The following is a 72,089-nucleotide window of genomic DNA, read 5'->3' as shown; positions in this document are numbered from 1 at the left end:
GTGTATATATATCCATGCCAATCTCTCACTTCATCCCAGCTTACCCTTCACCCTCCCTGTGTCCTCAAGTTCATTCTCTACGTCTGCGTCTTAATTTCCGTCCTGTTCCTAGGCTCTTCAGAACCATTTCTTTTCTTTTCTTTTTTTTTTTTTTGTTTCCTTATATATGTGTTAGCATACGGTATTTATTTTTCTCTTTCTGACTTACTTCACTCTGTATGACAGACTCTAGGTCCATCCACCTCATTACAAATAACTCAATTTCGTTTCTTTATATGGCTGAATAATATTCCATTATATGTATGTGCCACATCTTCTTTATCCATTCATCTGTCAATGAACACTTAGGTCGCTTCCATGTCCTGGCTATAGTAAATAGTGCTGCAATGAACATTGTGGTATATGACTCTTTTTGAATTATGGTTTTCTCAAGGTATATGCCCAGAAATGGGATTGCTGGGTCATATGGTAGTTCTGTTTTTAGTTTTCAAAGAAACCTCCATACTGTTCTCAATGGTGGTTGTATCAATTCACATTCCCACCAGCAGGGCAAGAGGGTTCCCTTTTCTCCACAGTCCCTCCAACATTTATTGTTTGTAGACTTTTTGATGATGGCCATTCTGACCAGTGTGAGGTGATACCTCAATGTAGTTTTGATCTAATGATTAGTGATGTTGAGCATCCTTTCATGTGTTTGTTGACAATCTGTATATCTTTGGAGAAATGTCTATTTAGGTCTTCTGCCCGTTTTTGGATTGGGTTGTTTGTTTTTATGATATTGAGCCGCATGAGCTGCTTGTATATTTTGGAGATTAATCCTTTGTCAGTTGCTTGGTTTGCAAATATTTTCTCCCATTCTGAGGGCTGTCTTTTCGTCTTGTTTATGGTTTTGTATGCTGTGCAAAAGGTTTGAAGTTTAATTAGGTCCCATTTGTTTATTTTTGTTTTAATTTCCATTTCTCTAGGCAGTGGGTCAAAAAGGATCTTCCTGTGGTGTATCTCATTGAGTGTTCTGCCTATGTTTTCCTCTAAGAGTTTGATAGTGTCTGGCGTTACATTTAATTATTTTATCCATTTTGAGTTTATTTTTGTGTATGGTGCTAGGGAGTGTTTGAATTTCATTCTTTTACATGTAGCTGTCCAGTTTTCCCAGCACCACTTATTGAAGAAGCTGTCTCTTCTCCATTGTATATTCTTGCCTCCTTTATCAAAGATAAGGGCACCAAATATGCATGGGTTTACCTCTGGGCTCTCTATCTTATCGCATTGATCGATATTTCTGGTTTTGTGCCAGTATCATAGTCTCTTGATTCCTGTAGCTGTGTAGTTTAGTCTGAAGTCAGGGAGTCTGATTCCTCCAGCTCCATTTTTCTTTCTCAAGATTGCTTTAGTTATTTGGGGTCTTTTGTGTTTCCATACACGTTGTGAAATTTTTGTTTTAGTTCTGTGAAAAAGGCCATTGGTAGTGTGATAGGGATTGCACTGAATCTGTAGAATGCTTTGGGTAGTATAGACATTTTCACAGTGCTGATTCTCCCAAACCAAGAACGTGGTATATCTCTCCATCTGTTTGTATCATCTTTAATTTTTTTCATCAGTGTCTTATAGTTTTCTGCATACAGGTCTTTTGTCTCCTTAGGTAGGTTTATTCCAGGTATTTAATTCTTTTTGTGGCAATGATAAATGGGAGAGTTTCCTTAATTTCTTTTTCAGATTTTTCATCATTAGTGTATAGGAATGCAAGAGATTTCTGTGCATTAATTTTGTATCCTGCTACTTTACCAAATTAATTGATTAGCTCTAGTAGTTTTCTGGTAGCATCTTTAGGATTCTCTATATATAGTATCCTGTCATCTGCAAACAGTGACAGCTTTACTTCTTTTCCGATTTGGTTTCCTCTTATTTCTTTTCCTCCTCTGATTGCTGTGGCTAAAACTTCCAAAACTATGTTGAATAATAGTGATGAGAGTTGACAACCTTGTCTTGTTCCTGATCTTAGAGGAAATGGTTTCAGTTTTTCACCATTGAGAGCGATGTTGGCTGTTGTTTTGTCATGTATGGCCTTAATTATGTTGAGGTAGGTTCCCTCTGTGCCTACTTTCTGGAGAGGTTTTATCATAAATGGATGTTGAATTTTTCAGAAAATTTTCTGCATCTATTGAGATGATCATATGCTTTTTCTGCTTCAATTTGTTAGCATGGTTTATCACATTGATTTGCGTATATTGAAAAATCCTTGTATTCCTAAGATAAACCCTACTTGAATGAGAATGAGATCGAATCTGAATGAGATCCTTGCTGGATAGAGTAATCTTGGTTGTAGATTTTTTCCCTTTCATCACTTTAAATATATCCTGCCACACCCTTGTGGCTTGCAGAGTTTCTGCTGAAAGATCAGCTGTTAACCTTATGGGGATTCTCTTGTATGATATTTACTGCTTTACTTGCTGCTTTTAATATTTTTTCTTTGTATTTAATCTTTGATAGTTTGATTAAAATGCGTCTTGGTATGTTTCTACTTGAATTTATCCTGTATGGCACTCTGTTATTCCTGGACCTGATTGACTATTTCCTTTCCCATATTAGGGAAGTTTTCAACTATAAAATCTTTCAGTCCCTTTTTTTTTTGTCTCTTCTTCATCTGGGTACCCTATGATTCTAATGTTGGTGCCTTTAATTGTTGTCCCAGAGGTCTCTGAGACTGTCCTCAAGTATTTTCATTCTTTTTTTCTTTTTCTGCTCTGCAGTAGTTATTTCCTCTCTTTTATCTTCCAGGTCGCTTATCCGTTCCTCTGCCTGTTATTCTGCTATTGATTACTTCAGGAGAATTTTTAATTTCATTCTTTGTATTGTGTAGTTCATCATTGTTTGTTTGCTGTTTGGTTCCTCTAGGTCCTTGTTAAACGTTTTTGTATTTTCTCCATTATATTTCCAAGATTTTGGATTATCTTTACTATCATTACTCTGAATTCTTTTTACAGGTAGACTGCCTATTTCCTATTCATTTGTTTGGTCTACTGGGTTTTTAACTTGCTCCTTCATCTGCTGTGTATTTCTCTGTCTTGTCATTTTGCTAAACTTACTGTGTTTGGGTCTCCTTTTAGCAGGCTGCAAGTTCGTAGTTCCTGTTGTTTTTCGTGTCTGCCCCCAGTGGATAAGGTTGGTTCAGTGGGTTGTTTAGGTTTCCAGGTGGAGGGAACTTCCTGTGTTCTGGTGGATGTGGCTGGATCTTGTCTTTCTATTGTGCAGGACCATGTCCAGTCGTGCGTTTTGGGGTGTCTGTGACTTTATTATGATTTTAGGCAACCTCTCTGCTAATGGGTGTGTTTGTGTTCCTTTCTTTCTAGTTGTTTGCTGTAGGGTGCCCAGCACTGTAGCTTGCTGGTCGTAGAGTAGAGCTGGGTCTTTGCATTGAGGTGGAGATCTCTGAGAGAGCTTTTGCCTTTTGATATTACGTGGGACCAGGAGGTCTCTGGTGCACAAATGTCCTGAACTCGGCTCTCCCCCATGAGAGGCTCAGGCCTGACACCCGGCCAGAGCACCAAGACCCTGTCAGCCACACAGCCAGCTATGTGGGTAGTTTCTTGCCTTTTGGGAAGTCTGAGGTCTTCTGCCAGCATTCAGTAGGTGTTCTGCAGGAGATGTTCTTCATGTAGATGTATTTTTGATGTATTTTTCAAAAAGAATGTGATCTCCATGTCTTACTCCTCTGCCATCTTGAAGCTATCCCACCCATGTATATTTAGAAGAATATCAAAACACCTGTTTTTGATGGATGCTATAAAACTGTCCAAAATCACATTTCTAGCTCTATCCTCACCTAAAATCTACTAGTGTATGTGCTCTTCGCACACTTATTATTGATTTGTATTCCTATTTCTTACACTGTTTTAATTATTTCTTTGCCTTGTAAACACCACTTAAATATGTCAAAGGCATTTTTTTCATAGACTAGTTGAAATGCTTCATGGAGATATACTTTTGTGTCCCCAACATAAGGAAATAATTTAATCCTGTGTCTACTTTCTAATCCATTAGAATGTAAACGTCATGATAAGAAAGAGCAGATGCCTTATTCACAATTTTACTTGTAATGTCTAGTGTTGAGATTAGGACAGCGTTGGCCTCCAATAACTCTTTTGTTGGATGAATGAATGCTTGCAAGGTTGATGAAAGAATAAATGATTAATGAATTCGTTTTTTTTTTAATTGTGTATATAAGAATGAAAACTTTAAAATAGCACCAAATCAAGTTAAATTAAGCTTTTATATATATACATATTTAATATATAAAGCTTATAATATATATATTTAATTAATATATGTATTTTAAAATTTATTCATTTATTTATTTTCATTGCCACATTTGTTTTGTAGTACAGTTGATTTACAATATAGTGTTAGTTTCAGGTTTAAAGCAAAGAGATCCAATTAAACGTATATATATCTTCTCTTTTTCAGATTCTTTTACCATATAGGTTATTACAAAATCTTGAGTATAGTTCGTGTGCTGTACAGTAGGTCCTTTTTGCTTATCTATTTTACACATAATAGTGTGTATATGTTAATCTCAAACTCCTAATTTATCCCTCCCCACACTTTCCCCTTTGGTAACCATAAGTTTGTTTTCTCTGTGTGTGAGTCAATATATGTTTTATAAATAAGACAATTTGGATCATTTTCCCCCTAGATTCCATATGTAAGCATTATCATATGATATTTGTCTTTGTTGGTCTGACTTCACTTAGTATGATAATCTCTAGGTCTCTCCATGTTGATGCAAATGTCATTATTTCATTCCTTTTTAATGGCTGAATAATATTCTATTGTGTATATATACAATATTTTCTTTATCCATTAATCTGTCTATGAACAATTAGGTTGTTTCCATGTCTTGGCTATTCTGAATAGTGCTGCTATGAACATTGGGGTGCATGTATCTTTTTGAATTATAATTTTCTCTGGATATATGTCCAAGAGTGAGAACCCTGGATCACATGGTAATTTTAGTTTTAGTTTTTTTAAGGAAACTCTATAGTGTTCCCCATAGTGTCTGTACCAATTTACATTCCCACCAACAATGTAGGATAATTCTTTTTTCTCCATGCCCTCTCCAGAATTTATTTTTAGACTGTTTGATAATGGCCATCATCATTGTGTGAAGTGATACCTCATTGTAGTTTTAAATTGCATTTCTCTAATAATTAGTGAAGTTTAACATTATTTCATGTACCTGTTTGCCATCTGTATGACTTCTTTGAAGAAATGTCTATTTAGATCTTCTGCCCATTTTTTGATTGGGTTGTTTGCTTTTTTGATAGTGAGCTATATGAGCCATTTGTATATTTTGGAAATGAATCTCTTGTTTGCCACATTATTTGCAAAACTTTTCTCCCATTCTGTATGTTGTGTTTTTGTTTTGTTTATGGTTTCCTTTGCTGTGCAAAAGGTTTTAAGTTTCATTAGGTCCAATTTGTTTGCTTTTGCTTTTATTTCCATTATTCTAGGTGACAGATCCAAAATTATATTGCTGCAATATATTTTGAAGTGTGTTCTGCCTATATTTTCCGCTAAGGGTTTTATAGTGTCTGGCCTTACATTTAGGTCTTTAATCCATTTTGAGTTTATTTTTGTGTATGGTGTTAGGGAGTGTTCTAATTTCATTCTTTTACATGTAGCTGTCCAGTTTTCCCAGCCCCACTTATTGAAGAGACTGTTTTTTTTCCATTGTATATTCTTGCCTCCTTTATCACAGATAAGGTGACCATATGTGCGTGGGTTTATCTCTGGGCTTTCTATCCTGTTCCATTGATCTATATTTCTGTTTTTGTGCCAGTACCATACTGTCTTGATTACTGTAGTTTTGTTGCATAGTCTGAAGTCAGTGAGCCTGATTCCTTCAGCTCTGTTTTTCTTTCTCAAGATTGGTTTGGCTATTCAGGGTCTTTTGTGCTTCCATACAAATTGTGATTTTTTTTTTTGCTCTAGTTCTGTAAAAAAGTGATTGGTAATTTGATAGGGAATGCATTGAATCTCTAGATTGCCTTGGGTCATATAGTCATTATTTTTTAACAAAACACATTTTTTTTTTTTTTTTGGTGGTACACAGGCCTCTCACCACTGTGGCCTCTCCCACTGTGAAGCATAGGCTCCGGGCACACGGGCCCAGCAGCCATGGCCCATGGGCCTAGCCATTCCATGGCATGTGGGATCTTCCCAGACCGGGACACGAACCTGTGTCCCCTGCATCGGCAGGCGGACTCTCAACCACTGCACCACCAGGGAAGCCCAACAAAACACTTTTATTGAGAAATAATCCATATACCATTCAGCTCACTCATTTAAAGTGTACAATTCAATGGTTTTTGATATAGTCTCAGAGTTGGGCACCTTGATGACCGTTTAATTTTAGAATATTTCATCACCCCTAAAGAAACCCCATTAGCGCATTAGCAGTCATTCCTCCTTTCTCCCAGCCCACCAGCCTTTGGCAACCACTAATCTGCTTTCTGCCTCTGTACATTTTCCTATTCTAGACATTTCATATAAATGTAATCATACAATATGTGATCTTTGGTGACTGGCTTCTTTCACTTATCATAACATTTTCAGGGTTCATACATGTTGTGACAGGTATCAGTACTTTTTTCCTTCTATGGCTAAATATCCCAACAAAGTTTATTTATCTCTTCCTCAGTTGATGGACATCTAGGTTGTTTCTACTTTTTGACTGTTATGAATAATTCTGCTTTGAACAATTGTGTACATGTTTTCGTTTGAATGCCTGTTTTCAATTCTCTTGGCTATATGCCTAGGAGTGCTTTTGCTAAGTCATATGGAAACTCTATGTTTAGCATTTAAAGAAATTCCCAAGTTGTTTTCCAATATGGCTATATCATTTTACATTTTACCTACCAGCGGTGTATGTGTATCAATTTCTCCATATCTTCACCAACAGTTCTTACTGTTTGCCTTTTTTATTATAGCCATCATAGTCAGTATGAACTGGTATCTCATTGTGGTTTTGATTTATATTTCCTTAGTGTTGAGTATTTTTCCTTGTGCTTATTGGTCATTTGCATATATTCTTTGGAGAAACATCTATCCTGATCAAAAAAGTCTTTGCCCATTTTTAATTGGTTATTTTTGCATTGTAAGCATTCTTTATGTGTTCTGAATAAAAGCTGAATATTAGATACTTTTCCAGTTATGTGGATCGTCTTTTCACTTTCTTGATGGTATTGTTTGCAGCACAAAAGTTTAAAGTTTTAATGTATTCCAATTTACTGATATTTTTGTTACCTGTGGATTTGGAATTCTATTGAGTAATCATTGTTTAACCTAATGTCACGAAGATTTATTCCTAAGTTTTCTTCTAAGAGTTTTGTAATTTAAATGCTTATATTTAGCTTTATAATCTATTTAAAGTTAATTTTGTTGTGTGATGTAAGGAAGAGACACAACTTCATTCTTTTCCATGTGGATACTCAGTTTTCCCTGCATCATCTGTTGACAGACAATTCTTTTCCATTTTATTGTCTTGGCAACCTTATTGAAAATTAACTGTCCATAAATATGAGGGTTTATTTCTGTAGTCTCATTGTTATTCCATTTATTTATATGTCTAACCTTGTACATATACAGTCTTGATTACTGTAGCTCTGTAGTGAGATTTAATTTTTTTTTTTTTTAGCATCTTTGTTGGAGTATAATTGCTTTACAATGGTATGTTAGTTTCCACTGTATCACAAAGTGAATCAGCTATACATATAAACATATCCCCATGTCCCCTCCCTCTTGCATCTCCCTCCCACCCTCCTGATCCCACCCCTCTAGGTGGTCACAAAGCACTAAGCTGATCTCCCTGTGCTATGTGGCTGCTTCCTAGTAGCTATCTATTTTACATTTGGTAGTGTATATATGTCAATGCTACTCTCTTGCTTTGTCTCAGCTTACCCTTCTCCCTCCAATGTCCTCAAGTCCATTCTCTACCTCTGCATCTTTATCTTGTCCTGCCTCTAGGTTCTTCAGAACTTTTTTTTTTTTTTTAGATTCCATATATATGTGTTAGCATATGGTATTTGTTTTTCTCTTTCTGACTTACTTCACTCTGTATGACAGACTATAGGTCCATCTACCTCACTACAAATAACTCAATTTCAGTTCTTTTTATGGCTGAGTAATATTCCATTGTATATATGTGCCACAGCTTTATCCATTCATCTGATGATGGACACTTAGATTGCTTCCATGTCCTGGCTATTGCAAATACAGCTGCAGTGAACACTGTGGTACATGTCTCTTTTTAAATTATGGTTTTCTCCAGGTAGATGCCCACAAGTGGGATTGCTAGGTCATATGGTAGTTCTACTTTTAGATTTTTAAGGAAAGTCCATAATGTTCTCCATAGTGGTTAAATCAATTTACATTCCCTCCAGCAGTGCAAGAGGGTTCCCTTTCCTCCACACCCCCTCCAGCATTTATTGTTTGTAGATTTTTTGATGATGGCCATTCTGACTGGTGTTAGGTGATACCTCATTGTAATTTTGAGTTACATTTCTCTAATGATTAGTGATGTTGAGCATCTTTTCACGTGTTTGTTGGCAATCTATATATCTTCTTTGGAGAAATGCCTATTCACGTCTTCTGCGCATTTTTGGATTGGCTGTTTTTTTTTTGATATTGAGCTGCATGAGCTTCCTGTATATTTTGGAGATTAATCCCTTGTCAGTTGCTTCTTTTGCAAATATTTTCTCCCATTCTGAGGGTTGTCTTTTCATCTTGTTTATGGTTTCCTTTGCTGTGTGAAAGCTTTTAAGTTTCTTTAGGTCCCACTTGTTTATTTTTGTTTTTATTTTATTTCCATTTCTCTAAGAGGTGGGTCAAAAAGGATGTTGTGATGTATGGCATAGAGTATTCTGCCTATGTTTTCCTCTCAGAGTTTAATAGTGTCTGGCCTTACATTTATATCTTTAATCCATTTTGAGTTTATTTTTGTATATGGTGTTAGGGAGTGTTCCAATTTCATTCTTTTACATGTACCTGTCCAGTTTTCTCAGCACCACTTATTGAAGAGGTTGTCTTTCTCCATTGTATATTCCTGCCTCCTTTGTCAAAGATAAGGTGTCCATATGTTCAGTGGTTTTTCTCTGGGCTTTCTGTCCTCTTCCATTGATCTATATTTCTTTTTTTGTGCTAGTACCAAACGGTCTTGGTTATTGTAGCTTTGTAGTATAGTCTGAAGTCAGGGAGCCTGATTCCTCCAGCTCTGTTTTTCTTTCTCAAAATTTTTTTGGCTATTCAGTGTGTTTTTTGTTTCCATACAAATTGTAAATATTTTGATGTAGTTCTGTGAAAAAGGCCATTGGTCGTTTGATAGGGATTGCATTGAATCTGTAGATTGCTTTGATAGTCTGTAGATAGTCATTGTCACAATGTTGATTGCTCCAGTCCAAGAACATGGTATGTCTCCCCATCTGTTTGTATAATCTTTTATTTCTTTCATCAGTGTCTTATAGTTTTCTGTATACAGGTCTTTTGTCTCCTTAGGTAGGTTTATTCCTAGGTATTTTATTCTTTTGTTGCAGTGGTAAATGGGAGTGTTTCCTGAATTTCTGTTTCAGATTTTTCATCATTAGTGTATAGGAATGCAAGAGATTTCTATGCATTAATTTTGTATCCTGGTACTTTACCAGATTCATTGAGTAGCTTTAGTAGATTTCTGGTAGCATCTTTAGGATTCTCTATATGTAATATCATGTCATCTGCAAACAGTGACAGGTTTATTTCTTCTTTTCCAATTTGGATTCCTTTTATTTATTTTTCTTCTGTGATTGCTGTGGCTAAAACTTCCAAAACTATGTAAAATAATAGGGTTGACAGTGGGCAACCTTGTCTTGTCCCTGATCTTGGTGGAAACGGTTTCATTTTTTCCCCATTGAGAGCAATGCTGGCCGTGGGTTTGTCATATATAGCCTTTCTTATGTTGAGGTAACTTCCCTCTAAGCCTACTTTTTGGAAGTTTTTTATCATAAATGGGTGTTGACTTTTTTCAAAACCTTTTTCTGCATCTATTGAGATTATCATGTGTTTTTATCCTTCAGTTTTTTTAAATGGTGTATCACATTGATTGATTTGCATATATTGAAGAATCTTTGCATTCCTGGATAAACCCCACTTGATCATGGTGTGTGATCATTTCACTGTGCTGTTGGGTTCTGTTTGCTTGTATTTTGTTGAGGATTATTGCATCTATATTCATCAGTGATATTGACCTGTAGTTTTCTTTCTTTGTGACATCTTTGTTTGGTTTTGGTATCAGGGTGATGGTGGCCTCAGAGAATGTTTTTGGGTGTGTTCATCCCTCTGCTATATTTTGGAAGAGTTTGAGAAGTATAGGTGTTAGCTCTTCTCTAAATGTTTGATGGAATTTGCCTGTTAAGCCATCTGGTCATGGGCTTGCTCTTTGGGAGATTTTTAAACTCACTTTCAATTTCAATGGTTGTGATTTGTCTGTTTATATTTTCCATTTCTTCCTGGTTCAGTCTCAGAAGGTTGTGCTTTTTGAAGAATTTGTCCATTTTTTCCAGGTGTCCATTTTATTGGCATATAGTTGCCTATAGTAATATCTCATGATCCTTTGTATTTCTGCAGTGTCATTTGTTACTTCTACTTTTTCATTTCTAAATTCTGTTGGTTTGAGTCTTCTCCCTTTTTTTTCTTGATGAGTCTGGCTAATGGTTTAGCAATTTTTTAATATTCTTTAAGAACCAGCTTTTAGTTTTCTTGATCCTTATCATTTTCTTCATTTCTTTTTCATTTATTTCTGATCTGATTTTTATGATTTCTTTCCTTCTGCTAACTTTGTTTTTTTTTTGTTGTTGTTGTTCTTCTTTCTCTAATTGTTTTAGGTGTAAATTTAGGTTGTTTATTTGATATTTTTCTTGTTTCTTGAGGTAGGGTTGTATTGCTATAAACTTCCCTCTAGAACTGCTTTTGCGGCTTCCCATAGGTTTTCGGTCATCATGTTTTCATTGTCATTTTTTCTTCATATTTTTCGATTTCTTCTGTGATCTCTTGGTTATTTAGTAGCATATTGTTTAGTCTCCATCTGTTTGCATTTTTTACAGTTTTTTTTTTCCAGGAATTGATATCTAGTCTCATAGTGTTGTGGTCAGAAAAGATACTTGAAAAGATTTCAGTTTTCTTAAATTTAACAAGGCTGGATTTGTGACTGATATGGTCTATCCAGGAGAATGTTCCAGGAGCACTTGAGAAGAAAGTGTATTCTGTTGATTTTGGATGGAATGTCCTATAAATATCAATTGAGTCCATCTTATTTAATTTGTTATTTAAAGCTTGTTTTTCCTTATTTATTTTCATTTTGGATGGTCTCTGCATTGGTGAAAGTGGGGAATTAACGTCCCCTACTATTACTGTATTAGTGTCAGTTTTTCCTTTTATGGCTGTTAGCATTTGCCTTATGTATTGAAGTGCTCCTATGTTGGGTGCATATATATTTACAATTGTTATATCTTCTTGGATTGATCCCTTGATCATTATGTAGTGTTCTTCTTTGTCTCTTGTAATAGTCTTATCTTTTATTTTATTTTTTTGTGGTACGCAGGCCTCTCACTGTTGTGGCCTCTTCCGTTGCGGAGCACAGGCTCCGGACACGCAGGCTCAGCAGCCATGGCTTACGGGCACAGCTGCTCCGCGGCATGTGGGATCTTCCTGGACCAGGGCACGAACCTGTGTCCCCTGCATCAACAGGAGGACCCTCAACCACTGCGCCACCAGGGAAGCCCATAATAGTCTTATTTTAAAGTCTATTTTGTCTGATATGAGAATTGCTACTCAAGCTTTCTCTTGATTTCCATTTGCGTGGAATATCTTTTTCCATCCCCTGACTTTCGTTGTGTATGTGTCCCTAGGTCTGAAGTGGGTATCTTGTAAACAGCATGTTATGGGTCTTGTTTTTGTGTCCATTCAGCCTGTCTATGCCTTTTGGTTGGAGCATTTAATCCATTTATATTTATGGTAATTATCAATATGTATATTCCTCTTACCATTTTCTTAATTTGTTTTGGGTATGCTTTTGTAGGTCTTTTCCTTCTCTTGTGTTCCCTGCCTAGAGAAGTTCCTTTAGCATTTGCTGTGAAACTTTTTTTGTGGTGCTGATTTCTCTTAACTTTCACTTGTCTGTAAACCTTTTGAGTTCTCCATGAAATCTGAATGAGAACTTTGCTTGGTAGGGTAATCTTGGTTGTAGGTTTTTCCCTTTCATCACTTTAAATATTCCTGCTACTCTCTTATGGCTTGTAGAGTTTCTGCTGAAAGATAAGCTGTTAACTCCATGGGTATTCCTTTCTATGTTATTTGTTGCCTTTCCCTTGCTTCTTTTAGTATTTTTTTCTTTATATTTAATTTTTGATAGTTTGATTAGTATGTGTCTTGGTGTGTCTCCTTGGTTTTCTCCTGTAAGTGATTCTCTGAGCCTCCTGGGCTTGAATGACTATTTCCTTTCCCATATTAGGGAAGTTTTCAACCATAGTCTCTTCAAAAATTTTCTCTGTCCCTTTCTTTACCTCTTCATCTTCTGGGACCCCTATAATTCGAATGTTGGTGCATTTAATGTTGTCCCAGAAGTCTCTGAGACTCTCCTCAATTCTTTTCATTCTTTGTTCTTTATTCTGCTCTGTGGTAGTTATTTTCATTATTTTATCTTCCTGGTCACGTATCCTTTATTCTGCCTCAGTTATTCTGCTGTTGATTCCTCCTAGGGAAATTTTAATTTCATTTATTTTGTTGTTCATCATTGGGTTTTTTTGCTCTTTAGTTCTTCTAAGTCTTTGTAAACGTTTCTTATATTTTCTCCATTATATTTCCAAGATTTTGGATCATCTTTATTCTCATTACTCTAAAATCTCAATCAGGTAGACTGCCTATTTCCTCTTCATTTGTTTGTTCTGGTGGGTTTTTACCTTGTTCCTTCATCTGCAGTGTATTTTCTGTGTTCTCATTTTGCTTAACTTACTGTGCTTAGTGTCTCCTTTTCACAGGCTACAGGTTTGTAGTTCCTGTTGTGTTTGGTGTCTGCCCCCAGTGGGTACAGTTGTTTTAGTGTGTTTTGTAGGCTTCCTGGTGGAGGGGACTGGTGCATGTGCTCTGGTGAGTGGGTTTGGATCTTTTCTCTCTGGTGGGCAGGGATGCATCTGGTGGTGTGTTTTGAATTGTCTGTGAACTTAGTATGATTTCAGGTAGCCTCTCTGCTAATGAATGAGGTTGTGTTCCTCTCTTGTTAGTTGTTTGGCATAGGGCATCTAGCACTTGAGCTTGCTGGCCGTTGGGTACAGCTGGGTCTTAGCATTGAGATGGAGATCTCTGGAAGAGCTCTCACTGGTTGATATTACATGGTGTTGGGAGGTCTGTTGTGGTCTAGTTTCCTGATCTCAGCTCTCCCACCTCAGAGGCTCAGGCCTGACACCCAGCTGGAGCACCAAGACCCTGTCAGCCACATAGCTCAGAAGAAAAGTGAGAAAAATAGAAAGAAAGAAAGAAAAAAAGAAAGAAAGAAAGAAATGAAAGGTTGTTAAAATTAAAAATTAAAAGAATATTATTAAAATTAAAAAAAAATTAAATAGTAATAAAAAAAAAGAAGAGAGAAACCAGACCAATAAACAAATCCAGCAAGCATAACAGGCACTAAAAACTAATATCTATGACAAGCATATAAGTCAGAAACTAGTCAGTCACATACAGCAAACCCCAAGTCCACTGTTGCTCCCAATGTCCACTGCCTCAATTTTGGTATGGTTCATTGTCTATTCAGTCATTCCACAGGTGCAGCATACATCAAGTTGATTGTGGAGATTTAATCCACTGCTCCTGAGGCTGCATGGGTAAATTTCCCATTCTCTTCTTTTTTTTTTTTTTTGAGGTACACAGGCCTCTCACCGTTGTGGCCTCTCCCGTTGCGGAGCACAGGCTCCGGACGCACAGGCTCAGCGGCCATTGCTCACGGGCCCAGCCGCTCCGCAGCATGTGGGATCTTCCCGGACTGGGGCATGAACCCATGTCCCCTGCATCGGCAGGCAGACTCTCAACAACTGTGTCACCAGGGAAGCCCCTGATTACAAATAAATTAACTGATCTTACAATAAATTTCCAAGAGTTCTAAGTTTTGATTCAGGTTTTCAGAACTTAAAATCACACTACTACATTTTGTTGTTTTTCTGTGTGTGTAGACACACACAGAGATAGAAATGTGTAGAATAACAATACTTTATGATATCAGCACATATAACACTGTTATTTGACAAACACATGGGTGTGGTGTACGTTTTTAAAAATTTCCAGGCCAGTATTTATCACTGCTGAGGTACAACTTAAAGAAAATCTCTGATGATTGCAATATAAGCTTATTTTCTCACAAATATATTGATATTAAATGACATTAACAAAGAAGAAAAATATTCCATTTAAATAAGCTGTACAATAACAAGGTTTGGATCAAAATAATTATTTGATTTAATTTCACATTTTCCCCCCAGGAAATTTTCCCCAAAAATTAAGTGTAACTTGCAGGGGATTTTCACAATGGCATTACCAAAGTTACAATTGTTGCTTGAGCTTTTTCACAAACATTCCTTTAAAAGTGTGGAATTACAGAGGATCTTCAAGATGGCAGAGGATTAAGACATGGAGATCACCATCCTCTCCACAAATACCTCAAAAATACATCTACATGTGGAACAACTCCTACAGAACACCTACTGAATGCTGGGAGAAGACCTCAGACTTCTCAAAAGGCAAGAAAATACCCACATACCTGGGTAGGGCAAAAGAAAAAAGAAAAAAACAGAGACAAAAAAATAGGGATGGAACCTGCAACTCTGGAAGGGAGCTGTGAAGGAGGAAAAGTCACCACACACTAGGAAGCCCCTTCACTGGTGGAGACGGAGGTGGGTGGGGGGAAGCTTTGGAGCCATGGAGGAGAGCTCAGCAACAGGTGTGCAGAGGGAAAAGCATAGAGTTTCCCACACAGAGGATTAGTACCGACCAGAACTCACTAACCTGAAAAGTTTGTCTGCTCACCCACTGGGGTGGGTCAGCGCTGGCAGCTGAGGTTCGGGTTTCTGAGTTCAGTTCCCAGGGAGAGGACTAGGGTTGGCTGTGTAAACACAGCCTGAAAGGGGCTAGTGCACCACAGCTAACCAGGAATTAGTCTGAAAAAACGTCTGGAACTGCTTAAGAATCAAGAGACTACTGCTTCAGGGTGGGTGAGGAGAGGGGATTCAGACCACAACCTAAACAAACGTCAGAGATGTGGCACAAGCCATGGCTATCAGCATGGACACTAGAGACAGGCATGAGAAACAAAGGCTGCTGCAGCCACCAAGAATTCTGTGTGCAAACACAGGTCACTATTGACCCCACTCCTCCAGGGAGCCGGTCAACCTGGCACTGCCAGGGTCCCGTGATCCAGGGACAACTACCTTGGGAGACACATGGCACACTTCAGGCTGTTGCAATGTTATGCTGGCCTCTGCTGCTGCAGGCTCACCCTGCATTCCATATGCCTCCCTCTCCCCAGCCTGAGTGAGCCAGAGCCCCTAATCAGCTGCTCCTTTAACCCCTTGCTGTCTGGACAAAGAACAGATGCCAGAGGGTGACTAACATGCAGAGGCAGACCAAATCCAAAGCTGAACCCTAGGAGCTGTGCGAACAAAGAAGAGAAAAGGGAATTTCTCTGTGCAGCCTCAGGAGCAGCAGATTAAATTGCCACAATCAACTTGATGTACCCTGCATCTGTGGAATGCTGGAATAGACACCGAATCATCCCAAAATTGAGGCTGTGGGCTTTGCAAGCAACTGTAGACTTAGGGTTTGCTTTATGCAACTGATTTGTTTCTGATTTTTATGTTTATCTTAGTATAGTTTTTAGCACTTGTTATCATTGGTGGATTTGTTTATTGGTTTGCTCTCATTTTTTTACTTTTTATTTTTTTATTTCAATAATTATATTTTTATTTTAATAAATTTATTTAATTTTATTTATTTTTCTTTCTTTCTATTTTTTTTTATCCCTTTTCTTCTCAGCCAGGTGGCTGAAAAGGTCTTGGTGCTCCGGCCTGGTGTCAGGCCTGAGCCTCTGAAGTTGGAGAGGCTATTTCAGGACATTGGACCACCAGAGACCTCACAGTCCCATGTAATATCAATTGGCAGGACCTCTCCCAGATTTCTCCATCTTAACGCTAAGACCCAGATCCACTCAATGACCAGCACACTCCAGTGCTGGACACCCCATGCCAAACTAGCAAGACTGGAACACAACCATACCCATTATCAGGGAAGCTACCTAAAATCATGCAAATTTCACAGACACCCCAAAACACACAACCAGATACGTCCCTGCCAGCAGAGAGAAGATCCAGCCTCATCCACCAGAACACAGTCACCAGTCTCCTCCACCAGGAAGCCTACACAACCCACTGAACCAACCTTTCCCACTGAGTGTAGACACCAAAAACAACAGGAACTACAAACCTTCAGCCTGTGAAAAGGAGATACCAAACACACTAAGTTAAGCAAAATGAGAAGACAGAGAAATACACAGCAGATGACAGAACAAGGGAAAAACCCACCAGACCAAACAAATGAAGAGGAAATAGGCAGTCTACCTGAAAATGAATTCAGAGTAATGAGAATAAAGATGATCCAAAATCTTGGAAATAGAATGGAGAAAATACAAGAAACGTTTAACAAGGACCTAGAAGAACTATAGAGCAAAAAAACAATGATGACCAACACAATAAATTAAATTAAAAATTCTGTAGAAGCAATCATTAGCAGAATAACTGAGGAAGAAGAACGGATAAGTGACCTGGAAGATAAAATTGTGGAAATAGGAACTGCAGAGCAGAATAAAGAAAAAAGAATGAAAAGAATTGAGGACAGCCTCAGAGACTTGTGGAACAACATTAAATGTACCAACATACAGATTATAGGGGTCCCAGAAGAAGAAGAGAAGTAGCAAGGGGTGGAGAACATATTTGAAGAGTTTAAGGTTGAAAACTTCCCTAATAAGGGAAAGGAAAGAGTCAATCAATTCCACGAAGATCAGAGAATTCCTTACAGGACAAATCCAAGGGGAAACATGCCAATACACATGTTAATCAAACAATCAAAAATTAAATACAAAGAATAAATATTAAAGGCAGCAAGAGAAAAGAAACAAATAATGTACAATGGAATCTCCATAATGTTAATACCTGATCTTTCAGCAGAAACTCTACAAGCCATAAGGGAGTGGCAGGACATATTTAAAGTGATGAAAGGGTAAAATCTATGACCAAGATTACTGTACACTGCAAGGTCCTCAATCAGATTCTATGGAGAAATTAAAACCTTTACAGGCAAGCAAAAGCTAAGATAATTCAGCCTCACCAAACCAGCTTTACTAAAAATGCTAAAGGAACTTCTCTAGGCAGTAAACACAGAGAAGGAAAAGACCTACAACAACAACAAAAAAAACCCAAACAATTAAGAAAATGGTGATAGAAACATACACATTGATAATTACTTTAAACGTAAATGGATTAAATGCTCCAACCAAAAGACACAGGTTGGCTGAATGGATAAAAAACAAGACCCATATATAGGCTATCAGCAAGAGGTCCATTTCAGACATAGGGACACATACAAACTGAAAGTGAGGGGATGTAAAAAGATATCCCATGTAAATGGAAATTGAAAGAAAGCTGGAGTAGCAATTCTCATATCAGTCAAAATAGATTTTAAAATGAAGACTATTACAAGAGACAAAGAAGGACACTATATAATGATCAAGGGAATAATTCCAGAAGAAGATAAAAGAACTGTAAATATTTATGCACCCAACATAGGAGCACCTCAATATATAAGGCAAATGCTAACAGCCATAAAAGGGAAATACGACAGTAATACAGTAATAGTAGGGGACGTTAATTCCCCACTTTCACCAATGCAGAGATCAACCAAAATGAAAATAAATAAGGAAACACAAACTTTAAATGGCATATTAAGCGAGATGGACTTAATTGATATTTATAGGACATTCTATCCAAAAAAAACAGAATACACTTCCTTTTCAAGTGCTCATGGAATATTCTCCAGGATAGACCATATCTCAGGTCACAAATCAAGACATGGGAAATTTAAGAATATTGAAATTGAATCAAGTATCTTTTCTGACCACAATGCTATGAGACTAGATAGCAATTACAGGAAAAAGACTGTAAAACAGGCAAACACATGGAGACTAAACAATATGCTACTAAATAACCAAGAGATCACTGAAGAAGTCAAGAAAAAAATCAAAAAACACCTAGAAACAAATGACAATGAAAACGTGATGGCCCAAAACCTATGGGATGCAGCAAAAGCAGTTTTAAGAGGAGAGTTTGTAGTAATAAAATCCTACCTCAAGAAACAAGATAATCTCAAATAAACGACCTAAATTTACACCTAAAGCAATTAGAGAAAGAAGAAGAAGAACAACAACAACAACAAAAAAGCACAGTTAGCAGAAAGAAAGAAATCATAAAGATCAGATCAGAAATAAATGAAAAAGAAATGAAGGAAACGATAGCAAAGATCAACAAAACTAAAAGCTTGTTCTTTGAGAAGATAAATAAAATTTCTAAACCATTAGCCAGACTCATCAAGAAAAAAAGAGAGAAGACTAAAATCAACAAAAGTAGAAATGAAAAAGGAGAAGAAACAACTGACACGGCAGAAATACAAAGGACAATGAGAGATTACTAAAAGCAACTATATGCCAATAAAATGGACACCTGGAAGAAATGGACAAATTATTAGAAAAGTACAACCTTCCAAGACTTAACCTGGAAGAAATATAAAATATAGACAGACCAATCACAACCATTGAAATTGAAACTGTGTTTAAAAATCTTCCAACAAAAAATGCCCAGGAGCAGATGGATTCATAGGCAAATTCTATCAAACATTTAGGGAAGAGCTAACATGTAATTTTCTCAAACTCCTCCAAATATAGCAGAGGGAGGAACACTCCCTAATTCATTCTATGAGACCAACATCATTGTGATACCAAAACCAGACAAAGATGTCACAAAAAAAGAAAACTACAGGCCAATATTACTGATGAACATAGATGCAAAAAATGTAAACAAAATACTAGCAAACAGAATCCAATGGCACATTAAAAGGATCATACACCATGATCAAGTGGGGTTTATCCCAGGAATGCAAGGATTCTTCAGTATATGCAAATGAATCAATATGATACACCATATTAACAAACTGAAAGATAAAAAACATATGATTATCTCAATAGATGCAGAAAAAGCTTTCAACAAAACTCAACACTGATTTATGATAATAACCTTCCAGAAAGTAGGCATAGAGGGAACTTACCTCAATATGATAAAAGCTATATATGAGAAACACACAGCCAACATTGTTCTGAATGGGGAAAAAATGAAACCATTTTCACTAAGATCAGGTACAAGACAAGGTTGCCCACTCTCACTGCTATTATTTAACAATGTTTGGAAGTTTTAGCCACAGCAATCAGAGAAGTAAAAGAAATAAAAGGAATCCAAATCAGAAAAGAGGAAGTAAACTGTCACTGTTTGCCAATGACATGGTACTATACATAGAGAATCCTAAAGATGCTACCAGAAAACTGCTAGAGGTAATCAAAGAATTTGGTACAGTAGCAGGATACAAAATTAATGCACAGAAATCTCTTGCATTCCTATACAGTAATGATGAAAAATGTGAAGGAGAAATTCAGGAAACACTCTCATTTACCACTGCAACAAAAAGAATAAAATACCTAGGAATAAACTACCTAAGCCCACAAAAGACCTGTATGTAGAAAACTGTAAGACACTGATGAAAGAACTTAAAGATGATACAAATAGATGGAGAGGTATACCATGTTCTTGGACTGGAAGAAACAACACTGTGAAAATGACTATACTATCCAAAGCAATCTACAGATTCAATACAATCCCTATCAAACTACAAATGATCTTTTTCATAGAACTAGAACAAATCATTTACAATTTGTATGGAAACAAAAAACACCCTGTTGAGAGTCTGCCTGCCGATGCAGGGGACACAGGTTCGTGTCCCGGTCTGGGAAGATCTAACATGCTGTGGAGCGGCAGGGCCCATGAGCCATGGCCACTGAGCCTGTTCATCCAGAGCCTGTGCTCTGCAATGGAAGAAGCCACAACAGTGAGAGGCCCGCGTATCACCAAGAAAAAAAAAAAAAAAAAAACACCCTGAAGAGCCAAAGCAATCTTGTGAAAGAAAATGTAGCTGGAGGAATCAGGCTCCCTGACTTCAGACTATAATACAAAGCTACAGTAATCAAGACAATATGATACTAGCACAAAAAGAGAAATATAGCTCATGGGACAGGGTAGAAAGCTCAGTGAAAATCTCACGTACATATGGTCATCTTATCCTTGATAAAGGAGGCAAGTATGCGCAATAGAGAAAATACAATCTCTTTAATAAGTGGTGCTGGGAAAACTAGACAGCTACATGTAAAAGAATGAAATTAGAACACTCCCTAACACGATAGAGAAAAATAAACTCAAAATGGATTAAAGACCTAAGTGTAAGGCCAGACACTATAAAACTCTTAGAGGAAAACATAGGCAGAACACACTATGTCATACTTCATAGCAAGATCCTTTTTGACCCACGTCCTAGAGAAATGGAAATGAAAACTTAAATTAACAAATGGGACCTAATGAAAATTAAAAGCTTTTGCACAGCAAAGGAAACTATAAACAAGATGAAAAGACAACCCTCAGAATGGGAGAAAATATTTGCAAATGAAGCAGCTGACAAAAGATTAATCTCCAAAATATACAAGCAGCACATGCAGCTCAGTATCAAAAAAACAAACAACCCAATCAAAAAATGGGCAGAAGAGTTAAATAGACATTTATCCAAAGAAGATATACATATTGCTAACAAACACATGAATGGATGCTCAACACCACTAATCATTAGAAACACGCTAATCAAAACTACAATGAGGTATCACCTCACACCAGTCAGAATGGGCATCATCAGAAAAGCTACAAACTTTAAATGCTGGAGAGGGTGTGGAGAAAAGGAATCCTCTTGCACTGTTGGTGGGAATGTAAACTGATATAGCCACTGTGGAGAACAGTATGGAGGTTCCTTTAAAAACGAAAAATAGAACTACCATATGACCCTGCAATCCCACTTCTAGGCATATTCCTGGAGCAAACCACAATTCAAAAAGAGTCTTGTACCACAATATTCATTGCAACACTATTTACAATAGACAGAATATAGAAGCAATCTAAGTGTCCATCGACAGATGAATGGATAGAGATGATGTGGCACATGTATACGATGGAATATTACTCATCCATAAAAAGAAACAAAATTGAGTTATTTGTAGTGAGGTGGATGGACCTATAGTCTGTCATACAGAGTGAAGTAAGTCAGAAAGAAAAACAAATACCATATGCTAACACATATATATGGAATCTAAGAAGACTAAGTGGTTCTGATGAACCTAGGGTCAGGACAGGGATAAAGACACAGACGTAGAGAATTGACTTGAGGACACGGGGAGGGGGAAGGGTAAGCTGGGATGAAGTGAGAGAGTACAATGGACATATATACACTACCAAATGCAAAATAGATACCTAGTAGGAAGCAGCCACATAACACAGGGAGGTCAGCTCGGTGTTTTGTGACCACCTAGAGGGGTGGGATAGGGAGGGTGGGAGGGAGACACACGAGGGAGGAGATATGTGGATATATGTATACGTATAGCTGATTCACTTTGTGATACAGCAGAAACTAACACAACATTGTAAAGCAATTTTACTCCAATAAACATATTTAAAAAATAAAAGTGTGGAATTACTGTTTCAAGTGTTTTAAAGCAGCAGGCTAAATTATGTTATAAGTGCAATGTGTACAGCATCCTTTCTGGATTTCTAATTTCCCAGTTTTATCTTCTGATTAAATATCCAAGTTATTCTCAGTTTTTTAGTAGAAGTTTAACATTTATTTGTTTATAAATCGCAAACATATATCTTTAGTCTTGGAAAGTAAGAAGGAAGCTAAGTTAGTTCAATTTCTTTCAGAAATAATTTCATTTCCAGTTTCCTAAGAATTGTTAAAGGTTCATATTTTATCACTAGTTCAGGGAATATATTGCCTTATTAAAATTTTGACAATTACAACAATGCAATGTTCTACAGGAAAGGAACTTGGTAACTTTGACTAGCTGGTGTAACACTTTGTCAGAGGAAACACAAGCTCCTCTGTGAAAGGAGTCATTGATTATTCTTTCCCTTCTCTGTTTTCTTGTACACCTTTTAACTTTTACTTTTGTTTATAAAGAAAAATCAAACATTGCCCTGGGGATACTGATCTAGAAGATCTAAGATATTTACTGCTTTCACAGACTAACACAAGCATTGCAAAGATAGACATTAAATCAATTCAGAGCAGGTGCAATTCTCAGAGGTAAAGCTCATTCAGTAAATATATACTGAAGGGCTCTTGTATGTCAGTAACTGTTCTAGGCTTTAGGGACTCAAAGACCAGATCTCAGAGAATTTAGGAAAGAGTAGCACAGATAGACAGGTAAACATAATTTCTGCTGATAGTAACATCATGACAATCTTTTTTATTTTCTAAATATGAAATTTTTCCATCTCCCTTTAAAATATCCTTGAGAATATAGAAAAATCAAAGTCTGGCAAAAACACTGAATGTTTGCTCTTGCCTGGAGAAGTTTTCCACTAAACGAATGATAGAAAAGATTGAATTTAGAATGCAGTCTTGATTACTCATAACATGCCATATGCTTAACCAGAACAGGCAGACAGAACCAAGAGGAGTTTGATGTAATTGACTCCACCAATTACCCATGCATAAATCTAGAGTGCAGAGGCTGCAAAGATGAAAATGAAAACAAAATTTCTTCCTCCAAAGAAATGCATAGAAAAGAAAAACAACACGTGGATTTCCCTCTAAAATAATTAAAAAATATATTTTGAACCGGTCAGAGACAGAATTGTTAATTCATTTTCTTCTACCCCTTCTGTGGTACAATAGTCAAACAAAATAGTTTCCAACATGTAAAACTCTAAACAATAGAGAACAAGAGTTTAAAAAAGTGGGAGGGGGCATCATAGCTGAAGCATAATTGGAAGGGCCTTGAGGTGAAATGTTTGTGCCAGGACTCAATTTTTACATGCCACCTGGGACAGAAAAGGTAACATAGACTCAACAACAGAGTGGGTTGTTGGAGACATTATAAATAAGCATTCTCTAAGTAGAATGATAACAGTGAATGGTTAGATCTATGTAAACCTGGCGATTGTGAATCCCTGTCTAGACTGGGAACAGCTTTTACTTAAATCTAGACTATTATATTAGCAAAAAAGATTATGAACATATAATTAATATATAATCCAATTTTTCAACAGAATATGGTTTTTTGTGAGTAAAATATCCCAATATCAATGATGTTATTAAACTCAATCTAAAAGCATTATGTGGTGCTAACAGTGTAGAGTATGCAAAACCTAACTGCATGCTCTATTTGGCTTATAAGACAGTTTGGAACATCTATAGAATATAAGCTTTTCTATTATAAGAAGAATAGCAATAGCTAGAAGATTAAAATAAAAAAACATTTTATATGTGTCACTATTCTAAAGACTTTACATTTAGTCCTTATAAAAAACAGACGGAGAAATAGAGACACGTAAATGTTAAGTAACTTGGCAGGAGTCAAGACATATTTCTAGGCCCATCACTTATCAACAGGCGGCTTATCTATTCTGTGTCCACATTGACTTAACTGGAGTCCTTCTCTCTGAAAAAAAGAGAAGAGAAGGTAGCCATTCACAATCCATGGCCTAATTTCTAGGCTTAATCAGAAATTCTTTTAATTTGGCTTTAATGGATTGTGGTAATGTTCCCTACAGCATCACTATTGCAATCACAGACAGAATGGATATTATGAAGATTTTTCAGATAAACTTAAAAAAAAAAAAACAACTCCTAATCCCTAGAATGGCTCTTTTCCCTTGGTGACTTCCTTTTCTGATCTTATAGCTATATCTTTTACATATCTATTCCCCACTGGTATGTTTACTTTGGATTCATTATTGCTGAAACAATAGAGAAATCTTTTCCTTCAGTAAACAGCATCCTGGCAGAGCAGTATGGCTGACAAATGTCTTCAGTAGCAGATCTGGGGGAGCATCAGAACCTGATCAAATATAATTCCAGACAGGACTCAGATTTTTTAAAAATAAAATATTGTTACTTATTACAATTTATTTCAAATCAATGTGTTAATTAATAAATATTTCTCAAACTAGCAGAAAATTAAATTTTATTCAATTTCCATTGTTACTATGGAGTGTTGTCCTTTTAAAATAAGAGCAATCTGGGCTTGAATATAAGTACGATCTAATCATTGCAAGGCATTGGGCTAAATATAATTATGACCTTTTCAGCATCATAAACTGAGTCTCAAAATGTTAAAGCATGGTGCTCAAAGGAATTGACAGCATGGACTTTTTCAACTCAGACTTTCATTCTCCAAAATAGATGCTTTTTAAATTAAACCATAGTATCTATATATTTCCTTTTATTTTACATATTTTGAAGAGGATTATAAGTAGAAATAAATGTTTCATACATATTATTATGGCTCATTAAATCTCTCCTCATTCAATAATGCAAAGTTTCTTTATCACATATAAACTCAGAATGCATATTCTAACTTCAACTTTACTTCCACATTTAGATGTCTTACTTATAAATTTGGTTTTTATTTGCATTATCTAATGTAATAAAAGTAAATACAAATGTTGCTCTCTATAGAAATAAATACAACCATTTTGTATTTTTGTATTGTAATCAGGGATCCCTTTCCCACATTTTTATGTCTTTAATGTGCACTAAGATATCTTAAATACAGCAGTGGTCAGTCAATAAATGTTTCATAGTTACAAATAATTAAAAGAAAATAATTTGCATCTTGGACAGTATATTTCTATGTATATTCACATACAACTTCTGCCTTTTTTTCTTGGCCTGTGTTAATAACAACTCATATCTATTATAAGTAACTTCTACATAGATCTTTAATTTCAGAATTTGTCAAAAGTTCAGGAAAAGATATATAGATGTGAATTAAAGCTGCTGCTTTCATTGAATACTACATTAAGCTTCCAAAGGGAAAATAGTTTATATGAATTATTTTAAAAGACAAAATGAAACATACATGATATTTGGAATATAAAATTATAGAACTACTTACTGCAAAAAACTATATAATAAAGTATAAATGATGGTCCTCTGAAAATTAAATTAAAAAATTAGCAAATGATGAAATAAACCAGAGAAAACTTAAAGCTAAAATTAGATTCTTGTGCAGTAGGACTTGATTACAATCATATAAAGGCATCCTCACCTATCTAAATTATTTGTCTCAAAGAATGAGAACAAAAATAAAACAGGAGGTTAAGTATTTATTAGCCAATGAATTATATTAAAATAAGGGTTATAAGAACAAAATAATGCTAAATGTCTAACCAAGCATTGTACATGAAGCAGTACAGTATAATATCCATTATTGGATAAATTTATAAACACTACATTTTGGTCAATTGCCATTAACCCTTTATTAACACAACTTTTTTTTTTTTTTCTAATTCAATGTTCACAAAGCAAACTGATAAAATCAATTGCCTGGCTTTACGTAGATATGGCATTAAAAAAAAGCAGATATAAACTGATATTAAAAGCAGTCAGTGGAAGACAAGCTAATGAACACAAAAATGTTACACTGTATGTATATGTAGATGTGCGTATAGATGTGGGTGTCTATATGTGATGTACTTGTAGTTTAACCTATGAATAATCTCTAAGAAAATGTAAAACAAAACAGAATATTAATAATTTCCCTTGGTATAAAAAGCTTTTTAATTCCATGATTAATTAGTTTGTTTTTAATGTAACATTTCAACTAATTTAATATTTAAATGTGCCATTCATAAGTCTCCTGTGAATCATTACAGAAAAAACTTAATCTAGTCACTGGGATATTAATAGAGGAAAATTATTTCCAGCAGTAATAACCAGGCATTCCTTGTCAGTGACATTGATGATATAATAAATCTTTCCTTAACTCTAGTTTCTCAATTGTGATAAAGTTACATTAAAAGGAATTCCCAAAGCATTTTCAAAATTAAAGAAATCATGCAGTCCCCTTTTCTATGGACAGTAATAAACCATTCCCCTAATCATTTTTCAGCTGTACTGATTTGCAGCCAAATTTTCAGCCATAGAGGATCACCATCTTATTGGAGTTCTTGACAGTTCTGGCAATGTAAATTCTCTAGAGCATCTCTAGGGAAATAGAATTGAAAACTCCATAAATATGGTATTTTTCACCACTAGCAATGTAAGCATAGTCACTCCCATCTTCTACAGCTTAGGGACACAAAATGAAAAGAGCACGGCAACTCACATTTCAGAAATTAGACAGTTCACCTTTAAAACAGCTCCAGAAAGCAAGTGGACTGTTGGAATGTAAAGGAGTAGGTAAAGAAGGACAGAAAGAGGTTGCTTCAGATTTGTAACATACACATATAAGGCGATCTTTTACAAAAGCTATGGTGTATTTATCTCCCTCTTCTCATTACTTTCAACTCTTCTAAAGGCATATCATGTGTAAGGCACTATGAAAGTCTCTTATCTCAAACTGATACAATTGAGTGTAGGAGGAAAGATACAAAATGAGTGAGTACAGCCAGAAAGAATATAAAGTGCTCACTAAAGGTGTTTCTGGCAGTGTAGACATTAATTAATTAGGATATTACTAACAAAATTAAGATATCTTTCTTTGGACTCCAGTTGATTTGGTGAAATAAAGGATATTAAAAGCACAAAAAGTAAATTTCCCTACTTCAAACCTATCACATAGAACAAAGATTTTAAAAGAGAGCAGAGAAAGGGAGAACAAACAAACAAAAAAGTTAACGGAAAAGGATAAGCACAGTCTCAGAAGCATTACTGACAAGTCCTGTGAAATCTGAACTCCAAAAGGAGGGTAAGGGTGTCTTAGTGAAATGACATTCTCAAGTGTAACTATGGTAGCATACAGGTTCTACTGTTTTCATCATGTCCATGACATGTACAATCTTTTAACACTATCTTTGTCATGAACATGAAAACAACTGTGATAGATTAGCCACCATACAGCCAACCTAGATCTCTTTGTGCTCCATTTTTCTATCAATTTAAAAAAAAAATTCTACTCTTAAGTCAACAAGGAAACGGGCCAATTTTCAACTTCAGTGTAGATCTTCCCAATCCCCACCTTCACCTTCTACAACAGTAATATTGTCATACCACGTTAAATTTTCTGCATATAAAATTTGCAGCCACCTGGGGACCCATCAACAACCCCAATAATCCTTTTCATTCAAAAGTATCTGGAATTAGCCATATGATAATTTGGTCCTATTTGTTATTGCTAAAACTAAATCAGTAATGACTCAGCATACTTCACCTTATCATTTCTTCAAAAAATCATTTTAACTTTATAACAAGATACTCTTTGCATTCTGTAGTTACCTGGCAGTGGTTTCCACCTACCTATACAGTTTTTTTGTTTTATTTTGTGTTGTTTGTTTGTTTTTAGTTTCAGATTATTTCAAATGGTTTCAATTGAGTTACTTTGTGAAATAAGGTACCACCTGCCCAGGTAGCCAACATTTAATGAGGCTTCCAGAGAAAGGATTTTTCTAGAACTACTATAGCCTCTTATTTTAGAAATCTAGCTTTTACCAGGGCTCTTAACAAATGTCAGGGAATGGAATGTTTTTCTTATTTAACATCTGCCTTGCATTTCTTGCACTTACCCATCTCTGACAAGTCTAGTTCTATTTCTTCCAAGTTCTTTTCATAAACTTATCACCTATAATCCACTCCAAGCCTTTGCCACTTTATACGGAGATTGTGTAAACAGTCATTCTAGAATCAAGTCCTCACCATGTTTCTCTTTATCCCCTGCTTTGTCTGCCAGAAAATACCTCAGCCATTATGATTGATGGGTCTGTGCTATGTTTTGAATGTGTCCCCCACTAAATTCATATGATTAAACCTATGCCCCATGGTGATGGTAGCAGGAGGTGGGACTTTTGAGAGGTGATTAGGTCAAGAGAGCTCTGTCATGAATGGGATTAGTGCCCTCATAAGAGAGACCAAGGAGAGTTCCCTTGCCCCCTTCAACCATGTGAGGACACAGCTCCATCTATGTACCAGAAAGTGAGCCCTTACCAGCCACCACATGAATTTGCCAGTACCGTGATCTTAGACTTCCCAGCCTCCAGATCTGTGAGAAATAAATATTTGTTTTTTATAATCTATCCAGTCTATGGTATTCTGTTAGGGCAGCTAAAACTGTCTAGAAGACAATGTTGCTAACAGTGCCAATGTGAGACAGCACAAGGATAAGGTGGTTATATCAGACTCACAGAATTCAGAGAACTTAGCCAGTAGGAAACTTTGCTACAGCTTTCAAGGAGACAGAGGAGAAAAAGGCAGAGAGAGGTTTAAGACTTCTAAAGTGCTCCGTACGTACTTTCTGGCCAAAACAGGAAGCACTCTGGCCCAGATTCGCATATAAAGACTCTAAGAAGTGTAAATGCTCAGTAAACTTACACACATGGAGGTGTTTTGGCCATAACACATCTCCAGTTTATACTCAGATAGTTACCATAGGGCATGTGACAATATCTGAGTCATGTGTCATATATTGATAGATTCCAGGTCTAGAAAGAACTACTACTTATCATTTCCTTTCCATAGAGAAAAATCATTAATACTTGTCACAGAGCCTCCAGGAGGGCTGGAGAAAGATGACAAGAAAAAACATATAATAATCAGAACTTCATGAAATTTGTTTGAGGAACGGGATAGTTTATTGTTTAAGGAATGGAATAATATAACCTTAATTTGCAAATATAGATTTTTAAAATTCAAATAAGAGAATATAATAAATATATAATATTAGGAGGTTGGATGTAAGATGATAAAAATGTCTATCCAAATAACTGACTGAAATATTTATCAAAGAAGTTTTATTCATACATCTTATGCCTGTTATTAAACATATAAAGAAAAGGGAGGAGCTTTTTTAAAGGACAATTTGAAACACTTTTCTTGCATCTAGACATAATTGTATTTGAAAAAAATAATAATGGTAATAATAATTATTATCAAATAGATGTACTTAACAAATATGAGACTATTAAAACTGCTATCATATAAGAGCATTTAGTATATTTCAAGTAATGTGTGAATAATTTATGTTCTCTTTTTTTCTTTCTCTCTCTCTCCATACATTATATATATATATATATATATATATATATATATATATATATATATATATATATATAAAAATCACATTATTCATCAGAAAAATATTTGGAGACATGATTTTCAAAAGGTAAAGTAGCCTGCTCTCAGTCATAGCAGGAAGTGACAGAACAGATGTGCGAAACCAGATCTTTTATTCCAAAACAAATCCTGTCAGTTCTTCCCTGTCTAATAGGAAGTTAGACAGAATCAAATTTATGCTGGTCTCAAAAAAGCTGGGTGTGATTTTTAAATTTTTCTATTCTTTAAATGACTTGCATAAAATTGAATTAAGTTTAGAAATAAGATTAAATATTTAGAAGAATTTCCTGATGTATCCAGTAGCAAGGTGAGCCTGGGATTTCTTTGTCAAATGACTTAAATGATTCAATTTTTGTCCTAGATATACTATTCAAATGTTCTATTTATCCTATTATTAGATTTGGTAAATTGCATATTTTGGGGAGTTTTTCTGTTCATCCAAATTGTCAAATTTGTTAGTATAAAATAGATTTCTACAAGATCAGTGGTGATGTCCTAACAGACTACAAAAACACCTATATTTTTATAGTTTTGGAAATTTATTATGCTTTTTAAATATAAATTTGAAATTTAACTAATGCATGAATGACATAAAAGCTAATTCTAGGTTTTTTTTTGCTTTCTTAATAGCTAGAAAAATAAAAATTGTGTTTCATCATATTATCTATATTTTTAAATATAACGAAATTGCTGACTATAAAGGATATATTTCTATGTAAACAATGGCTTTCTCTTATTTATAAGAGCCAACTCTATTTAGGATCAAAACAAATTAACACCATAATTTAGGATGTAAAGCAACTGAATCTCTCATGTATTGCTGGTGGGAAAGCAAAATGGTATAGCCTCTCCAGAAAACAGTTTGGTAATTTTTGTAAAGTTAAATATACACTTACCAAATGGCCCAACAATCCTCTTCCTGGGTATTTACCCAAGGGAAATAAAATGTGGGTATACATACAATTATATACGTGATTGTTTATAGCAACACTGTTCATAATTGGCAAAAGTGGACATAACTCAAATGTCATCAATGGCTGAAGCATATAGAGTGATATGTCCATGCTATAGAATGTTACTCAACAAGAAAAAGGGATGAACTACTGATACTTACACTGAGGGAAAGTAGTGTAAATTATTATTCATATTATTTCATAATATGAATATTTTTTGTATATTTTATGAAATTATTATTTCATATTTTATGATCTTATTTATATACTCTTGTAAAGACAAAACTGTACTGCTATAATGTGTATAGTGTGGAGATCTGTGATTGTCTTGGATTAGGGATGAAGGTAGGGTGTTATTAAAAAGGGATAACACAAAAGATTTTTGGGGAAGATGAAACAGTTTTGCATTTGTTTATGCTAGTATTTACATAAATTAATAGTTATGTGTCAAAATTCATAGAACTTTACACCAAAAATATTGTATTGCATAATTTTAAAAGAAAATAAATCATAATTTTAAATATAGTACATTAAAACAAAATAAAAATGATATATTTTATTTCATTATGGCTATTATAACTAGAATTTTGTAATGTTTCAGCTCTTTTGAAAATATTTATTTTTTCCCTCCAGATCTTTTTGATAGAAAAGCATCCATAAAGATAACTGTCATATTTCTCAATTTAATTAGGAAGCAAAATGGACTTAGTATTTTTTAACTTTATTGAGGTGAAATTGACAAATAAAATTGTAAGACATTTAAAATGTACAATGTGATGATTTAATATATGTATGCATACTGAAAAGTTTCCTCACATCCAGGTAATTAACACATCCTTCACCTCACATACTTACCTTTTGTGTGTGTGTGTGTGTGTGTGAGAGAGAGAGAGAGAGAGAGAGAGAGTATATAAATTCTACTGCCTCAGCAAATTTCAATTATACTGTAGTGTCATCAACTATAGTTACTGTATTATATATTAGATTCTCAGAACTTATGCATCTTATAACAGAAAGTTTGTACCATTTTACCTAGCTCTTCCCATTTCCTTCATCCCCAGCCCCTGGAAACCACTTTTCTACATTCTATTTCTATGAGTTGACTTTTACTTTTTCTTTCTTTCTTTTTTTTTTTCCTTTTTGATTCTACATATAAGTGATACTATGTGGTATTTGTTTTACTGTCTTGTTTATTTCATTTAGCATATTGTCTTCCAGGTTCATCCATATTGTTACAAGTGATAGGGTTTTCTTCTTTGGTAAGGGTAAATACTAATACATTTTATATATATATATATATATATATATATATATATATATATATATATATATATATTTACCACACTCTCTCTATTCCTTCATACATCAACAGAAACTTAGTTTGTTTCCATACCCGGGCTACTGTGAATAATGCTGCAATGAAGATGAGAGTACAGATATCTCATTGGTATAATAGTTTCATTTCCTTTGGATATAAACTCAGAAGTTCAGTTGCTGGATGATATGGTAGATCTGTTTCAGTTTCTTGAGGAAACTCCATACTGTTTTCCATAGTGACTTTACAATTTTACATTCCTGCCAACAATATACAAGAGTTTTCTTTTCTCCATATCCACATCAGTATTTGTTATCTCTTATTTTTTTAATGATAGAAAGTCTAACAGGTGTGATATTATATGTCACAGCTATATTGATCAAAACAGTATAGTATTGGCATAAAAACAGATGCATAGGTCAATGAAACATAATAGAAAGCCATGCCATGCATATATGGTTAATAAACCCATTCATATATGTTTATTAATTTATGACAAAGAATAAAGAATATACATTGGGAAAGGGACAGTCTTTGCAAGAAATGGTGGTGGAAAAACTGGACAGCCACATGCAAGAGAATGAAACTATGCCCCTATCTTACACCATACATAAAAATCAACTCAAAATGGATTAAAGACTTGAATATAATACCTGAAAACATAAAAATCTTAGAAGAAAAAATAAGAGGTAAGCTCCTTGACCTTGGTCCTGCAATTGATCATTTGGAATTGACATCAAAAGCAACAATAAATAAACAGAACTATATCAAACTAAAACACTTCTGCACAGCAAAGTTAACCATCAACAAAATGAAAAGGTAATCTATGGAATGGGAGAAAATATTTGCAAATCACAAATTTGATAAGGAGTTAATATCCAAAATACATAAAGAATTCAATAGCAAAAAAACAAATAACAAAATTAAAAATGAGCAAAAGACCTTAAAAGAAATTTTTCCAAAGATGACATACAAATAAATGACCAATAGGTATATAAAAAGGTACTCAATATTACTAATCATCATAGAAATGCAAATAAAATATACTTACTTGATTTGAACATCTGTAGCATTATTAAAGCATGAGTAGCAAAGATATTTACATCTGCTCAACAGGCAAAATAAAACCCAACAACAAAAATAAAATGTAAATTACAAATTATTATTAAAATATGTAATTAAATAAGGCAGGAAACCTGATGGGTCTGAAAAAGTTCTCAGCATCCTTTTGTTTTAAGGTTTTTCTTTATCATTTGTTATTTTTAAATTTATGTTAGAGTTTAATAAACACATAAATTACTAAAAGAAACAAGAAGAGAGTTTATGTGGACCAAAATAGTATTCACATGTCAACAAATTAAAATTCTACTTACACCAAGTCAAGAACAGGCTAGTATACAACATGGAGAAAACACTGTCAATAATTTAATTGTATTCAGAAACATTCCAGACATTATGTGACAGTATGTCATTCTGGAGATCTGGAGACAGACATTTTCACTCAGAGTCGTCTACACACCACATTCCTTTACATCAAAAGCTAGATTGATAAAAGAGGTTTCAGATATGAAGGTTTAATGAGACAGTATATGCCTACATTACCACATGTCTGCAATTAATAAACAATAAACAGCATTATTATTATCAACATCATCTTTAATATATTATCATTGTTATGATCATTATCATTATTATATTTCCTATCGTTTTGTTTCATCAAGTACTTCCATATATTTTGTTTCATAATTTTTCTAACATTGTCATTTAATGAAATTACTCCCAGATTAAGAATTTTCCTATAGCCAATTTACTCTTTCCTATTAATTACATGAGTATAACAAAGCTGGCAGATTATTTCTTCTTAGAGGTTTTACTTTCCTCAACCTTCAAGATAATGTCTAGCTCTCTTTTTTCGGCTATCTGACTTAACATATAAATTTCTCATTAAGATGGCTTTGGATTTAAAAGAGAAATACAAGTACAGTGGCCTTTCCAACATACTTTACTGAGATCTTTTCCCTGACAATAGCATTTCCTTCCATCCAACTTACTACTAAGATATATTTCAATGTCAGAATTTTTCTCTTCCTCCTCTGTGATAATAAGCCAATGAACATAAAATGTACTTTTGAAAATAAAATAAAATAAAAAAATTAAAAATCCATTAAACTCAAATAAAGACATAAAGTAATTCACCAAGCTCTTCTTTGAAATTTTATACAGGTCTGCCATACGTATACAAACTTTATCCTAACTTCCCTGAGTTGTTAAACGGTTTTGAAAGATAATCTTATAAGATTATAACATGAAATCAAGGACTGCCAAAGAAAAATTTCAAAGGATACTTGTTAAAAAAGAACAAGACAGGGCTTCCCTGGTGGCGCAGTGGTTGAGAGTCCACCTGCTGTTGCAGGGGACACGGGTTTGTGCCCCGGTCCGGGAAGATCCCACATGCCTGTGCTCCGCAATGGGAGAGGCCATAACAGTGAGAGACCCGCGTACCACAAAAAAAGAAAAAAAAAAAAAAAAAAAGAACAAGACAGATTTTATTCAGACCACTGCAGTAGGGGAAAGAAACTTCCATCTAGAACTAGTTTAACTCCACTGAAACAAGAGGTGGGAGGTTTTTCAAGTGTTTGGATAAACCAAAGGAAAATCACTGGAGAACATTAGGGGGAACATTAGCTAATGTGATTAGACTGTCTGTGTTTGTTAACTGGCTAATTGGTACTTATCAAAATTAGTATCTTACCCTCCAATGGAGATTACTTTTCAAAGGGATTCTTCACAGGTCCTTGAGAAAGACATTCCTGGGTTGCAAAAATCAGCAACAGGTTGAGAGAAGATTTACATCTCAAGGGACAGAGAGAGAGTTTATAATTCCAAATTTTCTAAATATATGCTCTAAGAATAGGAAGGGACGTATATTGAGAAAGAAACCTGTCTAAATTTTATTCAGGGTGAGGGGAACATTGAAGCCATCTTGGTCTGCACCTCGGGACATAGGATGAGTAGATACTAGGAAAATCCTGTGCTAGTAACAGCAATGACAATAGCAGATGAACCAGACTTGAGCTCCTGGGCTTGGGAATGGAAGTAGAAATGGTACTCCTCACAAACTGAGCACCTGTTTGCCATTTTGCAATAATGATAATATTATTATTATTATAGTTTATCTGGGATAGTAGCATCAAGAGGGAAAACTTACAATTCCTGATAATCTTGAATGTTATAGCTTTTCAATAAATATAGATTTGTCAAAATATAAAACAAATTGTATTCGATTTATACCCTGACACTGTTGATGGGGTCATATCTGTTAGACTCCTTTTCCCAAAAGTTAGTTAAAAGAGTTGTCTGCTGAATTTTTGCATCAAGGGACATTCTTTGGATAAACTTTATCATATATATATGTATATACATATATAGTATGAGTATATATATATATATATATATATATACACATAATAATTCAGGTATAGTGCCATATAGTGTATATATATTCCATTCTTATGAGAAATAACTTTTTGTCCCAAAATTCAACCGATTAAGATATTGTGGATTTCCTTAAACCTGAATTATTTTCTTTCTTAAGTGTCCACAAGGAAGGTTGGAATATACTTTCTTGTTTGCAAAACAAATTTGACAGAACGTTTTTCATTCTACTTTACTAGGTGTTTTTCTCTGAGGTATGTTAAATTTTTCTCTACTGGACTTCTAATAAACAAAATACACAAACATATAAACAATAATCCAAGCCATTTTAAAAATGGATAGTAATTTTCTTTCTCTATCTAAGCATTAACTTGGCACAAGAAAAGAATGTGTAAATGAGGAGACAGAGAAGGTAGAAGTATAGAAACCCTCTCCTAAGGACTTGAAGCACCTTTGCAAAAAGGTTTGAAAGGTATCTGAAAGGATCCCCTATGATTGGTTGAAGACTCCAATACATGAAGAGTGAAGTTCTTATAGTTGTCCCTAAACTTTAACCCAATGCTTCATGATAATTACTAATGACTTCCACATGATGGCTGTGCCGTCTCTTAAATTCAATGAATTATATTCTAATTTAAAAGAAATCACGTCATTTGAATGGTAATATGGCACACACCTGTTGTATGGCAGCTGTTTCCAGTGCTATAGATATGTTGTGCATAGTTTATAAACATATTTCTTCTGAATAATTTATTAGTTTACACATTTTACTTTTAATTTAAATAAACAAATAGCATATTTGATTTTGAAATAAAGTGAAATTAACTTCTTGGCTGGAAAAGACAACTGTAACTTAAGTATAAGAATTGTTATCCACCTGATTATTTTATTTAAAAAAATAGTATATATGTTAAAACTGCATAGATTTTTATGCCTTTAATCAACTAACCATCCATGAATTCAAGTACTGCAAAACCAAGTTACTGGGTAGAACTGAGGACATAAATTATAGTTTTTATATTATTCACTCTCCTGTCATTTGTGGTAAACACGCTGAAAGTAAAATGATAGAATTATGGCATTTTCCTACTAAGACTAAAGTTTAATAAGAAACAATGAAAAATTATCATCTTTCCTATTTCACAGTGACCTGTGTATGACCAATGAACAAGTCTATTTTATTATTTTTGCTTCAATAATAATAGATACATTAAGACTTTATACAAATCTAAAATGATGTAATTGTAGAATGTCAATATTTCACTACAAGACTTACAATAGTCATTCAATTTCTCATATACTGTCATAATAATTATATCTGGAGAGATGTTTAACTTCCCATGCTCTGCCCTCTGTTCTCCAACTTAGGGATAGAAAGAAGTAATGTGTGGGGTTTTGATTCCCTGGTTTAAAGCCAATAATCTGAGATGACGGCCATGATTTTCTTGAGCGCTGATGTTTTCTCTATCTTTGGCTTTCAACTTAAATGAGTCTTGCCCATTAAAGTTATAATGAACTGAAAGCTTAAGTAGGCAAGTATTTAGTTACTGATAATTAAATTAAATATTTACTGATGATTAAACTAAATCAAACACTTCAAACAGTTCCATTCCCACTGAGCCACAGATTTAGGTGATTGTAATTTCGGAAACGTTATTTTGACCCAAGCTGTGCATGGTCATGTCTATATATAAAGATAGACAAAATTGTCTCCTTGAATGAAATATAATAGATGAGAGATTAATTTTATTCTCTTTCACTCTTTCTTCTTTCATTCTTTTTTTTTTTTTTTTGCTTTTGTTTTTGCTGACTCCCTTACACATTCAACAAGATCATAGGACCCTTTGACTTTGGTTTAATTCAAATACTTTAAGAATAAGGCAACTATCACTTTATTTGCAGCATTGCTTTCTCTGTGAAGCTTATTTGATCTGCTACTTGTACTTAGTTTCTTCCATGAAATACTGTATAGTTTTGTTATATTTTATGTTGTATTTTTATCTATTATTATATCAAAACCAAAAGTATATATGTATTTTATTGGTTGAGAGGTAAATGTTCAGTTTGCTCATCTTTGTTTTTAAGTTACTAACTTGGGGAAAATTATGTGGCAGGTAGAAAGTTGATCACTTTGCATGCATTTTCTCTATTAAGGCCATTATACAGATAAGAACTGAGACTTAGAGATATGATTATATGATTTGAATAAGATACCAAGGCTAACTACATAAGAGTGACCAAATACTGGATAATTGGACTGTGCATCACTGAATCAACAAGATACAAACATAACTAGCGATCTTGGCATAAATGTAGTGGACTGGCATTCATAGGTAGAGATATATAATCACAAGACAGGGCCAAAGCAAGAATTTTAAATAGAAGAAAATTCACAAGAATGAGATTCATATGCATTTAGGAATAGAGTTAAGTATAGGGGTTGAATAATTTTGTTTTTCTAAATTTTTTTCCTAGAAACATTCATCTCTTTTACATATATTTTGATACATTTCTGTAACCATAGCATGCAATTTCCTACTTGACCCTGTGTGTACAAAAAAAATGTGTTCAGCAATATAAACTTTAGAAAGTACATGTGAAATATAAACCTCTATAATCTATTTACACTAACAATTATTTGATTATCCCATTCAATTAAATAACCATTCTTACTTTTAAATGTAAATATATATATATATTTTATTTTTACTTAAAACTTTTAACATAATGTGAAGTAATACAGCTTTACAATAATATTTTTATGTAAAGCAGCTACCTTTCTTTAACTAGTTACTCTTTTCCAAATTTCACTTTTTTTCTTCCTGGGTACACTTATGTCAATTAACAAACTCCTCACATTTCTCCTCATCTAGTTTAAATAAAGTTAATAATTTATTTATACCCATTTTAATGTAATAAAACATTAATTATATTTTCTAGAGGAGATTTGTCTCCTTGTATCTTTAATAGTATCCTGAAAAGTTATTAATTGCCTAAGGTGAATTTAAATACAAATTAGAATGTAAAAAGAAAAAAAAATGTAATAAATACCTCCCAAATGACTGATACAATTAACATTAAGTTGTTCAATTAATATTTTCAATATTGCTTACTAATGCTTTTGTTTTAAATATCATTTAATATTTAGGAATTAATTTTATGACATTAATTTTAAAACCATCATAAGCATAAGATCTCATAACTGAAAAAATTTCTTATATAATACTTAAGAAATTAAAATGGGGTATTTATAGCAATAGTATTAAAACCTCTAAATTTTTAGATTCACATCTAGCAATAGACAAAAAGAAGAAAATAATATGTGAAAGATAATTTTGAAACATAAAGAGTGAATTAGAAAGATTTTGTACATAAATACATGGAAATATTTTCTATACTTGTGCCTTAATAATGCTTTTGGAAAATTTGACTGGCATTCAATTTATGAAGTTCCTTTTACTGTAAGAATGACTTGTTATTATTTTTTAATGAATGTTCATTTCTTATTCACTTATATACATTAAATTAGCTCATAAAATTTCAGTTGCATACTATAATGAATTATAGTTTGAAAAACATGTCATGTTGCCAGTCTCAAAAGTGTTCTGGCTCATTGATTTTTATATCCTATTAGTATAATTTGTTTAATTCATAATGTTATATAAATAATTTTATTGTTATTATCAGAACAGAAATTTAGGGTATTCCAAAACAATATAAATCTAAAGGTAAATCAAATTATTGACTTTGATGAGTATTTAATTGAGATAAATTCATATCTGATACAAATAAAAATATTTTAGTGATTAGAAGATATGGAAATAGAAATCTAATCTTCAATGTGAAACAATAATTAAGGATTAAAAAAGTGTCTTTTATATATATAATCATAGTCAATGATTATTTTTTGAATTTTATTTTTTTTTATACAGAGGTTCTTATTAGTTATCCATTTTATACGTATTAGTGTATATATGTCAATCCCAATCTCCCAATTCATAATAGTCAATGATTTTAGTTGCCTGTTCTACACTTAATTATGATGCAACCTTAATTTGTTTTCAATAACATTGGAAATAGCAACTGTAGAATGGTATATTAAGCCTGACCATAAAACCTCATACTTAATAACCAATGGATATGAATGGATAAATGTCATATTCCAACATTTTATAAGAGAGAAAACATAAAGTCACTGCATGTCATTTTACTACAATAATTAAGACTGAATAAAATAAAAAACTATATACTGCTGAAACTTTGGCACATATTATGTGTGTGTGTGTGTGTGTATATATATATATATAGAGAGAGAGAGAAAGTTAAAATATGTTAAATTATGTTACTAGTTTTGAACATTCAAAGAAGAGCACATCTGAATTACATATAATTAATTCAGAAAATATCATTAACTAGCAACTTATCTTAGCTATAGGGATAAAAAAAGGCAAATAAGATTTGGTAATTTTCCACATAGTATTTGTGGACCAGCAAGGAAGAAAGAGATTAGGCTTGCAAAAAAAGAATTGGAGTAAATTTTGTTGCTCGAAGGAGGAACTGACTTCCCCTTAAAAGAGGATCTAGAAGCTAGAGGAAGAATGAACACATCTAGAGAGTAAATTAAGGCTGGTTTACCTGTTTCATAATGACTGAGAAGGGAGAAGAACATGGAAGGTGTCTAAGAAGAGGATAGGGTCTAAATTTAAATGAAAAGCTAATCAAAAATACTATTAAACTTTAATACAAATGAAGTTTTGCAAGGAGCTCACTTTTAATATTCTTTACAAATTAATTTAACAGATATATATGTCCATGTCCAATATATGAATAGCCCAAGTATTATTCATAGTTCCAATTTGCATATTCAAAATCTAAAATGTTTTCAAGACTTCATAAATTCCATTGAGTTATGATAGAGTTTTAAAGGGATATCAAACTCTTCCCTTTGCAATTAAATCTTTGCAATAATTTCTGACACCTATAATCATGGAAAAGAAGTCAAATCTTTATTTTCTTATAATAGAATATTAATATTGAAGACACATTTCATTCTGTTTTTTCCCCAAGGTAACCATTTCCAGTGGCTTCTTTTTTTCTCTATTCCTTTTTCCTAGTCCACCCTACTTTGTTTCTCTTTCATCCATTACATGTATTCTCATATCAAATCTTTTACCTTTTACACTGTCTCTCTCAATTCTCTCTTTCCGTTCCCTAGCTATATATTGGTTATAAAATTAGAAAAATAACCTAGTTCCCACCTAATTAATGACATGAAGTTCATTGTTTGAAATATTTTAAGCAAAGTTATTTTCTATGTTAACATCCCCTTGTTTGTTTTAGAAATAACTAAAAAATATTTGAAGTAAATTTGCCTTACCTTATTGCTACTGTCACTTTCTGGACTTTCAGAAACTTAACTTATGACAATAAAACTGCATATCCCAGTCCCAAACACACAGGTGTAGCTTACAATCTTCAACCTAGGAAAATTCCCTGCAGGGAACATACATAGCATATGTAGATGTGATAACAAATGCAGGATTGCTGCTGAGTGTGTCAGTGCTTTTTGAAATAATAAAAAAAAATCACAGGTGGTTTTCTAATGTTCTAAAATAGCTCTAAAGAAAATGTTTCTTACAGGTATGACATTTGTGTGTAATAGGATAGAATTCTGTCTTGCCAATCAAAGCAGATGTGAGATAGATATCAACCTCAGTCATTTTAGGAAGGAAATGATTTGTTGCTGGTCTTATGACTTGCCTCCCACAATCAGTTGTCCTGCGTACTGTGGTTCTATTTCTATTGGGCAGGGGCTCCTATCACAGTTAAAATTCCAGGCTCTCTCAGAATCCTCACTCACTCCTAGGACTGAAGAAAGAGTAAAAAATGTTATGAGTGATTCTGGATGCAGAATAGACAAATAATTGTTCAGCCCTTTTCTTCTTCCTTCTTTCCTGTTTAAGGAATTATTCATAAAATTCCTCATTCTCATCTGCCTATGGAGACATCTTTCAGCCAACGTTTGGGCCACCTAGACTTAAACACAGGAATTTGGGTTCCTCATGACCAAGGCAAGCGTGAAAACGTCAGCATACACCAGCTACATGGGGCTTCGTGGAAATCTCAAAGCATCCAGGTGTTATTTTCCCTGTAAGCGGTAATGATTCAACGACTGGGGAAAGAAACGTTTCTGTATATAGTGCATCTGTACATAAAAGGGCATGAAAATTCATTTTCAATTTTCACTGTTTTTTCTATCCATATCTAAACTTTAGAATGCAAGTAAGTCTCATGTGAGGTAAGGAACATAAGTCTGTTAATTTTGACTTTAAGATATCTGTGCCAGGCCTACATAGGCAGAGCAGAGAGGGCCCTCCACATTGTCTTCTATTTGGGTAATTTTAAAATCTCTCTTTGGAATAACCTGTCTTTAGGAATTGCGTTTTCTACAGAATCCAAAGAGAATATGGAATAGGCTGATAATATGTAAAGTGATAGAAGAAAGACAAAATTTTAAAGGGGATACAAATTAAGTTAGAAGAAAAGACATTAAGCTTTTCTTGAGATAATACATTATATCTTAGAGGAGAGGCTCTTTAGAGATGAAAGGGAAAATGATATCTGAAAGGTTCTGAAACACATATGTAAAAGATAAAATAAAATGTGCTGAATCTTACTGTTTTTAAGAAGGCAACAAAGGGAAGCTGCCTTAGATGTTACTAGACCACAAACTGATGGGGCCCTAAGAAAATCAGATCAAGCATGAGGCTCAGAGTCTCAGAGAACTTACTGAAATGATTCATTTAGAGGTGACACGATGTCAGGAAATTATGAAGAGGGGATCTCTTAAAGCAAAAACTGAAAAATCCAGAGGAAAAGGAATAGGGGTACATCTAAAAGATTAAAATAAGTATAACCAATCTAGAGAGATTTCAGGAGAAAAGATTCAGAATATCAGCATTACCAACTCACAGATTGCTTGATAAACTACAAAGTGACAATTTTATTGTGGGTGAGGTTACAGGAATTATTTTTATAACCTAAGAAACATAGTCAAGAAATGTATGGAATTAAGACTATAAGGGAAGGCAAAAATGGAGCATAGAGAGAGAAACAATGATGGATCACTGGATTTTGATTAATGGGTTAAATATCCTGTGTGCTATTGTTAAACTTATGAAAGTGAAAGTGCAAAAGAATTTTTTGGATGTTTTTGGTATGTCACAAGTATATCCACTGTGAGAGCTTAAGTACTTATTTAATAAATGTACTTTACTAACTTTATATTGTTTAATATTAAATATTTATTAATAAATTTTACAAGTTATATAGATTCATCCTCAAAACACACATAATCCTCTTGTTTTAATATTCTAGGTAATAATGTGCTGTGAACTAAAGAATATAATTAAATCAACCTTCTGCCATCATTTTGCTTCTTTATATATATTTATTGTTGTTTAGAATTACTTTACTTGAATAATTTAAATTTTAATTTAATTGTGAATGGGGAGAGCATTATCTTTTAAATGTTCTAATTTAACCCTGGGTAAGAAAGGTTTAAAATTAGAGGAGCAAGCAGCAGCATGTACAAATATATAGCCAGTGAGTACAGTCAGTTAGCAAGGAAATATAAAGTTGTCCTGAAAAGGTTAAATATACAAGTCCACATCATACAGAGAGTCAGTTACATCAGATGTAGGTCAAAAGCTTTAGAGACGCCCGTTTCTCCCACTCAGGCTATGGCTTCTACAAAACAGAGTTGTGAGCTCCAACACTGCTCATCCTATAGGACTTGCATATTTACATCTCCCCCTGTTATTCCTTAATGTTCCTGCTACTGTGGCTTAATGTCTTGATTTCTCCAAATTTAGTTAGATAAAACAAAATATGGTAAATAGAAAATTAATATTTATAAAATTAAATTAACTTGTCTACAAATAAATGGGACCTAATCATTACTCTTCATCTTGATTTCTAAAACAACAGTCCTGGAAAAACAGTAGATATTTCACAATTATGACAATTGTTTCAGTGTTTTTCTTTTTTTTATTACAATGCAAAATCATTTTTAAAATACATATAAAATCAACTCTGTATCTTTTTAATGTTTTCCTTGCTATTTTTAAACTATATGCTGATGAACTTGTATATCACATTGGAACATAAAACTCACATAATTGGAACATAATGTTTTCAGCTTTTGCATATTACAATGAAAGGAACACCAATGGGCAGATTCAAGTTTAAGTTCAAGTTAAGTTTATGTAGCAGTAGAAGAAGTGTGCATAGTTTTATTATCCATTGACCACATAGGATGGTTCCTATTTCTGTAATTCTTACAAGATACTTGAGCGGCTTCTAATATTCATAAGACTAAATCAATTTGGGCACTTACTCATTTAACCAAGATTCTTTGAACTTACACCACAAGGTAGGTGTGTGGTTAGGTTTTAGGAATACTGCAACAGAAGTGAGACTGCTCAAGGGATTTTTAATGTTTAGGGGAGAAAACTAAGTGAAGAAAACCAAGTCCTTAATTATGGTGAATGCTGAGATCCATGTATGGGGCAATGCACTACAGGAACAAACAAAGAGTAGGGATACCTAATCTCATTTTGTCATGGGTTTAGTAACCAATGTTTTGGGGGATATTTTTTTTTGTTTTCCCCCAAGTAGATGTGATATCAGAGTTTGAAAGATTAATAATTAACCTGCTGAAGAAAGTGTGAAGAAAGCCAGTAATAAGAGATGATGGAAGTAAAGCATAGAATAAACAAAAGCAATGGTGTGGGGGTTAAAGGAAGTGGTATTCTCCACCGTTTGAGAAGTCTTTTCTATCATAATTATAAAAAAAAATCCATTTCATCTTAACTTATCAATATCTTTTCAATAGGTGATAGCTGTGCTTCAATGATAACAGTATTATCTGAAAACAAATTCCAGATGATGAGTCAGAAAGCCTTATTCAAAATAGTTGTTTAGAGGTATTTATAAGGTTAGCTGATAGTTTATACACTTATTGGTATACTAATAACTCAGAATCCATTTGCATCACTTCTCAAAATTTTTGTATTCATTCAAATTCAATATTACTGCCTTCCACTTTGTTAAAATGAGAAAAAAGGCAAATTTCTACTTTTTCAGGTGACAGAAACATGTCAGTAAAGGTGTGGTTGAGTTGATTCAACTTTTCAAGCCTGGAAACAGGTTGATTTATTAAGGCATCAAATTGCTAATGATTTGGGAAGCAAATAATTGAATATAGCTCGGAATAAAGATCAGTGGAGTCTGGATACCAAGGCTAATCTCCCAGAGAATTGAAAAATGGGATGATTCAGCAGAGGAAAATATATATTCCTTGGTTGCTAATGACTGTTTTCATGAAACTGAAAATGCTTTGAGGAAAGAAAAAGAATTAAGAGGATATAAAGCAAAAAGTACCAAGGCCTGTGAATGAGACAGAAAAAAAAAAATCACACTGTAAACATAAAGCCCAGTTGGACTTTTAATGATGCTGTATTTAATGGTGCTTTCACATATCTATGACCACTGGTAACTAAATCCATCATTCAAGGGCCTGATGGTGATGGGCAGGTGAAACAGGGCTTACAATGTAAATGAGATAGGTCAGTTCACTGAGATTGATGTTATTTAATCCAAACCACCACCGAAGAGTAACTAGCAGTATAGTATCAATGTTTGTTTTGGAGTAGCTGAAGGCTTAAATAAGAAGAGTCAATACTAAGAAAGGAAAAAGCCTCCTCCCTTCATGGACTATTTAATAAAATACCTCCTTAAAAGCAGGAGAAGTGAAGGGCAACAACAACCCTGGAATTGGCCATGTAATAATAAGACATGAAACTCCATAATTTATATGCCTCTGACCCAATATGTCATTGACAAAGTGAGCGAGAAAACTCTTCAGGAATGTGTTCCCCATGTACTCTCCTGCTGGTGAATTTTGCTACAACTAAGTTATTATAGAAAGAAAAGTAAGCCTGGCACATGCTATGAGGAAACATGTTGGAAAATAAAGATTTTAAGGGAAAGTACATAAAAAAAAATAACAGTTATTAAAGGAAGCCAGGCAAATTCAAAATACTTTGAATACAGAGAAGATTTTCATGGCATTATGAGGAAGACCAGTGGATGAAACTTTTCAACTAATTAGTTGAAGGTCTTTAGAATTTCTTTGGAAATGTAATACTTTTGGCAGGAGCCTAAGAAAACAAATGTTTGGGACTCTCTAAAAAGAGATGAAACATGAGGAAGAAAAATTCCCCAAACAGAGAAAAAAATAAATTTATGATTGATAAGTAGAGAAGAGGAACAATATCACTAACCTTAGAATTGATAAAGATTAAGCTAGACTCTCAAAAAATAGAGAGAGAAAACTAGAGTTATGTCTCAATGTTACATTATAGGATACACAAGAAAGGATTGTTTCCACTGCCAGTACTGAAAGCATGAAAAATTCATAAGCATCAAGGCACACTTTTGGTTAGCACCACATGTTAGAGTACATTTTTAAATTTGCAAAATAGGAGCACTTTGTGTTTTGCCCATTGAGAGATGGAATGATATGAGTAGGTGGAATTTCCACTAGGAAATGGACAGTTCAGTGCCACAAACTCTTGGTAAGTGAATTTTCTCAAATAATTAAAGTTGGTAAATGGTTGACAACACTCATGCTGATTAAATTACTGGTGAACTAAAAAGAAATCAATATTTCCTATTTTGTTCACTTTCTAGTCTATCACCTTTCCACCTGATAACATCAAATCTTGCTAAGAAGCAAGAATGGCTATAACAGGTGGTGAAATTGTTTTTCATTCAATCATTTTGTGGATATGAGATGGTTGCAGCAGTATTCTTAAGTTGCTCATTTATTCTTAGACTTTTTGGAAGAGTAAAATACTTGAAAACTGTGGTATCTGAAATGACTCTAGGGATGCTAAGGTAGCTTTGTTTCTGCCTGATGAAAACACCTCAGGTTCAGTAGTTCAAGAAGGATGCATAATTCTTCATCTCTGAGGGCCATACACTCCCAGATTGGCTATAGATTTGTTAACGCAGTACTAGGTAAAAAAAAAGTCTGAAAATCGGGAGAAATAATACAGAATTTTTTTTCCTTCAGTGGATCACCAAGGGGAGGCATTATTTAGAAGTCCCAGCACACAGTACTAGAAAAAAACTATTAATAAGCTGTACTAAGATTTATTTCCGTTTTAAATTTTCTAGAGACAATGATACCCTTTTTGTCCCCCCTTTGATATAACACTGCTCCTCTCCACTCATATTTTAATTCTGTCCCTTTTGCCCAGACTTTCTCTTTCATCCTCCTCCTATTCTTCTCCTACTTTGTTTCTAATCTATTTTCTCAGAATTTCATATTCATTGGCAATGTTTCATAGATGGGTAGGGGGTCCCTGCATTAAAAAATTATGCATATAGTTCATACATTATTTTTCTATGACTGTTTAGGGAAAAGTTTCTGCCAGTTTTTCTCAATTACCCAATTTGGTTCATGCAGTTTAGGTAAGTAGTCTCAATAACATCTTACGTGTCTTCAATGACAACCTGTAAGATCAGGAAGCATAATTAGCTCACCTTGAACACTTTTTAATATCATTATAACATGCATGAAGTTATTTGTTTCTTCACCATCCATTTTTCTTTAGTTTCTCCCTCCTACTAATCTAAAATTTATTTGGGAGCATCTCACTGATTTGTTTTGGAGTTCTATGTGTTAGGTCTATGTGTTAAGACAAGGAAAGCCAAATAGTAAATTCTTTTGAGCAGGACAGACAAATATTACAGTAGTGAACATGCATTATAGACAGAATGTTTGTGTTCTCCAAAAATTCATATGTTAAAATCTAATCTTCAATGTGATTATGAGGTAGGTCATTTGAGAGGTAATTAGATCATTAGATTGAGGCTCTTATAAATTGGTTTAGTGCCCTTGTGAGAAGAGGCCAGAGAGCTAGCCATCTGAAGATACAACAGGAAGATGACAATCTGCAACCAGGAAGAGGTTCCTTACCAAAACTCAACGATGCTGACATCCTGCTCTCAGGCTTTCAGAACTAAGAGAAATAAATTTCTGCTGTTTATAAATTACCCATTCTAAGGTACTTTGTTATAGCAGCTCAAACTGATTAAGAGCATGCAAAATAAAATATCAAGAGTGACTCAAAATTTTTATAAGACAAACAGGTTCACAGGTTTTTGTTTTAGATATAATCTTGAAAGTATTGTATACAAATTTCAGAACTCTTGCCAGTCATCTTGTGATCAAGAATGGAACCTGTGTTAGGATAAATAATATATTTGAGGGCAAAACAATAAGATATATATTAGACATACTGTTATTTCTATTTCTAGAGGAAGAAACTTTCCTAAAATAACATACCTAGTTAGTGAAGGAACTGGAATTAAAATCCAAATAATCTGACTTCAGGGCTTGAATTGTTAACTTCTATCTTACAGCTGCCAAATCAATTCTGTTACATCAAGCATTCTTATGAATTGATAATTTTTCATCTCTTATTTTAAAATGACCATATCCTTTTCATAAATTACATTAAAATACTCATCTGTTGGCATTCACAATTTACATTACGCTCCCTTCAACAGTTGATTCTTTAAAGATGTATATTTGTAGGTTTAGTTTTTCTTTTAACTGTGTTTCAATGTTTTATGTTTTTCTCCTGTTTTCTTTTTTTCTCTATCACTTATACATTATTAGAATCTTCATTGTGCAAAAAAATTTTTTGGAGTCATGTGCTTTTCATTTGTTATTTTTGTTTCTTTTTCATATTCAACTTCTCTTAAATCAATTGTTAATTTCCTAAACAATAATAAAAAAATAACAATAATGTTAATAATTATTTTAGAACAGGAGTCTCAGGCCAGTTCAAAATACCTATGAGCACCACTTTTTTTTTTTCCATTTAGGTATTCAACATTAGGTTTGGGTTATTTAATATCAATTTATATTACATTATTTGGAAATAAGATACTAAGCAAAGGGAAATATGAAAAGTCATCAGAAAAATGTCTCATTTCACTTTTTTCTTAATGGTTGCCAAAATTATCACTTTAGAGGAGATATGGCAGATTGAAGGATAGAGAGATAGATGGATAGATGGACATAAATATAAAAATAGATCAATCTACATAATCTAAGTATTTATCAGTCATCTATCTTTTCATCATTAAAGTATTTTAACACAGTGATCTTTAGACTGTGGTTACCCTAATGCCTTGGTAGCCTATGTAAACAAACAAAAACCTAAGCCAGGATTAATGCACCCACATCTGAGACAGTGAAGCTTAAGAAAAGCCAATCACAAACAGCCGACTAGGCTTTCCCAAATAAGGCAACCTCGTAAGTCATAACCAATCAAATAATTGACTTGCTTTGCTTCCATCTCTTCTATACACAAAGCTTGTCCCTAATTCTTATTGGTGGAGCACTCATCACAACTTTTGGTTTAGTGCTACCTAATTCAAATCAATGTTTGCTCAAATAATTAATTTAAATTTTTAATGTGCCTCAGTTAACCATTTAACACTATCTATTTCTCCTTTTTTCCTTGATTTTTATTGCTATAACTTCATGTTGATGAAGTATATTTTGTGTTCAAGAATATGCTTCTTTAAATTTGGATATATGTCAATAGCAAGTTTTGGAAATCTTTGTCAAAGACGAGTCCTACCATCCTGCAGGATTTATGGTGTACTATGAAAGTATCTCCTTTATCAACACCTGACATGTCTCTAAAATATTACAACTATTGGCTGAAAGTTATCCATTCTATAGTACACTTGATTTTATTTTCTACCTGATTATGAGGGTGGGTTTCATTTGTAATTCACCAAAATGTTCCCCTTTGGGTGATTTTACCCTGTTATAAAGTAGCCTGATTATAGAAATGCAGTACAATCATGAATATTTCTGTCTTTTCTCCTAATACCTCTCCCAAATGCTATCCCATTTTGCAATTAAAACAAACTTTGGCTCTCAAGCACTGTGAAATTTGCCTGCCATAGTTTCATAAATGATGACAGAGTACAAAAGACCTCTGGGTAAAAGGAAAGGACTTTGCAACTAACAGTAGCCAATGTTAGTATTTTCACGAGTTCCTGGAGCCCCAATTCGCATAAGGCAAAATGAAGAGGAAAAGCTCATGGCTGCACATACTATGATACATTGTAGTAGGGGAACCCTGAGCATAAGAAAGTTGAATCTTTTATAATAGGCAGCAAGTAGCAAGTATACCTGACTTTTGAACTGGAGAGAGACACTGTTTTATCCTGAACAGTAAATGAGCCTGCCTTTTTCTCTACAGGGATGCAGTAGTTCTTTTTTCTAAGATGCCAGTTATACAAATATATCTGAAAAGACAGTTCACAACAAATACAGTGAATGACTCTACTCACAAGACACACAGACATGCAGGAGACTCGCAGAAAATCACCTCACAACATGGGCAAGTTCAGTTCTTTCTTTTGTCCTGACCTTCTCTTAATTTCCATTATACCATTATGCTGTTTTCTTGGGAGGCAGATGTGTGATTCAATCACATTTTACAGTTGGGTCTCATATTAACAGACTGGCAGAATTCACTCAACATTTATTGTATATCACTTCACTCAAGTCTTCAAATTATTCAAACTCTTTCTAATAAAAAAGTGGAATATTGAAACAATTCCTGAATATGTGAAACATACTAAAATTAATTTCTAAAGTATTTTTTCACTTTAAAAGACATTGAAAACAAACATTTACTTAAAGCTGAATGAGTCATTGTAGAAATATTTTATTTAATAAACACCCATTTGTTTTTGATTTTCTAGCAGCCTCTCGATTGCTGATATATTTATCAATTGTCAGGGTATTGGTACTGCTCCATTTTTCTCCCAAAGTGATTTCTTTTTTTATCTTGCATTATTTTATCTTGCATTATTATTAAATATTCAATTTTCTATAATGTCAAAGATTTTTGCCATAATTGAACACAAATGGTTTGAGTATTTTCTTCACTACATTGACTTCTGGTACAAAAAAAAAAATCCTGCTTGACTTTTGTGGTATTATTTTTAAAGTTATTTTAAAGTAATATAATTCTCTTAAGGTTAATTTTGTTTTGTTTTGCTTATCTAACTTATTTTCTGTTAATAGATTATTGCTATGTTTTTTGGGTTCTAGACACTACACCACCAAGCAGTTCTTGGATGCCAGTTGGGTGTCCTACAATTCAATTCAACTATAACACTATGGACCTGGAGATAGCATTGGATCCCACAGGTTAAGGGCTCAGTTCCACAAGACTGCCCCTCTCCCACTTCAGATATAATTTTCAAGCCTGGTTGTTACCTGTGTTTCTTACCAACCAGTTGTAGCTTGGAGGCTCAAATGACCCCTCCTAAGGTTCAATTCATTTGCTAGAGCCACTCACAGAACTCAGAGAACCATTTTACTTACTAGATTATCTATTTATTATAAAATGTTATAACTCAGTAAGAGCAAAATGAAGAGATGCATTGGACAAATTATGGGGAAAGGGCACAGAGGTTCCATGCCATCTCCCTGGAGCTCCATGTATTCATCAACTTAGAATCTCTCAAAACCCATCCTTCTGGGGTTTTATGGAGGTTTCATTACATAGACATGATTTATTAAATCATTGGTCATTGGTGATTGATTCAAACTCCAGCCCATCTCCCCTCCCTGGAAATCAGGGGGTGGAACCAAAAGTTCCACCCCTCTATTCATGAATGATTCCCCTGTCAACAACCTCTCATAGTTAGGTGCTTTCTAAAAGTTACCTCATTAACATAAACCCAGTTTAATGAGACACAAGACCCAACTGAATAACAGGACACCAATTTTACTTTATAGCTCTGGAGCAATTTTAGGAACTGAAGACAAGAGACCAAATATTATGACAAAAGATGCTGTCATTGCTCTTATCACTCAGGAAGTTCCAAGAGTTTTGGGAGCTGTGAGCCAGTAACCATGGACTGAGACCAAATATTTTCTGTAAGATGTTACAGAAAAACCCGAACAAACTTTTGGCCCACCCAATATATATAAGAAATATAGTTTGGTCATCTGAATGGCTAAAAATATATATATTTTATAAATTACATATTGTACTATGATAGTCTCACATAATCCACATTCTCAAATATCCCTATTCTTCCTTTTGTAGTCACTCTATAACAGATGGTCAAAATCTGTCTTCAACAGCTGTCATATGGTTCTTTCTTTCTCTTCAGGTACATTTGTTTGTCTGCCTTCACCTGTGAATACTGGAAATCCCATTGGGTTGAGTTAAACAAGAGTAACAAAGCTCATAAGGAAAGTCTAATTAGGAAATAATTTGCATCAATAAGGTCGTAAAACACTTATCTGTTTTGAAATACTAGCTAGTCTATTTTTTCATATTTGTTATCATCCACACACCAACACTATACATTGCCATTATTGTTAAATTTTAACATTCTGTTGGGCAAAACAAGTTTAGCTTCCTGCTTACATGCCCCAAGAGCATATATACTGAGAAAACACCCACTATTCAAAATACATAGCAATGAATTAAAAAAAAAACATATATGAAAAGAAGAAACAAGGAATACATAACTGATTTTAAATATAGCAAAATATCTTTATGAAAATTAAAAAGTGAAAACACCAAATGTTGAGTGGTATTAATCTCTGGTTGATAAATAGGCAGTGGTACCATACAATATGACTCCCCTGGGAAAAGGGGGGGGAATGATTATCCATGTAAGATTAGGAAAGAAAAGGCAGGAGTGAAGCTTTTCTTGTGATAAAAGACTGCTGAAAGGAAAAAGTTAACAATATGCTGACTTGGGTTAAGACTTCATTAAAAACTATGGTCCAAAAAAGTTGGCAAAGAAAGATAGCCAGGAAAACATTATGGGAGCCATGCTGTGCATTCACCTCATGGAGAATCTGCAGAATCACCAATATTCCTGGAGAGCAGTAACTTAGAAACATGCTTATAAGATCTGATTCTGTGTTAGGGTCTAGGGACTGTGGGGGAGCAACTGCAATATTGCTAGAGAAGGGAGAGTGTGTACAAAAAGTGAAAGTAAGATGGCCTTGACAGAGAGAGGAAAGGGAATAAACAGAAGGAGACAAACAGAGATGAGAGGAGAGAGAAACTCCCAATCTAAAGTGAGTTTGCAAGTAAAAATTTGACGTAGTAAAAAATAAAAACTAATACCATGAAAAACAGGAATGAAACAATAATGAGAATGGGATTTCACTACAGACAAAATTTATTTATATATAAATTTTAAAAATAAAGTTTGGATTTTCCAAAAGAAAATATGAAACCATAATTTTAAACAAACAGAAGAAAAAAAATTAGAAACTGAGAAGACAAGATTAGGTATATACCCAGAAGAACAAATTAGAAATTTGGGAAACAAAAATTAACATCAAAAAGAAATGTTATATATTGTTAAATTCTGTGCTTAATACTATCAAGGATTCAAATAGTGAATTAAAGTAGTAAAACTAGAAATTAAGAATTTTCTGTGGTAACTTTTTGATGAAAACAATTTTGGAGATAATTTGAGCATTCATATTAACCAACTGGAACATTTTTGTTAACCAATTTGAACACTGTGAAGCCAGTTTGGACATTCCAACTGAATATGTATGTCAAGACAATTTACACCTGCCTGTTGCTTTGTATTCAAGAATATCTAGCTTTCTCTCTCATGGCTCTGTCTCTTTCTTTCTCCTTCTCTTGAAACATCTATGTTTATGTTGGCTTGCCGACTTTCCATTCTGCTGCTAATGGGATCTCTCATGGAATCTAGGGGAGAGCTTTTGACAAGTCTCAGAACTGGTTTTCTTTTTTCAATTTGTGATCCAAAAGCAAGAGAGAAACTTTTATTTTTCATTATTTCTAAATTATATTACATGGAAGATTTGGTTTTTTATTTCTGCTTTGTGGGTTTTTTTTTGCCACCTAATTGTCCTATCCCTCCTGCAGGTGTATTGAATAGACTAAAACACTCAATTCTCATGACATCACTAATGAACATGCTTAATGCAAGGGCTCTTCTAGGTGCCAGAGATACATTTGTGACCCCCTCCAAATCAAAATCACTGCCTGCTGGAACTTGCATTATAGTGTGTGACTATGTGTGTGTGTTGGGAGTTGGACAATAGATACAATAGACAGTAATGGACAAAAGGGACAAGAACAGTGCCAAAGATTAAGTAGAAATTAATAAAAGTGCTCATATTATTCACTCTACTGAAGCACATTATATGATTTTAATATACTATCTAAGATAATTTAATGTATTTTTCCTCTATTTAAGATAACCTTAACCTTAGAATTATACTGTTTGGTTGACCCACTTGGAATACATCACAAGCTGAGAAATAAATACTATGACTTATGTCCCTATTAATATTTGTCTTTCTGAGTACATTTCCTACTAATTGGCTAACCCAACCCTTATGGTTCACATATACAATTTGGCACTACTTTTGAATGTTAGTTTCTGTTTTTCACCACATGCTTCTTAAGAAAGGAGCCTATTTTTTAAAAAAAGAAAAAAGTAAAATTTTATTGATGTACAGGAACAAAATATCTTGAGACTGATAGCAACCTATCTTCAAAATAATTATAGAAGTTATGCTTCTATAGCAAGATCATAATGAAGAATTATTTCAAAAACTATAATTAAGAAAAAACCCCAAAATTGTTATGAAATATTAATATTACTATTTCTAATATTAATATATTATTTCTATTTACCTATTAAGAGCATGTAAAATGCCTCTCTTAGTATTCTTTATTTTGTGTGGTAAGTGTACACTTGTATTAGACTATCTCTCTCAAAATCAGAAACATTTTATATTTCTCTTTCTCACTTCAGTGCATAATGTAGCGCAGACTCTGACCCACAGTATAAGAGCCTGAGTGTGTGTGTGTATATATATATATATGAATAAAGAAATTATATACAAATAAACAAGTGAATTAATACCTCTACAATTTATCTTTTTAGTGGTATGTGTTTTGAAAATTTGGTGGTGATCATGTTAACCAAAATTTTCAATTATTTCATTTTTGGTTGCCTATGATTTAGTATTGTTCCACATGATAAGCAAAGAAGCAGAGAGAGAAACATAATCACCCATTCAACAAATTCAGAAGAACTGAACTACTAGATTAACTCAATTCATAATATATTAAGGGTAGCAATATTATCAAGGAGCAGAACAAACTTTCAATCATTGTCTAGATATCTATAATCATTCTGAAATGGCAAATTCAATATTTATTCACACGAATTCAGAGTTTTCCTCTTTGCTAAATTTGCTCATTTGTACATGTTAATATGTGTGTGCATATTCTTTACATGTTGTTAAAATTTACTTATACAAAATAAATGCCATGATGTTTGGGATTTGAGAATTGTTTCAGAATTATCCAGCAGGGAAGGGAAGTGACCACTGAAAGATATAGATAGGAAAAAATTGGTCATGGTTGGTAATTATTGAAGCTGGTTGATGCTGTCATGAAGGTTCTTTTTGCTACCTTCTCTGTTTTTGTTTATGTTTGAGATTTTCCATCATAAGATATTAAAATGTCAACACCTGTAAATACTAAAAAAAATATTGTTATATTCTGATATTGTTTTTCCTTGATATATCCAAATACCTGGATGAAATTTGGGTATGGTATCCTTCAGGCTCAGCTATTTCTTCCATTATTTGACCCAGTATTTGGTCATTTATCTGTCCTCAGATGTCTGAAGAGGACTGAAGAAGAATAGTGAAAGCGTGTTTAATTTTCTATGACTTTCAGTATGGTTAGATTTGCCCACATGACTTTTTCTAGTTCTTTGGTGGAGGAAAGTGAGGGGTAGTATTAGATAAAGAGGTGAAACCACACCACATCAATTTCTCACCCTCTCTGTCTGGAGCCGTTTTAAAGATAGTACAATAGAGAGGATTTAAAGGACAAGAGTTTGGGGCAACTACAAAAGTAAAGGGAACAGTGACACTTACTAGACACGCTTGGAAAACACCAATTTTACTAGAGAGAAATTAATAGTGAGAAGGAGAAAACTGACACTTGACCTTTAATTGGGAATATAAATGTAAAGCATTACATTTTAAAGTGATATGTGCAGTCTCAGATTAAGCAAGTTAAAGCATTTTATTCCTTTAGAATTACATGGTAATCTCTTTTGTTTTTTGAACCTGAAAATTAATAACAGAAAATAAACTCTCTGCAATAATTTAATTAAAAAAATTAATTGAGGAGTGTGATAGGAAGTTGTACATGTAAGGTTAAAACAGTAAATCATCAAATGTTTAACTTACTATTGATAATATAAAACTTCATTCACTATTATATATTTACTTTAAATTTTAATGTTAAATCCCAATACTGGAGCCATGGAAATAAAGAGGGAGAAATAAATATGGGAAACAAGTTGGAAATAGAGCAACAAACTAAGAAATTAAAGAAAAAAAGAGAGAATGTGTGTTATGATTTACTCAGAAGGTTTTGAAATATTAGGTAAATGACCCTTGGCACACTCCTTTTTTCCTGGATTGTGAATTTAATATTAATATTAAAATGGAGCTTTTAAAATGCTAAGAAGCTACTTTTCCTGGATGAAGAGTATATGATTTTATCTTTTCCATCCAGATCCCAGGACAGTGTGCTTCATACACAGTATGATTTACTAAGAAAATCTGGAAACACATATTTTTTCATAGCTAGATTTGCTATGCTTCTATTTCATAGAATAAATATTAACTCCATATTTAAACACCAATATATGTAACAATAAACACTGAAATAAAAAATCAAATATGAAACATATGAAAATTATAATAAAGCTTAAAGTCTGCAGTTGTATAAATTAGTGATTTTTATCACAGATATTCCAATTTTTGCCCCACAAAAGGAGAGAGTTAAATTGCTTATTACTTTCAATCTATAAAATGAGAATTAATTGATATAGTGAATGAATATTCATTGATTGCTTCCTATGGTAAACACTGCTGAAAGAAATAAAACAAAGTTCTGTTCTTGTGCAGCTTATATTCATATCTAGTGGAGAAAGACAGATGGTAAACATATAAACAAGTGAAAATTCACTGTAAGTTCAGGTAATTATTAGGTGCTGCTATGTCAATAAAAACATGTTGGGGTGGGGGGAAACAGAGAGAGATGGAGAGCAAAGATTACCATGGGTTGAACAGACTTTAAATCAAAAACCAATGACTATTGGCTATCTCATATGGTTCAACCTTGTATATTATATTGGGTGTTCAGATAAGGCCTTCCTTATTTGGTAAAAATTGAGCAGATAAAGAACTGAGGGAGAGGCAAACATGGATTTTTTTAGGCAAGCATTCCATATGGAGGAATCAAGTGTAAGGCATAGAGTCTAGGGCAGGCATGCTGTTTTTGATAAGAAGCTAAATGTGCTTTGAACGGAATGAGAAAGAACAGTGTGAGATGATGTCAAGAGGGTCACAAGAGCCTTTTAGAGATTTGCCTGTAAGAAATGTGTATTATTATTCTAACTGTAATAGAAAGCCTTTGAGAACTTTTAAGTAGAGATGTGAGATGATTAGTTACAAATATTTAAACAATGACCATGGTTTTTGTCTACTGAATAATATAGAAGAAAATAATAATATAGAAGAAAAAGAATGAAAACAGGTAATCAAGCTCTTAGGTTATTTTAGAGGTACAGATTATAGATGATGGTGGCTCAAACAAGAATGGTATTAGTAGAAGAGGTAAGAACTGAAAGGTGGAATGATGTATGTTATAGGTGGAGCAGACAGGATGTATTGTTGAATGGAAAGTAAGAATGAGAAAAAATGAAGAGTTAAAAATGACTCCAAGTTTAGGGGCCTGAGCAAATAAGTGAGTGAAGGTAACACATTGAATTGTGGAACATTACTTACAGATCAGGTTTGGGAGGGGGATTGAGAATTAGATTTTGCCCATGTTAAGTGCCCATCTTCATCTAGATAGGATGTGAAATTATTTTCTTGGGTGAGCGGGCCTGGGAAGTGAGCTTTACCCAGAAAATGATGGGCCTTGTGACACAACAATATATAGAGATAGAAAAATGAGGATTACTTATCAAAAACTTCTTGAGAAACTAGAAAGGGAAAAGGAAGGCAAAGATAGGCTAATTTGCTCAAATATTAAAGGATGTATCATTTCATATTTTTGTCTGAACTTCTGGAAAAGATTAGATAGCTATAGCATCAAGACACCCTAAAGATTTTCCTTGAAACTTCAAAAAAATATTAAGGCATCTCAAATTCTAGAATGAAGTTATACAAATTATGCAGTTATACATTTATTTAAATGCAACCTGATGCAGATGTCATACAATAAGCATATATGGTATCATGTACAGTGGCACAAAGGACAGAGACAGTAGCTTAGTATACTACACTTTAAATCAATCTAATGAATGATTCTTTTCATCTACATGGTTTGTCCTCTTGCTTTATTCTTAGTCCCAGCTGTGATATTTGATAGGAGAAATATCTTTATTTTGGCTTCCTCCCATCCTCTCTCTTCTTATACAAACTATAAGATAGTTTACTTAGAGGTATTGTACCTCCAAGTCTTCATCAGCTAACAAACATGCTTCAAAATATATCAGTCCAAACTGTGCTTTTGCCTTCATTCCTTTGTTATTTCTTAATTTACTTCACCCTATGTGACTTAATATTAATGGAATGTAAGAGCAAAAGAAAATGATTGAATGGCTAACTTCACCATGTTGAAGTTAAAAGAAAATTATTTAAGAACAGAATCCTGAGAAATTATTCCCAGTTTCTTTGCTTGGATGACAAGCACTTTTAGTGGTACTCAAAGTTATCTCTTCTGTGATTTGTGTGATAGTAGCTATGTCTCAGATTTGCTATACATTCTTTTTGGTTTTGAAACTGTATGATGAAGTGGTTAAAGACAGCTAACTTGGATATGAGACTTGAATTTGTTTGTCTAATGCAAGCTATGTGATCTTGTTTACCTAGGAAATCTTGTTTCTTAAATAGGAAAATGAGGACAATTAAACAGGATTATATCTGCCTTTAAAATTTTATGTAAGGATGTGTAAACATGGTCTGTAGACATTAAAAAAAAACAAAAGATTATTTTTATAGCATTTACTAAACATATTTGTATTTCAAGCACATGTTTTGACCCTTGCATATCTGATTTCATATAATAATGAGCTAAATCCCAGTAAGATTCTATTTAAATTTGATTAGGAAAAGCATGACTTTTTTCTAGATAGGTATGCATTTCTTCGTAGTAGGTCATTGTTTGTAGTAACATTTGCAGGTCCCATAATGATGTGTCTTAGAGCCTGTCTTGAAACAGTTGTTTTTGTTTTTATGCTTCTAATTTATAAAGCATATAAAGTGTGGGTGAGTTCATTCCAATATGTTTTCTTATTGAGAACATAATAGGTTTCTCTTACACATATGAGGGCCCTGAGAAAAGCCATTAAAGGACTGTGCTAACTTTATGATAATAAAAATAATCCATAAAGCAAAATAAAGAAATAGAAAAACTGCATGTATTTAAGTGATTCAAGTATATACTCATGTTCCTTTGAAATATTCAATAAGTTTAAAAGGAGTTGTTTTAGTTTTATTTCTTAATATTAGAAAACTCTCCTCAAAATGTAAGCCAGTTGTTTTACATGGAAAAAGAAAACAGTGAGTATGAAAGAATATACTGAAAATAAACTGAAAACTAAGGATGCTTCAATGTATAATTTAGTACTGTTAAAAGCAGTGAGTGTTAAGGAATAATTTAAAATCAATTTATTTTTCAGGTTATATAGGTATTGGATATTATGCAGTCTTGCTACCAGATATAGATCTCTCCAGATAAAATATCTCTATCAGAACTACATAAACTTAAGTGAACACAGAAAATAGTTATGCAGAAATATCAGACATATAAAATAAATGTCAATTCTTTTTTAAATGGAAATTAATTTTTTTTCTTTTTAAATAGAATTGTGCTTTTGAATTTTGGAGTTGATTGAAAAGTTGGAATTATATTTGTGGTAACTGTAAAAACCAAAGACAGTTCTCAAAGAAGAACTTTACTCCTTTTAGGAAAACAAAAAGAAGTAACTCTGGTAGAGCAATGATCTACATTATTTTTATCTCACATGCTTAAAGGTAGAGAAAACAGTGAGTTGGTACCTGGAGGTGATTTTATGCATGCATATATTTATAAATCATTCATAGTCCTGTATTAATATTGTATGTATTCTAAATAGAACTCATAAAAAGGTAAAGCTGAAATGAGGAAAATAATTTATAATTATTATTATTTCACATTTAATTTACTCACTATTAATTATTGTAATTTTAATTCAGTATGGTAATATGATACATTATTTTGTGAAAATCTGAATTTAGCTCTTTTTGATAGAGCAAATCAAAGTCCAATTTTAAGTTTCAATTTATTTTATAGTTGGTTTTAATGGTGATCACTTCTAAAAAGCATATTCACAAAGATTCATGTATACAAATGAAAAAACTGCATTTCTGAAAACAGGGGGATATTTAAAAACACTCACTTTCAACATCCTTTCTCCATACAACAATGAACTTCTTTGAAAGCAGCTCAACATTTTTTACTCTCTCCTTTAGCTTTAAGGTACATATTGTTCATCATTTAAAAAACATCTGCTAGGCAGTCTCTACTTACAGTGAGTTATTATCACTAAAAATGTCAGCAAATTTGGAAATGTCTTTCTATAAAAGAAAATAACTCAAGTTTAAGTTCAATGTGAGATATCCAGTGAACTTCCACAGAAAAGCTCTTCAGGGACATTACCTAGTATATTACCGATATTGTAAGTAACTTATTTTAATTTCTCATTTTTATCAATGCAACCATACCAGTTATATAGGTTATATCCTAAAACACACTCCATATTGCCATGATGCACTGGAAAACAAAAACAAAGAGTGAAGTCAGCTCTATTCCTTGTAGATTTTGTTATTCCTTTACAAAAGAAGTGAAACATGGAAGTCAGACATATGTACCCAGAGATTGTGCTGTAGAGTTGCATATTAAATGTCAGTATGTGTTGAATACTTCTCGCACTTCATTTGAGAGAATGAACATAGTTAGTAGTTGTAGCATTTCCATTCCACATCCTAATGTAGTACACAGTGCATAAATGTTGGGAAATACTATTTTCTGAGAATATTATTTTGTTTTTCTATTTTCAAAACAAGATTAAGTCAACTTCCATTTCCATACAACGGACCAGATTCACTCTCTTACCTGAGACAATAATGAAAGACATATATGGAATACTGGGCATCAGACAATGAAAGATAGTGATACCTGAGGGACAGAAAACAAATGTTGAGAGCCCTACCATTGCCTTGGCTTATTGCAGAAAGAACATTTTCAGGCTTTATTTCAAGGAAGGGAAAGTCAGGTGGAGCTCAGTGAATTCCTTACATTGAATAGACGGAACTGAGAATCTGAGGAGCTCAAGCATTATTGAGTTCATAAGACAGAGTGCAAGAGAAGAGAAAGTTGCACAGAGAAAGAACCCTGGAATTATAAAGCAGGTACAGCTCAAGTATTCAATAGAGTACTAATGAGCAAATTTATGTGAAAAACTACCCAAAGACAGGGAAAAAAACCAAACTAAAAAAGATTAGAAGGAACAGTACCTTGGGCTAACACAGAGCTGAGAAGAGTACCTATTCCTACCATCCAGCCTAGAAAATCTCATAATTCATGGGCATTTGACATTGGTTAGATTATTTTGAAGTGTACTGCTGTGAGAGTAGGACTATCTTTCCTTCTAAGGACATTTGGCAGTTTCTGGAGATGATTATAGTTGTCACAACTGAAGAGGGCAAAGGCTAAGTTTCCTTAATCTCCATCGTTGCACAGAACAACCACCACCCCACCACAACAACAAAGTTTCCTCTCTCTCAAAATGTCAATAGTGTTGAGGTCAAGAAACTCTGTTCTTGGCTAAACACTACTCAGGTTCTGGCAGTCAAAGCTTAAAGGGTTCTAAAGAAATCACACTATTTCCATGTAAATTAACTATGCCCCAAAATATCAAGGATATTTGCAAAACTACAAAAATAGTCAGTGTCCAACAAGGTGAAATCCATAATATCTGGTATTCAGTAAACAAGTTATTAGCATATAAAAAGCAGAAAAATATGACCCATAAGGAAAAGAAAAAAATAATCAATTCAAACCAGCCAGAACTGACACACATATTAAAATTAGCAGCAAGAATTTAAGAAATTATTATAACTGTGTTCCATACATTCAACAAGTAGACATGGGGCTTATAAAAATTAACCATACTGAATTCTTGAAACTGAAACTATAGTATAAGAGATGAAATATTTACTGAACGAGAAAATTAGTAGATTAGACATTACAGAAGAAAAGATTAGTCAGTGAAAACAATTGTAATAGGAAGTATGCAAAATGAAACACAAAGAGAACAAAAGAGGGATTTAAAAATGAATAGATTTTTAATGACCTGTAGCACTTCAAGTGATCCTATTTATATTGAATTTATTGAATTGCTATTCCCAAGGAGAGAGAGGGGAGAACAACAACAACAAATATTAAAAATATATTAATATGTATACACATATACACAAAATGTTTGCAGAAGTAATGGCTGAACATTTTCCAGATTCATAAAAAACAATAAGCCCTGAGATTCAAGGAGGTCAATAAGACCCAAGCATAGGAAATATGAGTAAAACTAACCCCAAGCACATCATAATCACATTGTTTATAAAACTGTGATGAAGAGAAAATCTTAAAAGTAAACAGAGGGGAAAAAAAATACATAAAGAGAAATAAAGATAAAAGTCATAACATCTTCCTTATGGAAAATTGTGCACATGCAAAAATAGGGGAGCAATGACTTAGTGCTGAAAAAAATTAGTGAACAGAAAATTTTATATCCAGTGAAATAACTTTCAAAAATAAAGATAAAATAAGGAAAATTTCAGACATACGAAAGTTGATTTTATCACTAATGAAGAGTCTGGCTCCACAGCAATATCCTCCATATTATTTTTCAAATCTGACCATAGGTAGTTGTCTGGCAGGCTTATTCAGGGAAACCTGCCTTCCCCACACAAGACTTGTACTGAACAAAAATGTTAACTCAAAATGGATCACAGACTGAAATGTAACACTCAAAACTATATGTCTTCTAGGGAACACAGAGGATAAAATCTGTGTAACCCTAAATTATATTTAAAAACTCTTTTATAAAATACCAAAGCATAGCTCATAAAGGCAACATATTGATAAACTGGACTTCATCAAATGTACAGCTTCTGGACATGATCAAAATATCTACAAACAATAAATGCTTGGGAGGGTGTGGAGAAAAGTGAACCGTTCCTACACTGTTGGTGGGAATGTAAATTGGTACAACCACTATGGGGAACAGTACGGAAGTTCCTTAAAAAAAACTACAGATAGAGCTACCATATGATCCAGCAATCTCACTGCTGGGCATATATCTACATACAACATGTTTTGAAAGGATAATGCACCCCATTGTTCATTGTGGCACTGTTCACAATAGTCAAGACATGGAAGCAACTTAAATGTCCATTGGAAGATGAATGGATAAAGAAGATGTGGTACATATATACAATGGAATATTACTCAGCCATTAGAAAGAATGAAATAATGCCATTTGCAACAACATGGATGGACCTGGGGATTATCATACTAAGTGAAGTAAATCAGACAGAGAAAGACAAATATCATATGATATCACATATATGTGGAATCTTAAAAAAAATTGATACAAATGAACTTATTTACAAAACAGAAACAGACTCACAGACTTAGAGAATGAACTTATGGTTACCAGCGTGAAATGGTGTGGGGGAGGGATAGATCAGGAGTTTGAGATTGACAATGTACACACTGCTATATTTAAAATAGATAACCAACAAGGACCTACCTTAAAAAAAATCAAAAATTAAAAAAAAAAGCTTCTGTTCTTTGAAACACACTGTTAAGAGAATGAAAAGATTGGTCATGGACAGGAAATATCTGCAAATTATCAACCTGATAAAGGACTTGCATTCAGAATCTATAAAGGTCTCCCTAAACTCAAAAATAAGAAAGCAAAACAATCTATTTTTTTCTTTAAAAATGGACAAAGAATTTTAACAAATACTTTACAAAAGTAAAGATACAGCTGGCAATTAAGCATAGGAAAAGATGTTCAACCTCATCAGTGTTTTACTGCAGTCAAGTTATCTCTTCTTGTGCCTTTTAAAAAACTTCCCTCTCATTCATTTCCTTTCTCTCTCTCTCTCTCTCTCTCTCTCTCTCTCTCTCTCCTCTCTCCCTCCCTCCCTCACTCCAAATATGTGTGTGTGTTTGTATGTGTAAATATGTATGTTTGAATGTATATATTTTGTTGTTACTGTTCATTTTCTTTTCAGAATTTACCTTGATCTTCCTTGTTTATCTGATATTGGCCACGAAGAACAGATCCTACTGTGGCTGCCTTGCATTTCTGCTTACCAACACATTTAGGAAGCCCAACCCCATAAATCGTTCTTCAGGATTACATATCTTTGCCAGGTTTAAAAAGTTGAAGTTTGCCATTTTTTTTTCTATTTCTCATTGTTTGGGTTATTTCAAGGGAGAGGGAGAGGAAAATATTCTATTCCACAATCATTTTGAGATAAGAGATCTTAAAAAAGACCTTAAAATTTAAGGACAGCAGGCTTAAGAATAGAGGGAGGTAAGGTCTAGAATAGTTAAGTTTGGGCTACACAAGAGAATAAAAGAGTTCTGAAGGGATATAGGATTAAAAGCCATTAATTTCAAACTCTACAAAATAAGATATTTTTTACCAATAGCAAGAACAAATCTATTCATATTTCAAATAAACTTGTCCATATCTTGGCATTTCATAATTTAAACATTTATAAAATATATCCCTTCTTTTATAAGCTTTAAACCATTTACCTTGTTCAAGAGTTAACTTAGAAACTCAAACTTTTTTTCTAACTTCAGTTTTTCCCTCCTTGAACACATACTCTGCACTTGCAGTCAGAAAGTTTAAAGTATAATTTTGACTTTATAAGTCCTCTGCTAAAGAAACCTCAGTGGTTTCCTATTGTTTATAGAACCCCTAAAGTTATAATATACAATTCAAGACATCCACTAAACTATCTTTCTTAAGACCTCCTTCTACTAGGATCTCAAATACATATCCCTACACAACAATACTGCAGATCCTGGCATACAACATTCTGTGCTACACCTCTATGCCTTTCTTTCTGCTTAGAATAGAATCCCCTCAAATATTTTTGCCCTCTTCCTTATCCTTCATGACTAATTTAAAGCTTCGCTCTTCCTTGAAAATCTTGCCTGAATGCTGTTTCTTTGTATTATGGCATACTCATGCTTGCCTCAGTATTAGTAGGGTATTGATCAAATTGCCTGTCAATATTTACTTCTTAATAGACATCACATTTTCTAAGTTTGTAAAATATATTTACAGTTGTTTCCCTCTACACCTGGAGCATAATAAACACTCAATAAGATGCTTTTGATCTAAACTGATTCCATTCTATTGGCAATAAACTCTGTTAATGATAGGACATGTAGAAATAAATAAGATATCAGGCTGTGTTGATTAGAAGATAAACATACTGTCTTAGAAAAACACAGTTTTATAATATTATACTATAAAAATAGAGTAGTTTAAGTGTGATTCATGAAACACATTTGGAGGAACATCTAATTTGAGAATGTGGTGGTGGCTACTGGATTTTTATATTTTTGTGACTGCAACAGTAAGACAAACCAGGATGAGAGTTGTACTTACCCTAGTGGAACACTAACTGAGAGACAACTACAATGCCAGCATTTTCATTTGCACAAGCTGCACTGTCTTTGAATTGATAATAGTGATGCTGGAGTATCATTATTTTGGTTAATATCATAAGAGCAGTCTCTTTTGTTTTACCAAATAATAAGATAAGGAGAGGTTTGGGTTTAGCTATCATTAACTAAAGGGGTTAAAATCAACCTGCAATTTCTAGAAAAATATTAATATAGGAGATGCATTTATATCAGTCAGAGAGGAGAGACCTATCACAGTAAATGAACTATGTGCTTATAAATGCACATCTTTCTTCTGTTATACTTGGTGTTCACTGCTGAATGGAAGAAACAAATGAACTAGAAAGTGTTAAGCTTGTTATCCCCTTATTTTTATACTTTGAATTGGGTCATGGGCTGACTCAAGTGATTACTTTCCTTGATGAGTAGCTCTAAAAAAACAGGCAACTGAGGAAACAAGTTTACTATAGAGCTGACATCAACAAAGAACCAATGAAACCTATAACCAGGTTAAATAAAACAAAGACCTCAACACAAAGACGTATATGTTGTTTTATGCCAGAAGGTAGCATTTTATTTAATTTTCTGTTTATGATCCATGGAAAATTGTAGGTGATAATAACAAGAGTTTTTGTATCAAGGGAATGTTTTAAGCATTAAATAAATTATGATGACTAAATCCTTCAACTTAATAATAACTGAGTAAACACAAATCATCATCATCATCATCAATGTTGGTTTAGGAAATAATTAATTTCCAATGAAGTGTAAGAAACCAGCTTAATATTACCATTTTTATTTTCTATTAAGAGATAGGGTAGTTATTGAAAACTATATCGAGATTGGAGTGATAGCTATTTAATGTCCCTGGTCTGGCACTTATATTAGTAAATGAATGTTGTATGAAAAGTTCATTAACTTCTCCAAAACCCCATTTTCTCTATTGCATAATAGGAATAATAATGTCTATCATACTTTTCCCTAAGCTTATTATGTATTATATGTTTTATACATATACATAGAATATAAAGTGTTTTATTTTTTCTGTAGTATTTACAGTCTTTGTGCTCTGTAGTCTGTGCTTCAATATAAAAGGAAACTATCTTAAAATATGCAAGAGTTAAATTATGAGGTAAATATTATACACATTAAAAACTCAAGAATGTGCAATTGCTGAAGATGAAGTGCTTACAGTTATTAAAATTAGGGTATGGAAACACAAAGAGGTAATCATAGTTCATCAGCTCATGTCTAACTATATAACTCAGACTATAACTCAGCTACTGATCTTGGGTCAGAAGCCTATAATCCTCACACTTCATTCTTTTGGTAAGCCAATTTTTTATTATTAGTCATATAGTTTAAATTTAAGCTGGGTCATGGTGATCACAAGTTGTTGCCATCTGGCAGCTGTGTGCCAGCCTTTGTGAGATAAATTTTTCATCAGATTCAAATTCTAAGTGGACAGATGGCCACACTGAAAAATGACCATGACGTTTTAACTAATTGATATCCTTTTTGTGAGACTCAGCTGAGAAACCAAGGCCTGGATGGGTACTGAGACAGAACTCACTAGCCACCCTGGAAGAAAATAGTAGCTATATATAAGAAAATCTAGGTATGGGACTGTGCAGAGAGTTGAGAAAATGCTTCAGTAAGTAAGGTTTTTCTTTCTTTCTTTCTTTTTTAACATCTTTATTGTAGTATAACTGCTTTGCAATGTTGTGTTAGTTTCTGCTGTATAACAAAGTGAATCAGCTATATGTATTCATATATCCCCATATCCCCTCCCTCTTGCGCCTCCCTCCCACCCTCCCTCTCCCACCATTCTAGGTCATCACAAAGCATGGAGCTGATCTCCCTGTGCTATGCAGCTGCTTCCAGCTAGCTATTTATTTTACATTTGGTAGTGTATATATGTCAATCAAGGTTACTCTCTCACTTCGTCCCAGCTTACCCTTCCCCACCACCCCATGTCCTCTATATATGTACCACATGCTCACTTGTATTACTATTATAGTGGTAATTAGTAATAATTCAAAAGTTAATAATTTTATTCCATCTTTCTGACGAAATGTATTAAAATTATAATTAAAATAATTTAATGATAATCTACTTTGTCAAAATTGTATTTTTTTTTAATTTTAGCATTACATGTTCTTTAAATACTAAGTCGTAATTAAATAAGCTTCCATTTTTTTTCTCAGTCTCTTGGTATCCTTGTCAATTAACAGTCCTGTTGTCAACACTGAGTTCTTAGTTACTTTTTAAGAAGAATACTTCTGGGGAATTCCCTGGCGGTCCTGTCCAGTGGACTCGGCGCTTTCACTGGCAGCCCAGATTCAATCCCTGGTTGAGAACTAAGATTCTGCAAGCTGTGTGGCACAGCCAAAGTTAAAAAAAAAAAAAAAATTAAAATTAAAATAAAAAAAGAAGAAGAATACCTCTGTAGTTCCCTATAGACATTAAGTCAAATTCAGTGCATAATTCTTCTGTCATCACAATTTTGCCAATAATCATTTATCCCAGAAAATATCTTTTAGTCTGTTTTCTATTTAGCATTAAGGGATTTTTAAGATAACACGAAAAGCAGTTTACACATAACAAATGATTATGCAGCCAAATTTCACATGATGTTTCTGAGTAGTAATACTTCTATACTCCTCAGGAGAACTATTAAATTTAGAAAACTAATTATGCTTTACTATAAATTATAGCATTTCTCTAACTCACAGAAAGTTATTTTTTTTCTTAAAAATGACATATCTAGATTTCTTATAACTAAAATGGATTTAAATACAATCTAGGCACACATTGATTTATTTTAAACTCCCCATACATTACCAAATACATTGCTTTTTAAAAGGTGATAATCTTATAGAGATTACCCTTGGTGAAATAATGGATTATTATACATCTTCCATAAAACTTTTCTGACTTTTCAAATAATTGAAAAGTTTTGGTAGCAATATATGGACATCAAATGCCTTAACAATTCTATTAATCATCAAGGGTTTTAGTTTCATAACCACTTAGAAACTTATGTCAGAAAATTTTATATACATATATATATTTAAGCAGATGTGTAAAGTATAAGCATTCTAACATTTCATATAGTATTAATACTCTTTGTGCTCCATAATTGAGTGCAATTTCAACTGAAATCAGAATCTTCTACTACTAATAAGTGTCAGTCTAACATCATAAAAAGATTTAAATATACTCATTACGCTATAGTAGCTACCATGTACCCAGTACCTCTTGTGTCAATAAAAGTTAAGAGAACAGAGATAATCATGGTATTTACTTTGCATCAGACATTATGCTAGGTGTTTTATATATAGAAACATATTTACTACTAATAAGAAACTATCAAGGTTTATTTTATTATAGCCATTAAAACATGCCACAGATATTAGGTAAATACCCCAAATCAGTTAGTGGAAGCAAAGCCAAGCCTAGAAAGGAACTTATTTTCACTGCAAAGTTCCTTCCCCCTGATTCTATATAATAACTACTAAACTTTCTACAAGTAGGCTTCCAAAGAATTATTGACAGTTTTTTCAGTTAGCAATTAAAAAAAAATGCCATTACAGGGACTTCCCTGGTGGTCCATTGGTTAAGAATCCACCTGCTCATTCAGGGGACATGGGTTCAATCCCTGGTCCGAGAAGATCCCACATGCCACAAAGCAACAAAGCCCATATACCACAACTACTGAGCCTGTGCTCTAGAGCCCACAAGCCACAACTACTGAAGCCTGAGTGCCTAGAGACTATGCTCCACCACAAAAGAAGCCAGTGCAATGAGAAACCCATTCACTGCAACAATGAGTAGCCCCCACTCGCCGCAACTAGAATAAGCCCGTGCCCACTAACGAAGACCCAATGCAGCCAAAAATAAATTAATTAATTAAAATTTTAAAAGGTCATTACAAAATTATATGAAAATTATAAACCAATAACTCTCATGGATATAAATGTAAAATCCCTCAATCAAATATTAGCAAACAAAATCTCATGATGTATAAAAAGAAGTATGTACCCTGAAAAGGTAGGGTTTATTCCAGGTATGTAAGACTGGTTCAACTTTTTTAAAATCTAAACAATACAACAAACTAGTGAATATAACAAAAAATAAGCAGACTCACAGATATAAATAATAAACTGGTGGTTTGTTTGGGGAGAGGGGTAATAATAGGAGTGGAAGAATGAGAGGTACAAATTACTGTCTGTAAGATAGGCTCAAAGATATACTGTGCAACATGGGGAATACAGCCAATATTTTGTAATAACTGTAAATGGAATATAATCTTTAAAACTGTATAAAATTTTTAAAAATTAATTAATTAAAATAAATAAAAAACAATCAAGATCATCTACCACATCAACAAAGCAAAGAAGAAAAATCATATGATATTATAAATTGATTCAGAAAAAAATAATTTGACAAAATACAACACCATTTCTAATAAAAACTCTCAGTTTACTAGGCATATGGGGGAACATCTTCAACTTGCTAAAGACCATCTATAAAAACACTTATAGCTAACTTCATACTTAATGGTGAGAAAATAGGGACTTTCCCATAAGATCAAGAAAAAGGCAAGTGTGTTGTCTCTCAGCACCCCTATTTAACATCACACTGGAAGAGCCAAAACAAAACTGAAGAAGCACAATATTGGAGGACTGATACTATCTATTTCAAGACTTACTCTAGGACTATATTAATCAAGACAGCTTGGTATTGATGAGAAAGACACAATGATCAAATAAATAGAATGTGGAAGCTAGAAATAAGCAAGATAAATATAATAAACTTATTTTTGACAAAGGAACAAATAATCCAATGGAGAATGGCTAATCTTTTCAAGAAATCATACTGGGAAAATTGGACACCTGTATACCAAAAATGGAATCTAGATATAGACATTATTCCTTAAAAAAAAAAAAAAAAAAACTCATAATAGATTTAGACCTAAATGAAAATGAAAAACTATAAAACTTCAAGAAGAAAACATAGAAGAAAATCTATATGACCTTCAGTTTGTTGATACATTTTAAAAAAATGAGAATAATAAAATTATTCATGAAAGAAAAATAATTATAATTTGACCTTATTAAAATTAAAATAACTTCTGTTTTGTGAAAGACACTATTAATTAATTAAAAGACAAACTTTAGGCTGGGAAAATAATTTGCAAAAATGCACACCTGATAGAGGGCTTTAATCCAAAATACACAAAGAACACTTAAAACTCAGCCATGAGAAAACAAACAACTCACTTTGAAAATGGGAAAAAAAAATCCAAACTGTTAACTCACCATAAAGATGTGCTGATGAGAAATAAGCAAATGAAGAGATACTCAATAAAATTTTTCATCAGTGAACTGGAAATTAAAACAATGAGGTACTACTACACTCTACATAGTCAAAATCCAGAATCTTAACTACACTAACTGGTAGTGGATTAAGAGCAATAGGAATTCTTAGTTTGTAGATGGAAATGTAAAATGGTACAACCACTTTGTAAGGCAACTTATCCTAGTTTTTTCCAAAACTAAATATACTCTTCCCATGTGATTCAGTAATTGTACTCCTAGTTAGGTTTTAAAACTTATATCCACACAAAACCTGCACATAAATATTTAGAGAAGTTTTATTCAGAATTGATCAAACCAAAAACAGTAAGGATATATTTCAGTAGGTAAATAAACTTGGTGAATGCAAGCAATGGAATATTATTCAGCAATAAAAATAAATTAGTTTTCAAGTAACAAAATGTGTGTATGAATCTTGTGTATAACTCTAAGCAAAAGAAGCCAGTCTGAAAGAGCCACCTACTATATGATTAAAATAATGCAAAATTTTGGAAAATGATAAGCTATAGAGATGGTAAACAGATCAGTGGTTACCAAGGTGGATTGAATAGATGGAGCACAAGGGTTTTGTTAAGGGTAGTGAAAACATTCTATATAGTACTATAATGGTAAATACAAGGCATTAAACATTTGTCAAAACTCAGAGGACTTTACAGCATGTAGAGTAAATTTAAAGCATGAAACTAATAAAAACATCATTTAAGAGGCCATCAGGATCTCAGAATGGAATGTAGCATGTGACAAAATAATCTAAATATATTAAAATGTATGAAACAACTTCACTGAAAGGGATGACCAAATAAAGCATTAAATTATATAAATGTTAAAATGAGTGGAGTCTGTAAAGGCAAAGTCAAAAGGAATTGTACGAAAGCACTGAGTCTCATTGAAAAAGTCCCCACTCCCCACCATGGGGTAGAAGTTAATAGTTCTGAAACTACTGCACAAGTATAATAGGGCTGAATGATTAAGTAAACAAATGGAACATGTTGGGAGCAAAGTTTTTCACTACTGGGATGGAATGTTAATGTAGGTAATAGGAAGAGGCTAGAATAATCCATGTTGTACAGAATTAGAGTAGGAGAATCTGCATAAATCCATATTTAGTGTAATAATGACATGGATACCTACAGAAATATTAATGTGTATGTCTATATACACAGGTTAAACACAGGTTAGACTATAGACATTTATTTCCATGCTTTGTCAGTTGAAGGACCTTGAACCAACAACGTTCTACTAGCCTTGAGAATTTCTATCATCCAGACATGGGTTTTTAATACCATTTCTCATTAAAAGGAATGGATGGTTCTAGGACTGTATGAGGAAATATACAAAATGAACATGAAGCATATTTTTAGTACAAGAATGCACTCACTCAAAAAAAAAAACAACACAACGAAACTCCCTATATTAATGGAGTTATATTAAAGTGATATAGAAGCCAATCAGAATAGTCCCAATGCCAACTATGAATGACTTGAGCAAT

Source organism: Grampus griseus (genome assembly GCF_964374135.1).
Source record: "Grampus griseus genome assembly, chromosome: 18".
Classification (NCBI taxonomy): domain Eukaryota; kingdom Metazoa; phylum Chordata; class Mammalia; order Artiodactyla; family Delphinidae; genus Grampus; species Grampus griseus.
This window is presented reverse-complemented; position numbering follows the sequence as displayed.